At 37.9% G+C, this 63,960-nt stretch overlaps 1 protein-coding gene, 1 non-coding gene and 1 pseudogene across 2 annotated transcripts; 2 read left to right on the forward strand and 1 right to left on the reverse strand.

Annotated features, from left to right (window-relative positions):
- The first annotated feature begins 24,233 nt into the window (after window positions 1-24,233).
- LOC122425254 lies at window positions 24,234-24,340 on the forward strand. Its single transcript, XR_006264795.1, has one exon. It is a non-coding gene; the product is annotated as a U6 spliceosomal RNA (small nuclear RNA).
- Window positions 24,341-29,221: 4,881 nt separating this feature from the next.
- Window positions 29,222-29,948, reverse strand: LOC122429935 (annotated as a pseudogene).
- Window positions 29,949-35,436: 5,488 nt separating this feature from the next.
- Window positions 35,437-57,457, forward strand: NUFIP2 (nuclear FMR1 interacting protein 2). The gene is made up of 4 exons (XM_043479209.1): window positions 35,437-35,822; window positions 40,428-42,152; window positions 53,142-53,174; window positions 55,051-57,457. The coding sequence occupies exons 1-4, from the start codon at window positions 35,543-35,545 to the stop codon at window positions 55,101-55,103; spliced, it is 2,091 nt and encodes a 696-aa protein (XP_043335144.1). The 5' UTR covers window positions 35,437-35,542; the 3' UTR covers window positions 55,104-57,457.
- Window positions 57,458-63,960: the final 6,503 nt, after the last annotated feature.

The raw sequence follows: 63,960 nt of genomic DNA on the forward strand, positions 1-63,960 counted from the left end.
CTGAGAGCGGCAACTACTGAGCCAGTGCCCAGCAACTTCTGAAGCCTGTGCTCCCCAACAAGAGAAGCCACCACAACGAGAAGCCTGCACACCACAGCAAAGAGTAGTTCTCCTCGCCACAACTAGAGAAAGCCCACACACAGCAAGGAAGACCCAGCCAAAAATAAATAAATCAATCTTTAAAAATATATTTTTAAAAAGTTAAGGGGAAAGAAAAAGAGGAACAGAAGAATTTTTTTAAAAAATTAGTGATGGCTTTAGTTTTATATTCTTTGACCCAGTAGTTCCACTTCTGAAAATTATCCTAAGAAAATAAATGAACAGAAGAATAAAAAAGTATGTGTGTGAACATGCATTATCTTGGTAACAGTAAAAATAAGCTTTTAAACAAAGGTGTTAGATGAGCAATAGTAATAGCTACTCCTTAGATAGGTATGATGATTAAATGAGATAGTACATGAAAATTATTCAGTGTAGTGCAAGGCACAAAGTGAATGCTTAATAAAATGTAGCTGGCATAAACAGTCGGCTAACATTTGACAAGGAACCAAAAATGCTCAATGAAGAAAGGCTCATGGTCAGTTGCTTCAGCTGTGTCCGACTCTGCGACCCTATGGACTGCAGCCCACCAGGCTCCTCTGTCCATGGGATTCTCCATGCAAGTATACTGGAGTGGATTGCCATGCCCTCCTCCAGGGGATCTCGCAGACCTGGGGACTGAACTCATGTCTGCCTGCATCTCCTCCATTGCAGGCAGATTCTTTACCCACTGAGTCACCTGTGAAGCCTGAGGAAAAGTTTAGTCACTTCAATAAACAGTGTTGAGAAAACTGGATACTCACATGCAGAAGAATTAAATTGGACCCCTATCTCACATCAGTCACAAAAATTAACTTGAAATGGAATAAGGACCTAAATGTAAGACTTGAAACCCTAAAATTCCTAGAAGAAAGCAAAGGGGAAAAGCTCCTTGATGGTGGTTTGGCAATCATTTTTTTGGATATTATATCAAAAGGACAAGCAACAAAAGGAAAAATAAACAAGTGACGCTATATTTATAGAAACTACTTCAAACCCAAAACTTGTGCACAGCAGATGAAACAATCAACAAAATGAAGAGGCAGCTTACAGAATGGGAGAAAATATTTGCAAACCATACGTCAGATAAAGAAAAATATTTTAATATTTAAAATACATTAGAGAAGGAAATGACAATCCACTGCAGTATTCTTGCCTGGAAAATCCCACGAACAGAGGAGCCTGGTGGGCTATCGTCCATGGGATCGCAAAGAGTCTGACACAACGATTGAGGACACAAACACACACACACTTAAAATACATAAGGAACACAAAACTCAAACAATTCAATTTAAAAATGGGCAGAACCAGCAATCCCACTTCTGGGTATTTATCTAGAGGAAACAAAATCTCTGTCTTGTATCTGCACCCATGTGTTCACTGCAGCCTTATTTACAACAACCAAGACATGGAAACAACCTAAATATCCGTTGATGGAAGAATGAATAAAGAAAGTGTGAAAAGCTGCTTTAGGAAAGCAGGAGTACCCTACTTCCCCATCTCTCAAGGGTCTCTATCACCTCAATCCCCCAACTTTCAAATATTCATTATCTTTAGAAGTAGAGTTAATAATACTCGCAGATGGATTTCTTGGGAGATTGACGGTCAGAGAAAGAAAAGAATCAAGAATGACTCAGGCTTTTTGTAATTGAGTGAATGGTAGTGTCATTTATGAGGAGGAGGGGAAAGTTAAGGGAAGACTGGGTTGGGAAGAAAAGATTGAAAGAGAAGAAAAGAGGATTCGGGGTCACATCTCAAGAAGTAACATTTTGCCTGGTATCTGTTGTGGTTTTAAAATATACCCTCAAAATCTTTGCTACTCCTCTCTTCAAGTGATTGAGCTTAATCCCGTTCTCCTTGCGTGTGGGCTGGACTTAATGACTTGCTTTTAAGGAATAGAATATTGTAGAAGTGATGGTGTTTGACTTCAGAGATAGGTCATAAAAGGCATCACAGTTTTCTCCTTGCTCTCAGATCACTCACTCTGGAGGAAGTAGCTGCTTTGTTGTGAAGTGGTACACCCAACAGCCCCATGGCAAAGTTCACTTGTCTGGGAACTGAGACCCTTTTCTATCAGCTATATGAATGAACCCTCTAGGAAGCAAATCCTGCAGGTTTCAGAGGACCACAGGCCTCACTGACCTCTTGATCTCAACTTTATGAGAGATTCTGAGCCAGCTAAGCAACTCACTTCCACATTCCTGACTCCGAGAAACTGTGAAATAATAAATCACAGTTAAATTTTGGGATAATTTGTTGTATAACAAAAGATAATTGAAAAAAATACTTTTCCTACATTTTTCTTTATTTTTACAGCACTTTAAGGCAAGGGTCCCCAACCTCCAGGATCTAATGCCTGATGATCTGAGGTGGAGCTGAGGAAATAATAATAGAAATAAAGTATACAATAAATGTAATGCATTTGGATCGTCACATAACCACCCCAGGTCCCTAGAAAAATTGTCTTCCATGAAACTGGTCTCTGGTGCCAAAAAGATTGGGGACCATTGCCTAGGGTGTTATTTATAGTTTAGGATATCATTTATACCCACTTTACTTAAGAGAATACTGAGGTTCAGAAACATTAAATGATTTTCCTGGAAGACTCTCAGTAAATTTTGGAACAGATGGTAATTTATGGAACTAGAATTTGAACTCAATCTAACACAAACCCTCATGTTTTCTGTGTGTGTGCAATATTTATGTGTGTGTTTCCTGTTGTTTTTCCTACACCCTCAGTTCTTTCCTTCTACATTTTCTTCTTTGTGCATTTTCAACTCTCCCTCTGTGAATAATACCAGATCTTCATATTTCATTTCTTTCCTGAACTCTAGTCTTATGTTTTAATTTTTCTGAGATCTTAACCTGTTCCAAACTAGAAACACTGGCTCCTCAACCAGCACCTCCAAGTCTGTCCCAAGGAAAAGTTCATCCTTCTGACTTTCCTTTTTCTGATCAATGACAACAGGATTCTGGTATGCTTACTCAAAACTCCAACATCATTGCTTCTTCTTTAACTTCTAAAAAATTCTATTAATGGTATATGCCTACTGCTGAAAATGTGGACAAGCAATACATTTTTTTTTAATTTAAAATTATGTGTAAACAACAGTAGGATAACCGTAAAGAGCATTTTTTGAAATGTCATGAAATTAAGTATTACATCGAACAGCGGAATGAAAGTGAAAGTCACTCAGTTGTGTCCGGCTATTTTCGTATACAGTCCATGGAATTCTCCAGGCCAGAATACTGGAGAGGGTAGCCTTTCCCTTCTCCAGAGGATCTTCCTAACCCAGGGATCAAACCCAGGTCTCCTGCCTTGCAGGCGGATTCTTTACCAGCTCAGCCACCAGGAAAGCCACCAGGGATACAGTGGAAAATCATGCAACAATTTAAAAAATTTTAAAGAGTAGCCGAAATTAAAATTCTGTGTTACAGATAAAAGTCAGCTTTTTAAACTATCTGTGACATTTGTAGGGAAATCCTCTTTTCCAGAGATGTAAGCAGAAAAATAAAATAAAATATGTATAGTCTCCTCATGTCCACAAACTTGCTTCTCTTTTGTTCTTTAGTTTGGACAATGGGAGTACCATCCACCCGGGTGGTTGCCGAAGTCAGAAACTTGAGTTACTGACCATCTCTCACTGCTGCAGTCAATAGGCAACTTCTTTCATAGCTCTTTGTTTTCTTCCATACCTCAACAGATTCACTGTGCCTCTTACCTTGTGGTTTAATCACTAAGTTGTGTCCAACTCTTGTGACTCCATGGACTGTAGCCTACCAGGCTCCTCCAGCTATGGGATTTCCCAGGCAAGAATCCTGGAGTGGTTTGCCATTTCCTTCTCCAGGGGATCTTCCTGACCTATGGATCCTGCATTGGCAGGTAGATTCTTTATCACCAAGCTACCAGGAAAGCCCTTCTCTTTACCTAGGCAACCACAATATCATTGCAGATCTCCAGGATTTAAGAATCTTCCTCTTCCAATCCATCTTCCATGTTACCATCACAGTTATCAACCATGGACCTGAATAATAGCAGGTAATTTTCTGCTGTTTGCTTCTAAGACCTACAGGAGAAAGTTAACTACGTAACAGATTCTGAAAATGCCATGCCTTTACTTATATGTGGTATAACTTTAAAAAAAAAATATTCTCTGCCTGGAAAATTCCATTTCATCTTTTAACACAGCTCAAATGTCACTTCCTCTCTGGCTTTGCCAGCATTACTCTATTCTGTGCTTCCAAAAGCACTTTGCATATACCTCTTTAATGACGCATCACGTCATACTACCTAGCTTAACAATGCTTATTTAAGGCTTTTCTACTTCTTACTTTTTTAACCTCTTCTTTTTCATTTCTGTTTTGCTTCTTCATTTCCAGTTTTCACATAAAGGAGGCACAGTACTATATAGGAAGCCAGCAACCTGTTTCATATGAATTTTAGTGAATATTTTAATGTACTACTTAAATGAAATTAAAATATGCTTGCTCCTTGGAAGAAAAGCTATGACAAACCTAGACAGTGTATTGAAAAGCAGAAACATCACTTTGCCAGCAAAGATCCATATAGTCAAAGACTATAGTTTTTCTTTGAGATGATATGAGAGTTGGACCATAAAGAAGGCTGAGCGCCAGGCCTGGTGCACTGGAAAGACCCAGAGGGATCGGGTGGAGAGGGAGGTGGGAGGGGGGATCAGGATGGGGAACACATGTAAATCCATGACTGATTCACGTCAATGTATGACAAAAACCACTACAATATTGTAAAGTAATTAGCCTCCAACTAATAAAAATAAATGGGAAAAAAAAAAAAGCTTGACACAAGTGAAAATTTTAACAACTGCCCTGCAACTGACAAGCTGGGGGTTATTAATATTCCATCTACCACCAGTGAAGAAGGCTCTATTAAAAAAAAAAGAAGAAGAAGAAGAAGGCTGAGCGCCGAAGAACTGACGCTTTCAAACTCTCGAGAAGACTCTTGAGAGTCCCTTGGACAGCAAGGAGATTAAACCAGTTAATCCTAAAGGAAATCAACCCTGAATACTCATTGGAAGGACTGATGCTGAAACTGAAGCTCCGATACTTTGGCCACCTGACTCGAAGAGCCAACTCACTGGAAGAGACCCTGATATGGGAAAGATTGAGGGCAGGAGAAGGGGGCAACAGAGGATGAGGTGGTTGGATGGCATCAACTCAATGGATGTAAGTTTGAGCAAACTTCAGGAGATAGTGAAGGACAGAGAAGCTGGGGGTGCTACGGTTCATGGGGTCACAGTCAGACATGACTGAGCGATTGAACAACAGTATTCCACTATATATATATATATGTACCACATCTTCTTTATCCATTCCTCTGTTGATGGACGTTTAGGTTGCTTCCATGTCCTGGCTATCGTAAATAGTGCTGCAATGAACATTGCGGTGCATCATTTTTTGAATGATGTTTTTCTCTGTGTATTTGTCTAGTAGTGGAATTGCTGAGTCATGTGGTAGTTCTACTTTTACTTTCTAAAGGAGTGTCCAAGCTCTTCTCCATACTGGTTGTATCAATATACATTCCCACCAACAGTGCAAGCATGTTCCCTTTTCTCCACACCTTCTCTAGCGTTTATCCTTTGTAGAGTTTTTGATGATGGCCATTCTGAACAGAGTAAGGTGATACCTCATTGTAGTTTTGATTTGCATTTCTCTAATAATTAGTGGTGTTGAGCACCTTTTCATGTTTTTGTTAGCCATCTGTATATCTTCTCTGGAGAAGTGTCTATTTAGGTCTTCTGTCTATTTTTTGATTGGATAGTTTGTTTTTTTGATATTGAGCTGTATGAGCTGTTTGTATATTTTGCAGGTGAATCCCTTGTCAGCTGCTTCATTTGCAAATATTTTCTCCCATTCTGAGGGTTGTCCTTTCGTCTTGTTTATGGTTTCCTTTGTTGTGCAAAAGTTTTTAAGTTTGATTAGGTTCCATTTGTGTATATTTGTTTTTATTTTCATTACTCTAGGAGGTGGATCAAAAACCAGCTTGCTGTGATTTATTTGTATCTCATCTTTATTTATTTATTAAAAAAAATTTTTTTTTTTGTATCTCATCTTTAGTGAACTTGTCCTACCCATGTCCCCTAGAAGAGAGGGTAACATGAAGCAAACTCGACCAATCAGATTCCCTCTCCCAAGAATTTGGAATTGCGAAGCCGAGAGACTGAGGCAACTAGTAGGTGGTGGGTACTTGAATGAAAAAGTACCATTGAGACTAGGCCACAGATCAAAACCATGTGAGGATCAAAATTTGGTGGATGCACTGAAACTCATCTGCAGAGAAAATGGAGACAGTAGACCAAGCAGTACTATGAGAGGTGAAGTGAGGAGCCCAGTTTACCACTCAATTGGTTGTCCTGTTCTGAACTGGTAGGGTCTAATTTTAAGTGATAAAATTTGTCTTATACTTCTTTGATATCACGAATCTGTTCACTATCTTCATTACCACTGTTATCACCACAGGCTAAAGCCTCCTTGCCTCCTCATCTTTTTTTTTTCCAACTAAATTTCTGGCATAGCATCTCTATCTTTTGAACACTTCCTATTTTTATTTATTTTTAAAATTCATTTATGTTTGTCTGCACTAGGTCTTTATTGCTTTGCTTATGAATTTCTCTAGTTGCAGACAGCACGGGCTTCTCACTGCAGTGGTTTCTCTTATTGCAGAACATGGGGTCTATGCATACAGGCTTAGCAGCTGTGGCACACGGGCTTAATTGCTCTGCAATATGTGGGATCTTCCTGGACCAGGGATTGAACCCATGTCCCCTGCATTGGCAGGTGGATTCTTAGCCACTTCTCCACTAGAGAAATCCAAGCCTCATCTTTCACCTGGAGTGTTCCAATAGTCTCCTCATCGGTCTTCTTGCTTCAACTCTTGCCCAACCTATTTGCCATGTTACAGTCAGAGCAAGCTTGAGAAACAAATTAGAATGTGCTACATCTCAGCTTAAAACCCTTAATGACCTCTAGTACTTTAAAATGAAAACTAAGCTTCCTTATATGACTTCAAGTAACTATGATTGGTCCCTTGCTTCCCTCTCTAATCACATCATATATCACTCCTCTCCAAACTGATTATTTTCGTATCTATAGCCTATTTGTGTTTGTATGTGCTGTAGTCTACTTCCCTACCTGGAATATACTTCACTAGTTTTAAAGGTTTATTTATGTCTTGTCTTTCAGGTTTCAATTCATGTCACAAGCTCTAAGAGGTACTACTTTAATGCAGTGGTTCTTAACTGGGGGTGATTTTTGTCCCCCAGAGATTTGGCAACATTTAGAGACTTTTTTTTTGGTTTTCGCTATTTTATTTTAAAAAAATTTTAGACAGTGCCATGAGGCATACAGGATCTTAATTGCCCAACCAGGAATAGCACCTCACTCCCCGCAGCCCCTGCCCCTCAATGGAAATGAGGAGTCTACCAGTGGACCGTCAGGAAAGCCCTGAGATATTTCTATCATAACCGGAAGGGTCGTTACTGGCATCTAGTGGACAGAGGCCAGAAATGTTATTAAACATCCTACTGTGCACAGGACGGCCCCCTGCAAACAAGAATTATCCATTCCAAAATGACAATAGTGCACAAGTTGAGAAACCCTACAAATAACACTTTAAATAACACCCTTTTGAGAGTGACTCTCTTTCATTGCCCTGTTTATTTCCTTCACAGTACTCATCCCAATCTGAATTTACCTTTTTGTTTGCTTGTTTGTTTGCTAATTCTCTCCATGTCCCATTAAAACATAAGCTTCAAGTCGAGATCCTCATTTGCCTGTTCAATGCTGAATGAATGAATGAATGAATTTCATGCACCAGTAGCTACTCATTGTATTTCCTCACTATTTAAAGTTTCAGTTTACAAATTAATCTAATTCGTTTCCAAAAGCAGCTACTTTCATTCATTACTTCAACCATTATTTTTTGAGTACCAGTTCAATGTGCTAAGCAATGAGCTAGGTGAAAGTGAAAGTCACTCTGTCATGTCCAACTCTTTGCGATCCCATGGACTATACAGTCCATGGAATTCTTCAGGCTAGAATACTGGAGTGGGTAGCCATTCCCTTCTCCAGGGGATCTTCCCAACCCAGGGATTGAACCCAGATGTTCTGCACTGGAGGCAGATTCTTTACTAGCTGAGCCACAAGGGAAGCCCAGGAATAGTGGAGTGGGTAACCTATCCCTTCTCCAGCAGATCTTCCTGACCCAGGGTCTACTGCTTTGCAGGCAGATTCTTTACCAACTGAGCTATTAGGGAAGCCCGTGAGCTATGTATTGGGTATATAAAAGGGAACAAGTCATGGCCCTTGGTCTTAAAAAGCTTATAAGTCAAGAGTCTGTAGGGGAAGGATACCTGTAAGGAAAAAGGCCATTTATAGTCTGGAATGCTATAGGGAATCAAGGAGAATATATGTTCTCTGCTCACAAGGGGCTTAATCTCTTCTGGGGGAAGGGAAGGTGGATAAAAGATGCATACGAACAACCACATATACCAGGAAAGAACATGAATAAAAAAAGCAAGAAATGTACTCGCAGTGGAAATCAGGGAAAGCTTTGTGGAAGAGGTGTTATTTGATTTGAGACATATAGGAAGAGAGATGGGATAGAATAGAAGGAGGAAATGGAGAAAAGGGGAGAGGGCATTCCAGGCAGAGATGGCAAGAGCCAAGGCACAGAAGTGCGTGTGCCAGGAACAAGTAGACGTGTTTGGCTAAAGCACAGGAGACCAGCGAGAGCTCAGGCTGCAGGAAGACTGGGTCCAAAGTGGGTCAGTTGAATATGAATACAAATGACCCAAATCTTGCCCATGTTTCCCATAATTTAGGGCAGCATTCCCCCCATGCACACTGGGAAAGGGAAGCTTACAGAAATCTGGTGACTCACAAGTCATCAGTAGACCTTTACTGTTTCGATCGTCAGTTTTCGGGGGAAGTTCCTGCCTTACCATACTTCCATGATGACACTCATGGAGGGACAGAGTTTCTGTATAATAGACACTTCCCATCTCAATGTATGAGCAAACAAAGTGGGATTTTATTGGGGAGGGGGAGATAAAAAGTCTCAAAAAGGAATACTTTTCCTTTTCATTCCAAGGTATGATGGGAAGGAGTGTCCACTTAACAAAGGGAGGATAAGGGAAACAGGAGGGGAACCAAAGAATGGAAAGAATAGGTCAGTTTGTTTGAGAAACAAGCTATGCTGAAGTATTTATTTGCAAAATTCCAGTTGCCATAGCAATTGGATGCTGCTCTTTCCTCTGTTCCTCTCTCTATCGTTTGCATGGCCTTTAAAGAAGTCGTTTCCGAGGCACATGTAGTCCTCGCCATTTATCTTAAAGAAGAGTTTGGAACATTTCTTTCCACCTGCTTTTCCTCTTCCTTTCTTTTGAAGTCCAAATTCAGCCACTTATCCCGGAAGAGCCAGATGGTGCTGGCCATTTCAGGAGCAGGATCTTAGGATCAGAGAAGCATAACAAAGGCAGATCCAAGTGGAAATGCCCAGGTGCTTCTTTCTGTAGCATCTCAGCATATACGTAAGTGATTAGTACAAGCATTAGGTAAGATGAAGAAAGGGATTTAAAAAAAAAAAAAAAAACCCGAAACAACTTGCAGGTTACAGACACTGTAGTCCAAATTCTCTAAAACCCAAGGTCAGAATAACCCTCCATAGGGAGGGAACAATAATGATGATGAGTATCATACTGTCTTATCCTACTGGATCCTTACGACAAAATATGAGCCAACCCTACGAGTGCTTACTCTGTGCCGGAAACTCTTCAGATCCTGTGTTGTCTAAGCTCTCACTGCAACCTTTGTTGCAGATAATTATCCTTATTTCCAAATTGAAAAAAGATTTAACAGTTATTGAACACATAGTTGACCCTTGAACAACACTTGTTTGAACTATGTAGGTTCACTTACACATGTTTTTTTTTCGAGTAAATACTACAGTACTACATGATATGATTTGCAGTTAACTGAATCCCCAGATGTGGAACTGTGGCTAGGGAGTACCAACTGTAAATTAAACATGGATTTGTCCACTACATGAAGGGTCAGTACTCCTAATGCCCGTGTTGTTCAGTGGTCATCTTACTATGTGCCAAGGCACTGTGCTAAATCTAGACAGCATATTAAAAAGCAGAGACATCACTTTGCCAACAAAGGTTCATATAGTCAAAGCTATGGTTTTCCGAGTGGTCATGTACAGATGTGAGAGTGGACCATAAAGAAGGCTGAGCACCAAAGAATTGATGCTTTCCAATTGTGGTGCTGGAGAAGACTCTTGAGAGTCTCTTGGACAGCGAGGAGATCAAACCCGTCACTCCTAAAGGAAATCAACCTTGAATATTAATTGGAAGGACTGATGCTGAAACTGAAGGTACTTTGGCTACCTTATACGAAGAGCTGACTCATGGGAAAAGACTCTGATACTGGGAAAGATTGAGGGTGGGAGATGGGGGAGGATGAGATGGTTGGATGATATCACAGATTCAATGGACATGAGTTTGAGCAAACTCTGGGAGATAGTGAAGGATAGGGAAGCCTGGCATGCTGCAGTCTATGTGGTTACAGAGAGCCGGACACAACTGAGGGGCTGAACAACTGTGCTAACACTTGACATGCATTTTCCCAAGACAAACTTCTGAAGTGGGTCTCTATTTTACTGAGGATAAAGAAGGTTAAATAGCTTGCCCAAGTCTACATGTCAAAGAAGAAAAAGCAATTTTCAGAGCTTGGTTTTCTTATTCCAAAAAGCTCATGAGTTTGAACACTCCAAAAATAGAAATGAAAGTTCAGAGGGTTTAAGAGACTTGCCCAGTTTTACACAGCCAGCAAATCACAGACTGGTATCTGAATCCAGGTTTGTCTGATTCCAGAATTAAAATGCTGACATTTTGCAGGAAGAAAAATTATGGAAAAATAATTTAGTTCTCTGATTTGAAGCTAATTCTGAAAGTATAGCAATTTAACTGGGTTTTATTTCATTGTACTCTTTGAATATAGTTCCTGTAGGAGTTAGTTTGTAAATCATTGGCCAGACTCTGTTTGACTACTTTGTTTGACTACTCTTTATTTGACTACTAAACTGTAAACTTACAGGACAAATAGTTTCTATTCTAAAGGTGTTTATTGCCTAATTAAGGGAACCAGACATTTAAAAAGAAAAGGAAAGAAGGGGAGGGAGACAGGCAGATAAGAAATGAGAAAGGAAGTCAGGGGATAAAAATAATAAGAACATGAAATGAGATAGATGGAGTATTTACCTTTCAAAAATTTATTTATTTATCTTCGTTGTTGCATGCTGGCTTTCTCTAGTTGCAATGAGTGGGGGTGATTCTCTAGTTGCAGTACTTGGGCTTCTCATTGCAGCATCCTCTCTTGTTGAGGAACATGCGCTCTAGGTGTGTGGGCTTCAGTAGCTGCAGCACATGGGCTTAGTTGTTCTGCCACATGAGAAATCTTCCTAGACCCATGTCCTCTGCATTGGCAGGTGGACTCTTAACCACTGGACCACCCGGGAAATCCTGGAGCATTTAACGTGATCTTTAACTTCTGTAGTTAGCAAAGAAGGATTTTTACTACCTACATTTTGTAGGTGAGACCAGGATGGATTTTACCAATAATCGGTGAATGTTCAAACTCAGTGCTTTTTAAACTTTAGTGTATGGATGAATCATTCGGAGGGTCTTGCTAAGTGCAGATTCTTATTCAGTACATCTAGGGTAGGGGCTGAGATTCTGTATTTCCGATGGGATCCCAGAAGATGTTGATGCAGGTAGTTGTGGATCATGCTTTGAGTATCAAGGCTCTAGCTTAAGAGATGTGATTTATTTCAACTCAAAAATTTTGAATATAAATATTTTAGAAGGAAAAATGCTAATTCACCTTAAATTCTAAGCATTGATATTTACCTTATTGTTTAAAGATTGTAATGAAGGTCTGCTTCCTCCAAAATATAATCTCCACTGACCTGACCCAGCATCCAACATTTCTTACTCTGATATAGTTCTCCTTTGGGCTAGAGTACCCACTCTTAAAAGGTAAACATAACTAGCTTGCTTTCTTGATTGCCGTCTTGCACTCCTGACTTACTCTCCTCCTGAATAATTCAATTAAAATGTCAGGACTTCCCTGGTGGTCCAGTGGTTAAGACTGTGCTTCTGATGCAGGGGATATGGCTTCAATCCCTGGTTGGGGAACTAACATCCCACATGCCACACAGTCAAAAGAATAAATTTTTTTAAAAAGCCATTATGTGGGGGCCAAGCAAGGTAGATGTCCGCAGGAAAGGAGGATGAAGGGCAGTGTTAACCAGGTGCAGGCTGTTGAAAGAAGAGTGGGATGAAGAGAATATTTGCCTGGAAAGCAGGTATTATGATTTGGACAATTAGTCACTTTGCGGAATATTGGGGGGATTGATTCAATGAGTAAATATCAAAGATATTTGCAATGGGAATTACAAATACGGAAGTGGAGAAAACCAGAATGCCCTCTAATGTTATATTAGAATTGAACTTATCAGTGTGAACACATGGTTTAAAATATAGAGACATGGTCCAGGAGTTAAGAATCCGCCTGCCAATGCAGGGGGCACAGGTTTGATCCCTGGTCAGGGAAGATTCCACTTGCTGTGGGGCAACTAAGCCTGTGTGCCACAACTACTGTGCCTGAGCTCTAGAGCCCATGAGCTGCAACTACTGAAGCCCTTGCGCCTAGAACCCATGCTCTGCAACTAAAGAAGCCACTGCAATGAGAAGCCTGCATGTCGCAAATAAAGAAAGCCCAAGTGAAGCAAGGAAGACCCAGCACAGCCAAAAATAAAATAAATACTTTAAAAAAATAGAGAGACATAAAAACAAATATAAATAAACATATGCATACTTAAAAATATGTATAAGAGATATATATGTATATACATAAAGGATACTAATATTGCTAGCTATGTGATTTGTAATTTCACCTGTTTTACAAAATTGCTGTTTCTTATATTACCAAATGTGTGACTGTAAAATAATATATAGTTGCATATGATATAGATGATTGTAATAATACAACTCTAGATATAGGAAGAAGCAACAAGGGGAAATATTTTCCTGCACTGCAAGAGGCTAGTAAGACAGGTGGTCCAGAGAATTTTGGATACTGTTTCACAGCCTGGTCCAATAACACATTTCATGGCTTATCACAAAATTTTTGCCAGAACTGGGAATGAGCATTCCAGTACCATGGGATGAAATGGTCATGAAATGCCCCCTCAAATCATGGTCAAATTTATAACCATGAAGGGGCCCTGCCTACTGGAAACTGGCACTTGCTATCTATCTCTACAAAGATTAAATCATGGTTACTACAGCTGCTGACCTTCAACACCCCATGAGAGGAGTTCAGCCTGGAAATCAGGAATGAGGCACTCTGTGCTCTAGGAAAAACTAGCAGAATAGGCCCGAGAGGTAGATATTTTCAGGAGAAGATTTGATGAGTTCCAGTTCTTGTATCTTCTCATACCTAGAGAAACACAAACATCGTTAACAGTGACATCAGCTTTGGCTCTTAAGGAGAATAACACAATTAAGAGTCAAAATAGAGTAGATACGGTTCAGACACCCAAGGAAGTGACTACATGACACTATGAGTATAATTTCAGACTAGTCCTTGTACTGCTAAGAACTTGAGTTTTCTGAATTGTGTCAAACTTAGATGTCACCGGACATTCTCAAAACAATGTCTGCTGGCAGCTAGTAACTGCAGCCTTACTTTTTATAAAACTAGGTAATTGGCTACCTGGCTACAAGTCTCCCAGAGTGCCAGGTCCAGACTGGATCTCAGGCCTATTCTTCTGAAAAGAAATGAAATTTATTTTGCCTATTAAAATTCTAGTTGTCACTCCTCTAACTACTTCTAACTGGGTCTGTTCCCTGGTGGCTCAGACAGTAAAGAATCCACCTGCAGTGCAGGAGACCCAGTTTCAGTCCTTGAGTCGGTAAAACCCCCTGGAGAAGGGAATGGATATCCACTCCAGTATCGTTGCCTGGAGAATCCCATGGACAGAGGCACCTGGCAGGCTACAGTCCACGGGGTCGCAAAGAGTCGGACACAACTGAGCGACTAAACAAAAGCACGTGAGCACAATAAGGGATATGTGTGGGTGTGTATGTATATAGAAAAGGGATATATATATATATAACTAATAAAAAATATATACATATAACTAATAAATGTAGAAAGAATACTGGAATTAGAAAATCACCATTTGGCAACCTATAGTGATATTTAATTCAGCCAAGAAATATCGTGGATACTAAAGTTAATGGGAGAAAATTTGATGAGGAACAAGAAATTTACATAGTCTCAAAATAGCCCCTTACAAAACACTTAATTACAAAGTGAAAAAGAGTAATTTTGGAATGGAGCGTCCTGGTAAATATCGCATTAACCAAGTGATGAAAGTTACCATCAGCAAGTCAATGGGGCACACTGAAGTTGTGTACCGCCTGATAGGATGCAATGAAAAAAAACACTGTACCACTTTGTCATAATTCTGCCAAAAATGTGTTACCTGAATCTAATCATTAGCAAACATGAGACTAACCCAGACTGAGCGATATTCTACAAAATAATTGGTATGTAATCTTCAAAAGTGTAAAGTATTGAAAGTCAAGAAAAGATTGAGGAAATACTATTCTAGATCGAAGGTCACAACTGAACAACATATGATCTTGGATCCTGTATCTACAAAGAGCATTACTGGGACAATGGCTGAAAATGGAATAAATTCTGAGTATTAGGTGGTGATCATGTGTCAGTTTTGATGGTTGTATTGTGGTCATGTAGGAAAATACTCATGTTTTTAAGAACTATATTTTGAAGTATTTCTGAATAATGGGGCATCTTGTGGGCAACTTTTACCCAAATGGATTGGGACTGGAGGAGGAGTTATCTGTATTATTCTTGCCTTCCCCCAAAGTAAACCTATAATGTTGAAGAAGTTTCATTAAAAGCTCCATTATCAATGACATCTATCGTGTATGTGCTGTGCTAAGTCATTTAAGTCATGTCCAGTTCTTTGCAACCCCATGGACTGTAGCTTGCCAGGATCCTCTGTCCAGGATATTAATATTAGCCTATGAGCAAGATGACATCAAATAACAGCTATTTAGAAGTGTGGTAGACCCTGTTTGTTGCCTACCCAACTGTAGTTCCCTTTTTCCATTCTTTCTTGCTAACAGAACCCCAGTTTTATTAAGATATAGATATATAGGTCCTTCATATCTCTAGGATGTGAATTTTTATTGACCTAAGGGAATCATAACTTTAGGCTTGGACATGTAATGAAATTCTAGCTAGTGATACATGAAAACAGGTCTTCTGAGTGCTTTGGGGGAAAGGGGTATGTTTGGGGGAAGATTTTTTGTAGGAGTGTCATATTATTAACAAGGAAAAACCATTAAGTTTCTAGAAACATCATGTTAAGCTTCATGTGTGAAGTAATTAAGTGATCAGTTCACTATCTTCTTCTATGAGCTCAAATTCCACCCAAACTTGTGGAAATAGAGTACATGTGAGTCTGTTTAGGCAGAGGGATATTTCTCTTAGGGGAACTAGATCTGCCTTAGAAAATCAGTGGGCTAAAAATTTCTCTTGGCAGACTTTCTCAATTAGGCTGCTTTTGATTACAGGAAACAGAAAACTCCAGCTCAAATTATTTAAATAAAGAAAATGTATTATCTCACATAATAGGCAAGAGATAGGGTAGTTACTAGGCTGGTTAATTTAGCAGCAAATAACATTATCAAGGATGGAGGATTTTTGTATTTTTTTCCCCTATCTGCTCTTCAGTGTATTGGTTTTTGTCCTCAGGCTTATCTCCTCATGGTTGGTTGTAAGATGGCTGCCATGCTTCCAGGGTACCACATGTAGACATAATTACATCAAGTAGTCTATTTAATGCCACATTTTTGTACTTTCTGTTGGTGATTTCCCTACTTACTATGTCCCCCAAGCATATTGCTGAAGTGCAGTCTCCTATTCCTAGGTGCAAGAGGGCTGTTACGAAGAAGAGATGGACAAAATAAACATTAGATACAGGCATGAGTTATGAGGCTGTTGGCCATGAGTTCAATGTTAAGGAATCAATAGTATATAATAAATACAGTGTCTTTAAACAGAGACACACATAAACTAAGATTATGTATTGGTCCATTGATGAAAATGTTATGACTAGAGGTTTAAAGGAACCTAAGCCTCTGTTTCCATTAGGAGCAATGGTTTGATAGTCATTAATTTGGTGTTTGTGGCCACTTTATAGAATATACCGATAACTACCAAATGATAATTACCAAAAGGAATGATAATTGACACATATGACTCTCATAGGGTTGTTACAGCAGGGCTTAACTGAAAACTATGGCAGGAAACTGTTCAGCATTGTTCCCAGCACATTTGGGGTGGGGGTGAGACTATGGATGCATTATTTTCAGTTTGATACTTGTCTAAGTACCACACAGTCTAAAGCAGGAGTATAGAGTGAAAGACTTGAAGATGTAGAAACTTCACAATAAAACTCTAGGCTAAGTTAACGGATTTCCCTTGAGAAAGTTTCGAATAGACCACCTTCTTGCAAATAACAGTTTACTTTCACAAAAATAGATGACCTAGCTCATGATTGTAATCAGTCTTCTGGAATTGAATGACAATTGCAAATGAGTGAATATAGTTCTCTTTTCACTTTTGTAAACATGTGGGTAGCTCCTACTCTTTTTCCTCAGGATGTGCATTTGTAACATCATAAAAAGGGCAAGTATTTTACGGATTAAATACAATGAAATTTCAAAGAGGTTCAAGAAGGAAATCCATTAATTCTCATTTTGAAGATGCTGAAACAAAGTCCAGACATAAGCAGCTAAGTGATAGACCCGATTGAGACCTGTGCTGCTGCCACCTGCGCCTTATCTCATTGCCTTGTGCTCTGTTCTCACTGGAATGAGAAAAAGTGGAGCCTAGACATGCCTTTCCATAAGAGATTGCACCAGTTTTGCAATTACTCCTAAGGCTTCAAGCTTTTTTCTACCTTATGGCATTTGCATATGCCACTTTCCCTTCCTAGAATACTCCACTCTTCCCCTGACTCTTGCTCATCTTTTGACTGAAATGTCACTTACTCTGAGAGATCAGGTCTGACGACTCTCTTCACCTACCCTGAAACATCTCCTCCGCCAACTCCCTTCCTTTTTTTTTTTTTAAAGATTGATTTATTTGGCTGTGGTGTCCGACTCTTTGCAACCCTATGAACTATAGCCTGCCAGGCTCCTCCGTCCATGGGATTCTCTAGGCAAGAATACTGAAGTGGGTTGCCATGCCCTCCTCCAGGGGATCTTCCTGACCCAGGGATCAAACCTGCATCTATTATGTCTCCTGCATTAGCAGGGAGATTCTTTATTACTAGCACCAACTGGGAAGCTCTAGCCTCTCTCAATTTGGAGACTGATGTTTGGAACAGATATATGTACCAGAACTGATTCAGTTTGTAGGGTTTAGGCTTGGAAGTTCTTACTGAAATAAAGTTTGATTTCATATTATTTTGGAGTCACTCCAGGCATTCACCATTCAATGTGAATAATTCAATATTATTCTGGAGTAACTCCAAGGCATTCACTATTCAGAGGAAAAGACATTTGTTTTGTTTTGCTAAAACTGAACCCAAGCTATATGAAAGACACTTCTGTATTTATAGATAATTTTGTGCCTTTTAGGTGTTTAAGAATGGATATTGCTTTTGGACAGTTATATTTTTCTATTTATGTTGATATCCAACAGACTTTTTGCTATGTATTTTAATTTTAATTAATCTCTTTTTATGATTGTAAAGCAAGCATATTCTTTGTAGGCATTTCGAAAAATGCAAAAAAGCATGGAGGAGAAACAAACATAAAGAAATTTTTAAAAAATCTGACTTCTACGACCTAGAGATAACCATAGTTTTTTTTTAAATCGAAGTATATTTGATTTACAAAATTGTTGGTTTTAGAGGTAACCATTGTTAACAATTTGATATAATTCTTCTTGGCCCTATTTCTATGTATATGTGTGTATAGGCACACATCTATATTGTATATATTACACATGACACATACATACATATATGTATAACATGCATTTTGCAAACATGTTATTTATATTTCAAATATATGTACACACATATATGTATAATTTATGTGTATATATACATATATTATATATAAATAATACACACAAATATATGATAGTTATTAAGTGGGTATGTCAGATATCTTGATTTCCTTTTATACAGTTTTTCTCTTGTAATCCTTTCAATAGTTTTATGAGAAGATACTATTATTCTTACTTTATAGATGAGTAAATGGAGGCTGAGAGTATTAAATTGTTTGACTAAGGTCAATAGTCAGTAAATGGTGAATTTGAGATACAAATCTAGATCCAATTCTAAAGTTTATCACCTCAACCATTAGGCTGTATGACTGCTTGTACTTTTCCATGTCTTAAATCAAATTGGAATTGTTATAGAAATAATTTTGATTCTGTTTTTTGACCTTTTATTATATTTTCTATATAACATTTCATTATCTTCTACTAACCTAATTTTAATGGCTTTATGATACTCCATAAGATTATTGAAATAATAGCTGAATGAATGAAAATATCATTTATTACATGCTACTTTGGTAAAGAATGGATTAGGTAGATACTCTGATGTTTCAGATTCTTTCTGTCATCTTATTTTCTTAATTTGTTTCATATTCTGCAATGATTTTTTTGTTTCTCTTGTCTCTCACTATATGAACTATGTATGCTTTGCTTTTGAAATTCTGTGTCATACTTTGGAAGTCACACATCCTGTTTTTATTCTCAAAATGCTTACCTCTAGATTAAAGAAAAACACCTTATTTTCAATATCACAATGCAATAATATCTCTTTATTTCTCTTGTTAAAGATGGTGTGTTTAGCACAATTTTTTAGCACATTTTTTTTCCCTTCCTTTTTTTACCTTCCACTCCTCCAGGCTTGGTTTTTGTTCATTCAATTTGTCCTTTTTGACCTTGATTATCTCTCTTGGAAAAAGACACTTCTTTCTTACATTATGTACTTTCTGTTATGAGAGTTATTTTAGACATTTAAATAAAGTTCTTTTATGCATAAGTTTTTATGTTCTGACTCTTTCTTCCTCCTTATTCTTTTTTTTGGCCACACCACATGGAATGTGAGATCTTAGTTCCTTGATCCAGGATCGAAGCCACAACCCCTGCATTGGAAACACGGAGTCTTAACCATTGGACTGCCAGGGAAGTCCCTCTTCTTCCTTATTCTTGACTTCTCATTCAGTAGTACATGTTTGAGAAGTTTTTTCTTTCAGAGCAGGTAACTGGGTAGTGTAATTTTTGAGCACTTTGTATCTTAGTGCTTATTCCCAGATGACTCAGTGGTAAAGAATCCTCCTGTAAGTGCAGGAGACATCAGAGACAGGGGTTTGATCCCTGAGTTGGGAAGATCCCCTGGAGGAGGAAATGGCAATCCACTCTAGGGTTCTTGCTAGGAAAATCCCAGGGACAGAGGAGCCTGGCAGGCTACAGTCCATGGGATAGGAAAGAGTTGGACATGACTTGAGTGCACGCGTGCACGCGCACACACACACACACACACACACACTTATTTAAGAGGTCTTCACAACTTTATAACAACTTTGCTGAGTGTAAAATTCTTAAATTATAAACATTTACCCTCAGAATTCTGTAGGATGTGCTTTATTGATTTGTGTCTTAGAGTGCACAATTCTGAGGCCATTTTGAATTTAGTACCTTTGGAGATAATCTGCTCCCTCCCCAAGCCCCTCCTCCTTTCCCAGCCTGAATCCTTGAAGGCTTTTTTCTTTACCCCAGAAATATTTTAAAACGTCACCTTGCTGGTCTAGGTGTTGATTTTGTTTCATTCATTTTGCCAGCAGGTTTAAGTCTTAGGGAAATTATTTAATTATTGCTTCTATTCCTATTCTGTTTCCTCCTTCTGAGATTCCTAAATGTATTCAGTCAATTTACTCAGTAACTATTCTATGCTAGACACTAATTCGGGTACCGGGGATATATCATCAGGGAACATAAACACTTACATTTTTGTTGTTTGGATCTTTTGACTCTGCTGTGTATACCAACCACCTTTGTTCTGATTTTTCAAGGAGACCTCATCCTTTGAGCTGAAGCGTATTTTCGTAGTCCTATGGGTTTTTTCCACTAGCTCATCTTAACATGGAGAGGTCTATATGCGTCCAGCTTTCGTTAATATTTAAGTAGGAATTGCTGAGGGTTCTGTCAGAGACTGAAGCGGATCTGAGTATATGCCCTGCCTTGCTCTCCATCTACTTTCATCTAGCCTTCAACCTTGAGTAAGGGGTTGTTCACGGAATTCTATTGGGGTGATAATATATTTTACAGAAGTGGAATATTGGACTGACCATTCCTCCTAATTGAGCCCTTCTACACTCTAACTAGAAGACAGTCCTCCAAGTTTCTGGCATACGTAAGGTTTTTCCCTCTATTTTTATTCCTTTGATCTTTTCTATGTGAATTTAGAATGAGGCAATTTAGAAGTCTGTCCTCACAAAGACATTTTTATTTAAAAACCACAAAGTAATATTTTTTTCCTCTGTGTTAAGAGGGTTAGAAAAAATGTTCAAGACTGATAATTATATGTAGTTTTGAATTTTTTCATAAAGGGTCTTAAACCCCTTGGGAAACTACATGGTCTAGAGAGGTCGGGGGAATGGAGTCTGACTGTGGTATGTAATTTCACTGTGGCTTTGAATAAACTATCTGAACTCCAGGTTCTCTAATCTCAGATCTTCTGACATCATAGCATGACAGGGAAAGTACCAGAAAAAAATAAATGTGGAAGCTCTTTGAACTCTTCAAAGATAGAAACCATGGAAATCTGAGGACTTTTTGTTGTTTGAATGCTATTATAGCTTTGAGCACTTTCAAGCTAGCCTGAAGAGTATCTGCTGGGGGCATAACAAATGAGGTCTGGTTGCTGGGAAGCCCAGGTATGCAAAGCAGTTCTGAAGTATGGCCAGGAAGCCGCATTGCTTTGCACACTGTCATGTTGTGTAAGATCCAAGAGAGTGTTAAATGTGGACCCATTTTTCTGTTCGGTCAAATAACTATGCCTGGGTAATGTGAAATTAGTTTGTTTCTCCTCTTCACGGAAATGAAGGCTTCTGGGTGGGTGAATCATGCCTTAATAAACAACTTTTGTACTTCTGGCCAGCACAGGCAGCAGATGTTGTCTATCTTTGTGAGATGACTTGGAAGAGTACAAAGAGAAACATCTGTATGGTTGTTTCCGAAGCTCAAAGAAAATATCTTACTGCCTCTGGGCCAAACTTTTCAGGTTCTACCCCTTCCTACTATGAATCCTTTCTGTATTTTATGACTCAATTTCTTTATGAAACTCCTGTAAGATTCAGTATTAAATTTCCCTAACTGTGGGAAAAAATATTGTCTATATTAAGGTCCATAACACTGCAGCTGTTTCGGCTCTATGGAGATAAATGGCTATGTCATTAGTCTCAGACAGTGACCTTTTTTTTTTTCATAATGGACATGAAATGGAGGAATTAGAATTTTTCCCTCCTAAGCAACATTGTGCGAATGCATCATACTTGTAACACATAGACTGAGACAGAATAAGGTGCCTTAATTTAGTCAACAACTGATTAATCACCTGCTGTGTGCCAGACACCACACTAGGGACTAGATATACCTTAGTGAACAAGACGCAGTTCCTGCCCTCACGTTGCCTCAAATCTAGTAGAGAAGACCAGTCAAAATATATTAATTGGGATAAAGTGCTATGAAGAGACTATGTAGGATACAATAAATGCAAATAAGAGTAGGAGAGGAGATGAGCAATTGTATACCGAAGAATTGGACAACCTATAAGAAATGGACAAGTTTCTAGAAACATACAGGCCACCAAAACTGAATCATGAAGAAATAAATATTTGAGCAGACCAATCACTAGAAGTGAAATAGAATCTGTAATTTTAAAGCTCCCTGCAAAAACAAAAGGCTATGACCAGATGGTTTCACTGGGGAATTCTATCAAACATACAAAGAAGAACTTAACACTGATCCTTCTCAAACTCTTCCAAAAGACGCTGAGGAGGGAACACTACTAAAGACGCCACACAAAAACTACTAGAATGGATAAACGAGTTCAGCCAGGTAGCAAGATACAAGATTAACACACAGAAATTGGCTGCATTTCTTCTTTTAAATTTATTTTTTAATTGAAGGATAATTGCTTTACAGAATTTTGTTGTTTTCTGTTAAACCTCAATATGAATCAGCCATAGGTATACATATATCCCCTCCCTTTTGAACCTCCGTCCCATCTCCCTCCCATCCCACCCCTCTAGGTTGATACAGAGCCCCTGTTTGAGTATCCTGAGCCACACAGAAAATTCCCTTTGGCTATCTGTTTTACATATAGTAAGTTTCCATGTTACTCTCTCCGTACATCTCACCCTCTCCTCCCTTCTCCCCAAGTCCATTAAGTCTATTCTCTATGTCTGTTTCTCCATTGCTGTCCTATAAATAAATTTTTCAGTACCATTTTTCTAGATTCTGTATATTTGCGCTAGGATACGATATTTATCTTCCTCTTTCTGACTTACTTCACTCTGTATAATAGGTTCTAGGTTCATCCACCTCATTAGAACTGACTCAAATGCACTCCTTTTTATGGCTGAGTAATATTCCATTGTGTATATGTACCACAACTTCTTTATCCATTCACCTGTCAATGGACATCTAGGTTGCTTCCATGTTTTAGGTATTGTAAATAGTGCTGTAATGAACAGTGGGATACATGTGTCTTTTTCAATTTTTGTTTCCTCAGGGTATATGTCTAGGAGTGGGATTGCTGGGTCATATGGTGGTTTTATTGCTAATTTTTTAAGGAATCTCCATATCATCTTCCATAGTGGCTGCATCAATGTACATTCCCACCAACAATGCAAGAGTGTTCCCTTTTCTCCACACCCTCTCCAGCATTTATTGTTTGTGACTTTTTGATGATGGCCATTCTGACTGGTGTGAGGTGATATCTCATTGTAGTTTTGATTTGCATGTTTCTAATAATGAGTGATGTTAAGCATCTGTTCATGTATTTGTTAGGCATCTGTATGTCTTTGGAGAAATGTCTGTTTAGGTCTTTTTCCCACTTTTTGATTGAGTTGTTTGTTTTTTTGGTATTGAGTTGTAAGAGCTGCTTGTATATTTTAGAAATTAATCCTGTGTCAGCTGTTTCATTTGCTATTATTTTCTCCCATTCTGAGGGTTGTCTTTTCACCTTGCTTATAGTTTCCTTTGCTGTGCAAACGCTTTTAAGTTTAATCAGGTCCCACTTGTTTACTTTTGTGTTTATTTCCATTACTGTTAGAGGTGGGTCATAGAGGATCTTGCTTTGATTTATGTCATTGAGTGTTCTGCCTATGTTTTCCTCTAAGAGTTTTATAGTTTCTGGTCTTATATTTACGTCTTTAATCCGTTTTGAGTTTATCTTTGTGTATGCTGTTAGGAAGGCTGCATTTCTTTATACTCACAATGAAATATCAGAAAGGGAAAGTACAAAAATAATCTCTTTTAAAATTGCATCCAAAAAAAAAAAAAAACCAAACTTACCAATAAACCTGACCAAGAAGATGAAATACTTATATGCTCAGAACTATAAAACATTGATAAAGAAAATTGAAGATGATTCAAAGAAGTGGAAAGATATCCTATGCTCTTGGATTGGAAGAATTAATATGTTAAAATGGCCATACTACCCAAAGCAATCTACAGATTTAATGCAATCCCTATCAAATTACCCATGACATTTTTCACAGAACTAGAACAAATAATCCGAAAATTTATATAGAACCATCAGTTAAGTTGCTCAGCCATGTCCGACTCTTTGCAACCCCATGAGCCGTAAAGACCCATAACTGCCAAAGTGACCCTGAGGGAAAAGAATGAAGCTGGAGGCATAACCCACCCAGACTTCAGGCAATACTACAAAGCTACAGAAATCAAAACAGGGTGGTATTGTGCTTGCTTTGGCAGCACATACACTAAAATTGGAATAACACAGAGAAGATTGGCATGGTCCCTGTGCAAGGATAACAAAAAACCAAAACAAAACAGTATGGTATTGGCACAAAAACAGACATATGGATCAATGGAACAGAATAGAGAGCCCAGAAATAAACCCACATACCTACAGTCAATTAATCTTCAACAAAGAAGGTAAGAATATACATAGAAAAATAACAGTCTCTTCAGCAAGTAATGTTGGGAAAGCTGGATAGTCACATGTAAAACAATGAAATCGAACACTCCCTCACACCATATGTAAAAATAAACTCAAAATTGCTTAAAGACTGAAATATAAGACATGGTATCATGAAACTCCTAGAAGAGAACATAGACAAAATATTCAGACATATACCAATATTTTCTTAGGTCAGTCTCCTAAAGCAATAGAAATAAAAGCAAAAATAAACAAATGGTACCTAATTAAACTTATAAACTTTTGCACAGAAAAGGAAACAATAAGCAAAATGAAAAGACAACCTATGGACTGAGAGAAAATATTTGCAAATTATGTGACCAACAAGGTTTAATTTCCAAAATACACAAACAGTTCACACAACTAAAAAAAAAAAAGATAGACATTTCTGTAAAGAAGACACACAGATTGTCAATAGGCACATGAAAAGATGTTCAACATTGCTAATTATTAGAGAAATGTAAATCAAAACTTCAAAAAGGTACCACCTCACATCAGTCAAAATGGCCATCTTTAAGTAGTCTACAAATAAATGCTGGAGATATGATCCTGCAGTCCTACTCTTGGGCATATATCTGGAGAAAACATTAATTCGAAAAGGTACATGCAGCCCAATGTTCACAGCTGCACTCAGTCGAGACACGGAAGCAACCTAAATGACCACAGATAGATGAATGGATAAAGATGTAGGATGATCCCCTGGAAAAGGGCATGGCAACCCACTCCAGTATTCTTGCCTGGAGAATCCCCATGGATAGAAGAGCCTGGCAGGTTATAGTCCATGGGGTCGCAAAGAGCCGGACACAACTGAAGTGACTTAGCATGCAGGCACATGTGATAAATTTGAAATGCCTGTGATGTTTCTAAGATAGAACAGTAGGCAGCTGAGAGTCTGGAGCAAATAGGAGAGGATTAGGGACGTATTTTAGAAATAACACTGTAGGGATAAGATTTTAGACTTGGAGATGGGTCAGATCTCCTAGGAAGAAAGAGTAAAGGGAGAAGAAAGGAAAGCTAGAGATTGAGCCTGGAGAACTAGCCAGGTGTAGAGCTATGCCACTAAAAGAAATGTTGATGGCAATTAAGAGGAGCAGGTGGTTTGGAGAGGCTTCCCCAGTGGCTCAGCAGTAAAGGATCAGCCTGCAATGCAGGAGCCACAGGAGATGCAGGTTCGATCGCTGGGTCGGGAAGATGCCCTGGAGGACGACATGGCAACCCACTCCAATATACTTGCCTGGAGAATCCCATGGACAGAGGAGCCTGGCAGACTACAGTCCATAGGGTCACAAAGAGTCGGACATGACTGAAGCGACTTAGCACTCACACATGTGTGGTTTGGAAAGGAAACTGATGATTTATATTCGGAACTTGCTAAGTTTGAGGTGCACACTAAAGTCTTGTAATTTCTAGTGTCATGCCTGGGCAAAATGCGTAGGTCCCCTTCAAAATGTGAATGCCATATTTATATTTTACTTTGTGATTTGGTCTTATGATATATCTGTGAATTTCCAGCATAAAACATTACTAATCATGTTCACGATGGAGTTTGGAGCAGTAGAAACAATTCTGCTAAGATCCATGACACTGCAGCTGTTTCTGAATTATAGAGATAAATAATTTTCTATGTCACCAGTCCTAAACAATAAGTGGCTATTTCATTTTGAGTAATGGACAGGAGATGAAGAAAGAAGAGTTGTCCAACATTGAGCCAATGTGCTTTACGGGAAGTACACAAGCTGAGAATGCAATGAAAATTGAACATTTACCATGTGCCAGGTTCTGTGCTGGGTTTGGGGGATAATTCAGAGAACAAGACATAAAAGTCTTAGATCTTACAAATAAGTAAGGGAGAAGGGAAAAAATTAACCTGCAAATAAAATAACCACAATGTGTGGCAAGCGCTGTGAAAGAAACAAACAGATACAGGAAATACGTGGGAGAGGTGGTATGGCACTTCGAATCTAGAAAGAGTTTTTAGAGAAATTTTCCTTGGGTAGGTGACATTTATTTAAGTCGATTTCTGAAGGATGAGGAGTCAGTCATATCAAGATGTGGTGACATGGTTTGCTATTGATAAATCACCAAATTGTTTTTTTGCAGAATTTGTCCCTGAAAAGTTAAAGCAGGCCGAAGAGCTCATACTAGAATACGGGCATTATGATCACACTGAGGGTGGGGGAAGCTGTTGGAAATGGTCTGCCCCCACCAGTAGTATTTTATCATTGACATTGTTTAAAATTGCGTGCACAGGGTGATAACAAAAAGTAGACTGACATTTAGTCAATTTTACTATTATTTAAAATTTTTTTTTACAGACAACAGCCCCGTCGTCGGCTGAATGATGGCCCTCAAAAAGCTGTGTCTAAAAAAAAAAAAAAAAAGCTGTATCTATATTCTAATTACTAGAACCTGTGAATATTATCTTACATAGTAAAAGAGTAAATATTCCCTTATATAAAAAGATGTGATTAAGGATTTTGAGACCATGTATCAGATTATCCTTTCATAAGCTGAATGCAGATATTAGATTGAAAAATTAAGCTACCTAGTTCTTAAAATAAATAGATACATGTTTTAATACAGTTATCACTGTAGAATTCAATGCCATGTTGGGAGAAATGCTTTTTTTTTTTTTTATTTGGCTGCACCGGGTCTTAGCTGCATGTGGGATCTAGTTCCCCGATCAGGCATTGAACCTGTGTCCCCTGCATTGGGAGCACAGAGTTTTAATCATTGGACCACCAGGAAGTCCCCAAGGAGAAATGTTTCTTACATACAAGTTTGCTTACAGTCAAGTTACTTAACCCAAGTTAACTTGCCTGGCCATGTAGGTATTTTTCTTCGTTTGTGCGGCATGTGGGATCTTTAATTGCGGCACGTGAATTCATAGTTGTGGCATTGTGGGATCTAGTTCCCTGGCCAGGGATTGAACACTGACCCCCTGCATTAGGAGCATGGCGTCTTAGCCACTGGACCACCAGGGAAGCCCCCATGTAGGTGTTTTATATTGTCATTCCTATTGGAGAAGGAGGCCTCCTGATAGCTCAGGTGGGCCCTCTCAAAGCAGGACTACAGTCCTGGGCCTGGTCACAAGTTTAGGTTTAGATATTAATACTTATCAGCATTAGGAAGACTGAATCACACTTACCAAACTCACAAGGCCAGCAGGTGACAAAATTCAAGTGTTTAAAAATATTTACTAATTTAATAAATGATGAGGAACTTCTGTGTGTTATTCAGTGTACTCTCTCTGCTTACAAACAAATGACATACAAGGTGAGATTACATTTGGAATTATAGCTGGTGATGACATCAGAGCAAGCAAAGGAAGTTTAATGAATGGTTTTATACCTGCGGTAGACAGGCTCTGAGATGACCTTCAATGATCTCTTTAATGAAAGTACAGTATTCATGCCCTCCTGTGATCCCCTCCCCTTGTGTATAGATGTGTACTCACTTCTACTGAATAGAATGCAGCAGAAGGGATGTCATATCTGAGATAAGGTTACAAAAAGACTATGGCTTCATCTTGAGAGCTCCCTCTTGTTCTATTGCTCACTCTGAGGAGAGACAATTGCTATGTTGTGGGTTGCCCTATAGAGAGGCCTCTGGTTAACGACCAGTGAGGAACTGAGGTCTTCGACCAAAATCTCACGAGGAACTGAATCCTACCATCAACCACATGAGTGACCTCGGAAGCAGATGCTCCCAGCAATCTCACGAGACCTTGAGCCGGAGGCACCCAACTAAGTAGCACCCAAATTCCTGACCCTCAGAAGCTGTGAGATAATAAATGTTTGCTGTTTTAAGGCACTAAGGTTTGGGGTAAATTGTTACCCAGCAATAAATAACACAGCACCAAACATATAACTTTTGAAGTACTAATTAAAAAATACTAAAAGACAATAAGGAGGGAAATAAAACTGAGTAACAACTACAATAGTAGTTTTCATGGATACACTATTTATTTTAATAGCTTCTTAGGCAGTCTAATCACACTGACTAGATTCCCTATTAGTGGTTAATTTCATCCTGTTTATGTTGAGTCTTACTAGTTTTATTCTCAGGGAGTGACATTTTATCCAACTTCTGGATGCATCTAACTTTGGACTCCAAAAAACTAAGTATACACACTGATAACTAAATATTTATTGATTCATTCACAAATAAATTTATTTTGTCTACTGGAGACTAGAAAAGAATCCAAAATGGCATACTAATTCCCTGGTCTTTTTTATTTTTTATTTATTTATTATTTTTTTCCATTTATTTTTATTAGTTGGAGGCTAATTACTTTACAGTATTGTAGTGGTTTTTGTCATACATTGACATGAATCAGTCATGGATTTACATGTGTTCCCCATCCTGAACCCCTCACCCACCTCCCTCCCCTCCCTGATCTTTTATAAAATTAATGTTCACAGGACAGACAGATGTTTAATTCATTTTTTAAAAAAAATACTCTTTTTTAACAAAAGGAATAAATGTACAATGTGCAACTTTTTAAAAAAAAATAGAGAAGCAAAGAAGAAAAAAGTGAAAGATAACTTTGAACCTGCTACTCAGAAAGGACTGTTACTGAACACACTATTGATTTTAGTTGACAACAGCCGCCTATTCTATTTTTTTAAACATCACAAATAAGACTTTTTATTTGTCACCATTAAATATCTGAATTTTGAACAGATTCTTGAATCTGATATGAGCCACGAGGCTCATATCCATCATCTCATTCAAGTTTAGCATTCAACTCATCCCCAAACTACTACCTTTACTATGAAGCTCCATTAGTTCACCCAATTCAAATTTTTGCTTCTTAGGATTTTTACTTTTCTAACAAGTAATCATAGACAGGATAAAATGATTGGCAAGGCCTTTTCTATATCTTTCTCAATGCTATCTGGAATCAATTTATTGACAACTTTTTTTCAAGTTTTTGTCTGCACTTCTCAGGTCATGATTCCAACCATCTTCTGGATTTGGTGAACTTGTTGGTGCTTCCTTAACACAAGAGGTCTTCCAAATATGACTATTGTGGTTTTTAGTAAAACCAACACAGAATAGATGAAGCAAATAACCATTGGCAGTCTTGACATCAACATGAGATTCAATCATGGCCTGCCACTTTTGGAACATTTTGGAACACAGTTTATCACAGCTACGATCCATACCATGGAAGTTGATTGGCAGTTTTTGCCCTAACCGTTCTCAGCACTTAGTTTGGATTTTCTAAATGAAACTCCATTATTCTGCAGATTAGCAAAGCTCACTTTTAAAATATGACCCTGAGGCCATCAGATGCAATTTTGATTCCTTGAGTTTTACTGACTAGTGTTTATTCAGCATTTCATATACTGAACATAGCTGCTACTTTCACATCATACCAATCTTTCCTAGAGAATGGATTAACCACTTTCTTCTTGGCAACCTTTTTGCCACTTTTCAGAAGGCACTTGTTTTTGCCCCCTGCCATGGTGCTCTCCAACAGCCAAAAGGCCTATTTGTTTATTCTTTTAAAAACTGGGAAAACATTCTATTCTTGGTTAACTTGCTAATTGATTTTTCTAAAACTGTTTCCTTAATGAAATATCATATCTGAAAGTTTAACTTTATATATCTAATATTTAATAAATTTAATAGTATTTAAATTAGTTTCACTAATATTAATATTTAGTACCACTTAACTAACATTATAAACACTTTACTCAACAAATTTATTTACATTATCTAATTTGACTTTCATTATAACTTGTGAGGTAGGCATTAATATTACTTTCATTTTCAGAAAAGTAAACTAAGGCTTAGAGAGGAAAAATAATTCGCTCACATAGGATCACAAAGCTAAGCAGTTTCAGAATAGATTCCATTCTAGTTCTGTCTGACTACAAAATTTACACTCATACCATTCTGCTATAGTTTCTCCCTCAAACTTTTCCCCATAATATTTTTCATTAAAAAAAAGTAATTTTAAAAAACTTTCATATTTAGAAAAGTCGTCATATCCCAGTTATTAAAAGACCAACCTAATTTACCCATACCTCTGTTCAATTCCTTTGAAAGTTTTTTGAAGTTAGTGTCTCAAGGCAAAAATATTGAGATCTAAAGGAAATATACATGAATAAAATTCTTTCTCTGCTGAAATAAAACAGTGGATGTTACCAGTGATTTGCCTTGTTTGAAATTGGAACTATCATCAGAGAACCAATTTCCATTTATATAAAACTACATAATTCTGCTTCTGATTATAATTTCTGTAAAGTTATAATCAATTGTTACAGTTGAAAAACTAGATTTTTATCAGCTACATTTCTTGCTGCTGTATAGTCCATTATAATGAAATAAAGGGGTAATCTGGAAAGAAAGAGCAGTGATAATGATTATGGAATGTTAAGAGTGGGAAGAAATTTGGAGGCCACTTTGCCCATTCTCCAAATTTTGAGAATTCAGAGGTCCAGAGATTCAAATATCTCTGTATCTCTTAAGTGGTCATAGTAGACAAAGGGTAAAAATAAAGGTATATGAAAAATGACTTTCATCTGACAATTAAGACAGTGTCGCCAACATATTTACCCAAGTTCCAAACCTCTATCAATAAAAGAAATTAATTTAAAAAAATCCCAAATAACAAAAAGCATAAGACCTGGTACATAAACAGTACCTAATATATAAAATATATATATATTTGAATATATATTCATTTGAACAAATAAAAAGGTTTTATTGCTTTCAAGTTCCCTCAGTCCTTGAATTCACATTTTATATGCAATCATAATGTATACATATAATTTATTATCTTGCTTTTTGCCCTTGAGTTATAGCATTTTTCCATGTTGTTATAAAACATGACTATAACCTTTTAAAGTACCTATTGAAGTTACAACACCACTGAGTCAGATTCCCAAATGATTGTTAAAAATCACTACTAACAGGGGTGAATCCAGGTTTTGGGGAGGGCCCTTATGAAGGAAAAAATACAAAATGATATTACTTTAAAAATTTTTACATGGAGAAGGAAATGGCAACCCACTCCAATATTCTTGCCTGGAAAAGTCCATGGACAGAGGAGCCTGGCAGGCTGAAGTCCATGGGATTACATGACTGAGCATGTGTGCATGAGGGTGGAGGGAGATGGGTTGGTAGCAATAAAGTGGTAGAACTAAAAACAAAAAATTTTTTTTACAAAGTAAAATACCTAGCTCTTTCAAGAGATCATTTCTAGGACCCCTCCAGGGCCTTGGAGGCCCTGCCTCTGTTGATAACCAGATACTACCTTCATGGGGGTTATGATATAGCTTGAATGTTTTTCAGAGGTTACTACAATTTTAGAAATGTATACCACACTTAATAGTGTTAAAAATTCTTTCTATCCAGCTGACCTGGAATCTGCTTCAGGCTCCAACATAAACTTGGTGGCTTTTAAATTATAAGCAAGTCTCTTTTAACTTCTTCAGGTCTTACATGCCTCATCTGTAGAATGGGCTTAATATCTACCTCAAGGAATTGCACATGAAAACAAAGATAAAATAGTTCAGTTCCTGACACATCATAAATGCTCCATAGGTGTTATGAAAACGGTGATAGTTAAAACATTAGCCTACCTTATATAGGAACCGCCTGTTTCTCCATTACAACTTCCTGCATTGACTGTAGGTAAAATACGGTGTAAAATGAATTTTAAAGATTGTGTAGATTCAATTTTTTATTATTTTAATTACTTTTTTTGGCCTCAGCATGAAGCATGTGGGATCTCAGTTCCCTGACCAGGAATCAAATAAGGGAAGTCCCTTATTTTAATTTTTAAAAATAACGTTATTATGAAAAGTAGTGACTATGTAACAGCACATTTGGAAAATAGAAGAAAAAAAATAGCACCCATAATTTCTCCAGACTTATACTACATTTCCTTAATGTGTTTTTTTCCCCTTAATGCAGATTTTATTTAAAATATAAAAACATGCTTGAAGTAAGGAGATCAGTCCTGGGTGTTCATTGGAAGGACTGATGTTGAAGCTGAAACTCCAATACTTTGGTCACCTGATGCGAAGAGCTGACTCATTGGAAAAGACCCTGATGCTGGGAAAGATTGAGGGCAGGAAGAGAAGGGGATGACAAAGGATGAGATGGTTGGATGGCATCACTGACTCAATGGACATGAGGCTGAGTGAACTCCGGGAGTTGGTGATGGACAGGGAGGCCTGGCGTGCTGCGGTTCATGGGGTCGCAAAGAGTCGGACACAACTGAGCAACTGAATTGAACTGAAGTAAACCCAATTATTCTCTTTTCAAGGAAGTTTGGTATTATGGCATTATTTTTTTCAAATACATGGCAAATCTTAAAATATGTTTTACATAAAACTATTTTAGAAAAATCAGCAGGAAGAAAAGTTACACATTCTACTGTTGTTGTTCCATACTTACGAGCTGTGCAATGCAGCCAAAATAAACAAATAAGTAAACAAAGATTCATGTTTTTATAAGGTTATAATCTTACTGTACATAGAATTTAGTACTCTGCATTTTTTTCTTACATTACATCACAAGTCTTTCTCCATACTATTGCACACTACTACAGCAACATTCATAGTTACTAGAGCATATGAGAGCAAGGCTTAGTTTCCTAAACTTCATATAACTGTGTGAAGACACCAAGGCAGGCCAAAGATGTGAAAGGCCAGAAGCTCAGAAAGAGTGTTCTTGGTTTGCTTGCAACTATAATGCAGAAAATATATTAAGAGAAATTATGACTCAAGGATTTTTGATTTTCAACCAAATGTCCAAATCAGCAAAAGAATATAAAGCCCTATCAACATAGTCCTAAATTTCATAAACACTTTTATTTCTTTAAGAGATGGGAAAGTGGTACAATACTATTCAACAGCAAGGACTTATTTGTCACGACATGTTATTAGGATTTTAGTTCTCACAATTGGGTAAACGTATACCCCTTTTACCCAAAGGGGTCTTTCTTTAAAATTTAGTAAGGCAACACAAATCCTCACTATAAAGAATGAGTCAACATCTGGACATGGTTGTCTGAATTCAGTGACACTTGCTCTTGGAAAAAGCAATTATTTTTTAATTATTCTTTTGTGCTGATATTCATTAATTGCAAAGTACAACTTTTTTCTTTTAAGCTTCTTTGCTCCTTTAACATGGTCCTGCTGTAGAAATTCAAGCCACATCTAAAAAATTGTTAAGATACACACTAAGGAAGCAATTCACATGTTCATTGCTGAATGAATGGGAAAACAAAATGTGGCATATGCATACAATGGAATGTTATTCAGTGTTAAAAAGGAAGGAAATTCTGATATATACCACAACATGGATGAACCTTGAAGACATGTTAAGTGAAATAAGCCAGACACAAAAGGACAAATATTGTATGATTCCACTTATATGAAGTATCATAGAGATAGAAAATAAAATAATTGTTATCAGGGCATGGGGGGAAGGAATGGGGAGTTATTGTTTAATGTGTATAGAGTTTCAATTTCTGATGATGAAAAGTTCTGGAAATGGACGGATGGACGCATAAAATGTGAGTGTCCTTACCGACACTGGGTTGCATGCCGAAAAATGAGTAAAATGGTAAATCTTGTGTATTTTACGGTAAATTTAAAAAAATGCCCCCAATATAACACAGACTGAGAAAAAATGTATAATGTAACATTCATGGGCTTCCCTGGTGGCTCAGATAGTAAAGAATTTGCCTGTAATGCAGGAGACCCTAGGTCAGGAAGATACCCGGGAGAAGGGAATGGCTGCCCATTCCCGTATTCTTGTCTGGAGAATTCCATGGACAGAGGAGCCTGGTGGGCTAGAGTCTATGGGGTATGGACTGCAAACAGTCCAACATGACTGAGCCACTCACACTGATGCATACATATTCAGTAAGAAATAATTATACAGCAAATATATCTGTAACCACTATCTAGGTCAAGAAATAAAGACTATCAGAGTGCACCCTCCTGCCCCCATCACAACCCTTTCCTCCTTCCTGAGTAACCACTCTCTTGACTAAACGTTTACTTTTAAAAATCAGGCTGTAATGTGATAATGCCGGATAAGCTAAACCAATGTTACACAATGCAATAGAGTATTTCTTTACATTCCAATATTTTCCATATATGCAAAGCATTTTTTAAAACTTAACTTCTAAAGTGCTCTTTCCCTCTTTCTCTCTTGAAACTTTGCATTCTAAAATCTTTCTCGAATTCACCGTTGACCTCACCTGCAGAGTTAAAAAAAAAACCACCACCAAACAACTGCTTCTGTGTAGATTTTTAGATTTTCATTCCTCCCGCTCTCCCTTGCCTCCAACTACAAAGAAACAATGATTTAAACCCTTTGTGCCCTTTTAGAAAATTACACAGATACCCCATTGTGGAATCCTATAATCCCTTCGTGGAAAGGAAGAGATTAGCATATGAATACAAAGCAAAATGAATCCAGAATACAAAATGATCTACTGGATTGTGAAGCTCTTGTATTCTTAAAAATGTATTTATTTCTTCTTTTTGATTTGCCCCTTTAGTGGTCTCAGGGTTAAGGGAATTGAGCTTCCCCTCTGGTTACCCGGAAAAGGATTTAGAGGGGAAAAAAAAAAAAAAGCCAATAGATTCTAGGAGCTGCAAAACCAACAGATGGCTCCCAGAGCCAGTGGAATCGCCAGTGGAATCTGCTGCCCTCGACATGAGCTAGCTTGCTGGCGAGGAGTGTAGAAAGTGCTGTTCGCAGACTGCGCGGTGAAGGAGAGAAAGCGCCACAAGAGAGAGCCATAGTGCTGACGTTGAAGGCCCGGCCCTGTGAGGTTGCATAGGGTAAGTGGCGTTGGCCGCGGCTGTGGCGAAGGGGAAGGAAAGAGGATTTGGGCTAGGGGCGGGGCCAGAGGCTCAGCGTGGCTCCTGATTGCTGGGGTGCGGCTGCCAATCTCGCAGAATCGCTCTGTTAACCAGTGCGCTGGCGAGACGCGCTCAGATATACTGAGTGAGCCCTGAGAAGCAGTCTCAGATCCTGACGGTGCAGCAGCCCGCAGCCTCAGTCAGAGAGTCCCAGCCGCTTTCAATGGAGGAGAAGCCCGGCCAGCCACAGTCTCAGCACCATCACAGCCACCACCATCCGCACCATCACCCCCAGCAGCAGCAGCAGCAGCAGCCGCACCACCATCACCATTATTATTTCTACAACCACAGCCACAACCACCATCACCACCACCATCACCAGCAGCCTCACCAATACCTGCAGCATGGAGCCGAGGGCAGCCCCAAGGCCCAGCCAAAGCCGCTGAAACATGAGCAGAAACACGCCCTCCAGCAGCACCAGGAAACGCCGAAGAAGAAAACAGGTCCGGGAGGGAGGACGAGTGGGGGAAGGGGGATGGGGTGGGGGGGTTCGGGAGATGGGGGTGGGGCTGGATCGGAAAAGCGCGGAAGGGGTCGGGGTGTGTGTGTTTGCGTGCCGGTGTCCTGCGGGTGTGGGGAAGCCCCCTTTCATTCTCCGAAAGCTCGGGCTGGGCCTCACGGTTTGCAGCGCCCTCTTCTCCTCAGTATGGGAGAGGCCCAACCAGGCCAGTGTGACCTTCCCGGCCCCCGCCCGGGCTGGAGGGAAACCCGGAGGGTCGGCCTTGGAAGTCTGGCCTTTATATTCCTCTCTCGTTTACCTTCCTGCGGCCCAGGAGGGACCCTAATTTGGGGGCCCTGAGTTGGGGGTGAACCCAGCCCCCCAAAATGCTTCGGGGTGTAACTCAGGAAGGCCTAGCGAATTCCGGCTCGGGTGGCGTCGCGAGACCCTTTTGCAGAAGGCGAGGAGAGGGTAGTGGGGCAGAGTTGAGGAAGTGCCCTCCCTCACCCGCCACCCCAAGCCCACCTGTGGCCTTGGGGTTCCCCGTCTGGGGGGGGCGGTTGGGACCCCTCGTCTCTCGGGTCATTTCCACCCCTAGACGCTCCTTTCGGGCACCGGACCTCCCAGTTTGTCCCTGCGGCTCATTCCGAGGCCGGCGCCCCGGGCCCGCTCCCCCCAGAGCCGGCGCGGCTGGAATGTTCTCTCCTCCTCGCGGGGCCGCTTCCTGTCCGCCATGTTGGAAGCCGATTCCTGTCACCGACTCCGGCCCACTGAAGAGCGGAGGGGGAAGGGTGTCGAGGGGCGCCCGGCGCGGCTGAGCCGGGTGCTTCGGGATCCCCCCCGCGTCACCTCGCCCCCAGCATTGTGGGGGCGCCGGCGCCCCGGGCCCTCGGCCGCCCCTCCCCCCCCCCCCCCCCCCGTCGCCGGCCGGGTTGTGTAACCCGGTGGCGGCCGCGCGGCCCCGGGCGGGTCCCTGGGGTGAGGGGCGGGGGCGGTTGGGGTGGGGGAGGGAAGCGGCCACGAGGGGAGCGGCCTGCGCCGGGCCCCGCGCGCCGGCGGCCGCGTTTCCCGCTCCCGGGTGCGGCGGGAGGCGCGGGCGGTCGGGGCGGGGAGCCGGCCTCAAAGCTGACGCGAGAGAGAAGGAGGCCGCGGGCGGCGGCCGCGGGCGCTCCTCTGGGCAGGAGGGCTGGGGGGGCCGGGGGGGGATACATTTTGGGTAGAGGCGGTGCCTGAAGGCCGGGTGGGGTACCCAGCGGGAACCAGGCTCCCCGGTCACGAGTTTCTCTGCCACAGGAACCTCGTCTCCTGCCAGGTTCGCTCACGACTCCGCCTCTCAGGCTTTCACTTGGGTCGTTTTCTTCTAGCAGCTCATTTTTACAAAAAAAGCTTGTTTTATCTTCCTCCAACAACCCTCCCTCCCCCCAACATTTACCTTGTGGGCTTGGGCAGTGGTTTTGAGGAATGAGATTAGAACAGTGTTTGATTGAATGGAAGAGAGGACGAGGTTTTTTTGACCCCTTTTTCTTGCCCTTAGGGGTGAACCGAGGTGCCTCATCCACGAGGTTTGTGCACTACCATCTTGCCTGGGATGAGACTTATTTCATGTTAATAAGGAAAGATGTTTTCCCATTTTAAAACCGATATGAATCCCCAAACTCTTATCTTTAACAAATGTTAAATTGAGGGCAAAAGTCATTTTAGAAAACATTTGAGAAGAAATGAACTTAAAAGTTTATAACCATACAGATTTTAGTTGTTCTGTTTATAAGTTGAAGTTGTAAGAAAATATTAAACCCAGGGTGTCAGATTTGATATAAGCTCTTACTGAGAGCTGAAGAAAAACTATTTCTATTACAGAGTTAATAGTAATTGAAGACTGAAATCGAGGTATCACCTTCCATTTTGGAGGGTGATAGGGACTGATGATGTGCAGTAGAAAAGAACATTAAATTTGTTGAGTGCTTAATCCTAAGGGTTTGGAACAGTTTAAAAGCTGTTAGAAACTGTACATCCTATATTTCTTTTAAACGTTAAATCTTTTTCAGCTTCAGGTGGAAAAAACATCTTAACTATGCTTACTTGGACTCTAAGGCAGTATTACAGTTCAGATTGGGAAATTCAGTTTTGTCTGTCAGGTATTAGTATACTCCCCGCAGGACTTCTCTCTACTTATGGAAGTATCCCCTGAGCTTTATCCTGAAAGGGGATAAATAGTGGAAACTGGGTTTAACAGTTATGAGAGAATGTAAACTGTGGGGGGAGCAACTTTTCTTGTGTGTCCTGGCCATATTACTGTTCCTTCAACATGCATAGGTCTATAATTTATTAGGAAAACTTGTGAGGATTTTTGAAATGTGTCTGTAGCTTGTTGAGGGGGGCTTTTATGACCCATTACCCACAAACCTATAAAGAGGAACAGTTTTTCTTTATCCAGAAGAGGGCGCAAGAGAGGGAGAAATGCAAATATATTCGGTAATTTCAGATACTAATCTAGATTTTTTCAGGACTCGAGTTTTGCTGAGTCCTTTTGAAGTAGGGTTAGATGCTTTAGCATGGCAACCCTAAATAATGAAAGCACTAGGAGGCCTTTGATTTTTCTCAGTAATTCTATAATGTTTACATTTTTTAATACCTAAATTAAAAGTCAGACATTTTGCATACCAACAAGGTTACCATGGGAATTTTGTTTTTGTTTTGGTGGAAAATTTTTAATACAGTTAAATGAGAAATACTTTTTGTCATTAAAACTTGGAGGTAAAAGTATAGTGGCTTCTGGGTGGTTTTTAAATCGATAATTTAGTAAAAATTATTCCAGTTAATTTTAAAGTCTTGGCTTTGGTCCAACTTGATTTGCACTTTGGATTATTTATTTATTTACTTTTGTGTTTAAGACTGCTTATCTTAAGAGATGTGAAAAGCTATGACTAATTGGCCCAAGAGTACAAGCCTTTGTTTTAGCCAGTTAGTACATTAATGGTGTATGTGGTTCTGGTTAGTCTAGAGTGGTACACGAGTAAACTTATATCTGTTAAAAATGTTGAGAGTTTGTTGAAATTTCTGATTCTGGGGAAAAACAAACCTTTTAGAAAACATCCTAAGCAGCTCTCTCTCCTGTTTCATAGTTAGAATTTTTTCACCAGAAGTTTGATTTGATTGGTTATCATGCCTTTTTCAGCCAGACGAAAAGTAAAATATAACTCTAGTGGAAGTTAAGAACTTTTTACAAATATATTCTCTCATGGAACAGGTTCTGTGCCACTCTTGCTCAAGAACGGTTATGCCTTAAGTATGTTTTCCTGAGTTATTTTCTGAAAGTTAATATAATTTGCTCATTTCACTGATGCAGAGTAAGTGACTTAAAATTATAGTAAACCCTGTTGTGAATCTTCTCAGTGTGTTCTGTTTCACATCAATTTTTTTTTAAACAATGGTTCTCAAACTTTAAAAAAAAAATCTTACTGTTCTTTATCCTCTGAAAATATATGAAGAGCTAGTCATATGGGTTATGTTTATTGCTGTTTACCATATTGGATATTAAAACAAAATTTGAAAACAAAAATATACAATCTCATGTGCCTTTTAGCCTTTACAGGCTACAGGCCCAAGAGAAATGAATGAAAATGACAAATTATTTAGTATTTTTATTGCAATACTAATACCAAATACTATTGGATTCCCCCCATCCCCCTGAAAAGCTGCTTTAAATGTATGAGAGTGTGTGTCTGTGAGTCTTATCCTTAACTTTATCTTGTATCTCTTTCTAATGACTTGACCTCACAATGCTGTAGGGAATGTTTCATAGTAAGGTACTTTACTAGTGTCACTATTTTACTAGTGAGGAAATGAGAAAAGTTGTTGACCCAATTGAATTATGTGTAATAATAAACTGATTATGGTGATTGAAGTTCTTAAATTAAACTTGAATACCTTAACACTTTTTTAAATTAGATACCTTTCATTTGTTAGTATTTTCTTACTGAATCATTTGGTTAGGCAGTATAGTATAATGAAATGAAGAAAAATGTAGTAAGAGTCGGCAGATAGGTGTTCTGGTTTCATACAATAACAGTATGATAGAATGTATGGGATGTGTCGAGTTTAACATCATTTTCAAAAAAGTTCACAACTGTTAGATTTTTTGTTTGACAGAATGCAATTAGGAACTTCTTACGGTGACCACCAGACATTTATGGTTTCATAGAAGTGCAGTCTTTATTTTTCCTGTAATATTTAGATTTACTGTATCCATTTAATTTGATTTTGCCCAAAGGGTAGCTCTGTTCTTAATGGTAAAGGAAATTTTATAACAGCCTTGTGAGAATGATGAGAAGGTTGATGCTATTAGAGAAGAGATATGCTTAAGAAGTTACATTATTTCTGACCTTGAACTCTGGTTTGATCCTAGGTCAGTTCTCTTACTTAGTAAACTTCCTAATCTGTAAATGGGGCTAACAAGTGTTTTCTCATAGTTATTAAATAGTAAGATAAAGCTGAAGCTCATAGCGAAGAGTCTAGCACATTGTAAATATTAAATAGTCCTTAAATGTTAGGTACTACTGTAATTTACATATTCTAATTTTTTTTTTTTTTTTTACTTTTTTCCCCCTAGGCTACGGTGAACTAAATGGTAATGCTGGAGAAAGAGAAATATCTTTAAAGAACCTGGGTTCTGAGGAAGCTGCCAACCCTATTTCCAGGGTCCTCAATGGCAACCAACAAGTTGTAGACACTAATCTGAAGCAGACTGTAAAGTCCAGCACCTTTGGGAAAGCAGGAATTAAAACCAGGAATTTTATTCAGAAAAACAGTATGGACAAAAAGAATGGGAAGTCTTACGAAAATAAATCTGGAGAGAACCAATCTATAGACAAGACTGATACCATAGCAATTCCAAATGGTGTTGTAACAAATAATTCTGGCTATATTACTAATGGTTATATGGGCAAAGGAGCAGATAATGATGGTAGTGGATCTGAGAGCGGATATACCACTCCTAAAAAAAGGAAAGCTAGGCGCAATAGTGCCAAGGGTTGTGAAAACCTTAATTTAGTGCAGGACAAAATAATGCAACAAGAGACCAATGTCCCAACCTTAAAACAGGGACTTGAAACTTTCAAGCCTGACTACAGTGAACAAAAGGGAAATCGAGTAGATGGTTCAAAGCCTATTTGGAAGTATGAAACTGGGCCTGGAGGAACAAGTCGAGGAAAACCTGCTGTGGGTGATATGCTGCGGAAAAGCTCTGATATTAAGCCTGGTGTGAGCAGCAAAAAGTTTGATGATCGGCCCAAAGGAAAGCATACTTCTGCTGTTGCCTCCAAAGAGGACTCGTGGACCCTGTTTAAACCACCCCCAGTTTTTCCAGTGGACAATAGCAGTGCTAAAATCGTTCCTAAAATAAGTTATGCAAGCAAAGTTAAGGAAAACCTCAACAAAACTGTACAGAACTCTTCTGTGTCACCATCTTCATCTTCATCCTCCTCATCATCTACTGGGGAAACTCAGACCCAATCTTCAAGTCGATTATCCCAGGTCCCTATGTCAGCGCTGAAATCTGTTACTTCGGCCAGCTTTTCTAATGGGCCAGTTTTAGCAGGGACTGATGCAAGTGTGTATTCTCCAGGGGGTCAGCCACTGCTAACTACTGCTGCTAATACTCTAACACCCATCCCTTCTGGGACTGATTCAGTTCTCCAAGACATGAGTCTGACTTCAGCAGCTGTTGAACAAATTAAGTCCAGCCTTTTTATCTACCCTTCAAATATGCAAACTGTGCTGTTGAGCACAGCACAAGTGGATCTGCCCTCTCAGACAGATCAGCAAAACCTGGGGGATATCTTCCAAAATCAGTGGGGTTTATCATTTATCAATGAGCCCAGTGCTGGCCCTGAAACTGTTACTGGGAAGTCATCAGATCATAAAGTGATGGAGGTGACATTTCAAGGGGAATATCCTGCCACTTTGGTTTCACAGGGTGCTGAAATAATCCCCTCAGGAACTGAGCATCCTGTGTTTCCCAAGGCATATGAGCTGGAAAAACGGACTAGTCCTCAAGTTCTGGGTAGCATTCTAAAATCTGGGACTACTAGTGAGAGTGGAGCCTTATCCTTGGAACCCAGTCATATAGGTGACCTGCAAAAAGCAGACACCAGTAGTCAAGGTGCTTTAGTGTTTCTCTCAAAGGACTATGAGATAGAAAATCAAAATCCTCTGGCGTCTCCTACGAACACTTTGTTAGGCTCCGCCAAAGAACAGAGATACCAGAGAGGCCTAGAAAGGAATGATAGCTGGGGTTCTTTTGACCTGAGGGCTGCTATTGTATATCACACTAAAGGTAACTTGTTTGTTTCCTATATGAAATTTCTTACTGGTTGTTTATTAATACATTTATTGGCTGTTATATTAAGGGTGAATTTTGGAAGCTGCTATGAGATTCTTTAGGGATTGCAGAGCTTAGTTGAGAATAACATCATGGATAAGCAGCTGGTATCAAACAATTCAGGGTCTTTGGAAATAGTATGGCTGAAGTTTAGAAGGAATATTCACTTCTGCAACTTAACATTTCTTTTTATATAAACAAGTTATAATCGAGCTCTTGCCTTTTGTTCAGGGAATAAAGAAGTGTGGGGGTGCTAAAGGGATGATGTTTTATTTTCTCTTAAACACTCATTAGAATTCTTTTAATTTTTTTCTTTGAATAGATGTTGTCTCTCCTTTGCTTTTTATATCATATGCTTATTAGTAAGCTCAATTAGTAGTTCTAATTTGCCTAAAATGAATAGGAACAGTGTTTCGGAGAAGTCCAAAAGTTAAGAGTATCAGCTAATTTGTGTTCTTATAAGAAGGAGTAATGGGTGCTAAAGGTAACTAGAAAATAAACTACACTTACAGGTACAGTTAGCATTATAGGGACCAGGTTTTAGGAAGTCTCTGTATCTCATAGCCCCAAAGCCCATGTTAAAAAGGAACCAGATATCTTTCAAGTTCCATGTTAATAACTTTTTAAGGATATGGTTTATTTGTGCCTTAAAGGAAAATTTGTTTTATGGTGTAAGTAATTTAAATCCTTAAAACAATGTTTTCTTGTTTGTTTTTGCAGTGTTCATGTAGCAGTTTTTTAAAAATTTATTTTTGAATTGAAGTGTAGTTGAATTAGTGTATTACTGCTCTGCAGCAAAATATCTTTTTCATATTTTCTTTTATGGTATATCACAAGATATTGAGTGTAGTTCCCTGTGCTATACAGTTGGACCTTGTTTATTAGTCCATATATATGCCATATCCCAAACTCCGAACAGTGTTTTTTGTTCTGTGAATGATGTTTACAAATGATGTTACAAGCACCTCTTTGCTTTGGAGAACAGTGGTTTTCAGTTTTCCTTCTGTCTCCCGCACCTCCCCTGAAAGAAATCCTTACCCCCTGCATGCATGTGCACACCTAATATATACTGCACAGCCCCATTTTGAACAGTAACTCATTTAGGCAATGATTTGCACCTGTAAGGAAGAGGTAGCATGATGGTGGTGATGAAGCAATTCATATTTTCCTTAGAAGAATCACTGCCTTATAGATGAATAACAAAGCTATTTATGTGACTTCTAAGCAAATTATCTAGTCTCCATACCTCTCTATCTGCAGATTGTAAAACATTTAGTAAACAGAAACCCATTTAAATTTTTCTTCCTTTAAAAAATGGGAATAAATAGAATTGCCTATGGGACTTTAGGAGTGGAAATCCTGGCAGATAAAATTATCTGTCTTCATTTTTCTCTAGCACTGCTCTTTGGAAGTAAATATATGTTAACTAAGAGCTGTATATTTTTAGGAAAGTTTAGGGGAAAAATAAATAGTTTTTTTTAAGACATTGGTTAATTATAAGTTAAATTCTGCCAGGGTGAGTGTTGTAATATTTTCTGTGCCATCTGGCCTCCGGAGACCACTATACTTGGAAAGTCTTTGCCAAAGTATTTTACAGCCATGGTGGTTGTGTGAACCTGAGAGGATGTATGGTTATGTTATGATCTCTCACAACCTGGAAGAATTCTGGGGCAAGTTGTTCCATTAGGTACTTGGTTGGTGATACGTCTGATTTTTATTATGGAAAAAAGGCAGACCTTTTTAAATGAGAGTATTAATTCTTGTTTATTCTTAGATATTATGTGTATATATTTGTCCTCCAGATGGGCTAAACAGATATGAAATCAGTGATACTTATAGAAACTAAATACCCCTACATGGATGCAGTTATATTTAGTTTTGGTGATGTTACTGAAAGATTTGCTTTAGTAAAAGTGCATCAGTTTGAGTTTTGTAGTTGGACATTATTGAGAAGAAATTGGTATTGTTTTTTTCCTACCTAGAACAAACAATGTTCAGTTCAGTGAGGTCACAAAGTGGCAGATTCTTTGAATTTCTGCCAAATGTAGATTGATCCATCAGGTCACTAATTTTTCTTTTATTTGAATTTTGTTTTGTGTCACAACCTTTGAAAGATAGGAAGATCTTTTTAAATTAAGGCAAGTTTTCTAAAACTCTAAAAGAGGTAATCGGTGGGGCTTTTTGGAATATTCTTTGAAAGATCCTTTGTCCTTTAAAAGAATCCTTTAGTATGGTCTTTTCAAGTGTTCAAAAGTAATCGGTAAGTAAAGTTGATTGAAGTTCATCTTTGTTTAATCACTAAGTGGTGTCTGACTCTTTTGTGACCCCATGAGCTATAGCCCAACAGGCTCCTGTGTGCGTGGAATTTCCCAGGGACGAATACTGGAGTGGGTTGCCATTTCCTACTCCAGGGGATCTTCCTGACCCAAGGATCAAACCTGTGTCTTCTGCAGTGGCAGGCGGATTCTTTACCATTGTGTGTCCTCAGTCACTTTAATCATGGCTGACTCTTTGTGATCCCATGGACTGTAGCCCACCAGGCTCCTGTGTCCATGGTATTCTCTAGGCAAGAACACTGGAGTGGGTTGCCATTCTCTTCTCCAGGGAATCTTGCCGACCCAGGGATCGAACCCATGTCTCTTAACATGTCCTGCATTGGCAGGCAGTTTCTTTACCACTACTGCCAACTGGGAAGCCTCTTGATGATTGAGCCACCAGGGAAGTGCTGGGTGAAGTTGGGAGTCAGGATTTTATTCATTGATACTTTTGAGTATGTTATAGAGAGATGGCTTTTAATGAACATACCCAAGACACATAACCATTGCCACCTTCAAAGTAGTTACTCAGAAATGTTGATTTGTTATCTGAGGCTGAAAATTTTAGATTTCTAACTTTCTGAGGTGATGTCATTGGTTTTGAAATGGTCTAAACTTATTTGAAGCCAAGTCTTCAGAAGTAACATTGATTTGTGTTTGGTTATAGTGTTAAACTGGTTAATTTACCTTGCCTGGCTAATATTGCACTAAATGATATCAGGCATTCAAAATGCTGACATTTTGGAGTATTCATTAAATACTTTGATATGGTAAGTTTTATCCAACACATAGAACTGTAGGGGGGATAAATTTTAATTTTTGATGGTTGGGGTAAGTCAAAGTGAAAGTTATCTGGTATAAAATATTCCTGAGGCAATTATAGGCTATTGCATGAAAATAGCTATTGCTATTTTTCTGGTGACTGAAAAACTTTCTCTATTACCTCCACAGCTGGCAGGTTATTGGCATAAGTGGTTTGATCCAGTAGATCTGAGTTGAACCCTGAATTTAAAAAAAAGATTTTAGAATCCCCAGCAGCCGGGCGGAGAGCGGGGGTTGGGGGCGGGGGGGCTAAAAAAAAAAATTTAACTCACTGAGTGACGCTAATTACAGACTAGGATTGGAACTCTAGGTCTGTAGGGAGGTTTCCTCAGCTTAATCTTTTTTTGTTTTTTTTTTTCCTGTCATAGTTTTCCATACTACTGAAGAGTTGTACAATAAATTGTTTTCCTTTCCCTTGTATTCTACCTTCATAGGCAGAGTACTTTGCTTAGTTATGAAAGACTTGCTTTTTCAGGGTGAGTCTTTTCCTTTAAAGAACTTCAGTACAGGAGAAAATAATACACAGGTTTTAAGGCATGGATTTTAAATGTTTTAAGAAGGGTACACATAAGAGATTTTAGTGAGGGGAGAGAGAATTTCTTTTTTGGGGGGGCGGGGAGAGAGAATTTCTAATGGAGTAAAGGTAGGAAGAGTAAGTGCAGGGTATGTTTTCCTGGAGACAGTGGCATTTAAGCTGGATTTTGATGGATGAGGGAAAACTTTTTACTTAATGAAAATGCAGAGAACGTGGAGAAGGAAATGGCAACCCACTCCAGTATTCTTGCCTGGAAAAGTCCATGGACAGAGGAGTCTGGCGGGCTGAAGTCCATGGGATTACATGACTGAGCATGTGTGCACAAGGGTGGAGGGAAATGGGTTGGTAGCAATAAAGTGGTAGAACTAAAAAAAAAAAAATGCAGAGAACGAAACATAAAGAACAGAAAAGTTGGAAAATAAGAGTGATGTGAATCTTGAAAGGTATCCACTTTGGATGTGGTGAGAGGACACACACACACACGAGAAGAAAGGTGATGTGGTGAGAGGACACACACACACACGAGAAGAAAGGTGATGTGGTGAGAGGACACACACACACACACACACACACACACGAGAAGAAAGGTAAATTACTGTCAAATCATGGAGGCTTTTAATTCCCATCGGAGGGCAGGGGGAGCCTCTGAGTATCGGAGATAGATTGGTAGTATGTAACTTAAACTGACAAAAGACAGGGGTATTAATGCTGCTATTCCTGACTCCTATGTGTTTGGGCAAATCATTTATCATTTTTAAGCCTGGGTTTCATAATATAAAATACCAGCCTTTGTTTTGTCATACCAGGTTGTACTCAACTGCTGTGAAAACTGAGTTGCTCTTAAACAGTTGACTTGTAGGTCTGTGTTCACGTAGATTAATGTAGCACCAATTTGTAGGGTAGATTAGAAGGCGTTTTTCTGGTGACTAGAAAGTAAAAGATCAGTCAGATTATTGGGACAGTCCAGGCAGAGAAATAACAAAGATTTTCCTCTTGTATTTTCAGTCTTGTGACTGTATTACTTATCCAGAAATAAAACAGGCATTTCAAAAAGTTTTTAGATTGGGTAAGGGCAAGAGAGAACTGATAATTTTTACATCTACAGGATATGGGAAATAGGATATTGAGGAGACAAGTTATGGTTAATTAAACTGATGGAAACTATTCATACAGTTTAGACATTTGTTCATGAAAAGATCTGAATATTAAATTTTCTCTTGTTAACGCCATGCTTGATAACCATTTTCAGTGCTTTTTATTGCATTTGCCCATAATTGTGCCATCAAAGCTATCTTCCTAACAATCTTAGAAACAAGTACCTGCAGATTTGACTTGGGTTTCAGTCCGAATTGAACATCCTAGATTTGGGAAGAGTCCTTTTTTTCTCTCTGTAATATGAGACATAGGAATATTTATGACAAGTAATTCTTAACATTGTGTAAGATCCTTTTTACCAGTGACTTTCCATTTTAACAGCCATACTGGGTACTTGATTTCTCATTAATTCTGCTTTACGAGTACACTAGTTACTTTGCTGCTAATCTGGAAGGTAACTTTGAAGGAATTTAATAGAAGCTAAAATTTAACTCCTAGGTTTTGTTAGCCTAAATCCTGAGGGAAAGGGAAGTAATTACCCATGCTAGAGGAGCAGAAATTGTCTGTTACTGTCACAGCAGCAGTTGCATTATTTTTTTCTTTTTTTAGCAGTTTCATTCTAAGCAACTTAAATTTTATATTTTACCATTAAAAGTAATAGAATAAGTGCTCCAGGTTTCTATTGTGTGTATTTAGAGGTGGTCCTGACAATTGTGCTGTCTCTTGGTGTAGCTCCAAGTTGGGAATATAGGATTGAAATGGATCTACTGAAGAGTTAATTTACCATTTACTGAAAAGGTGGTGATTTACAAATACCTTAATCCGCTTACTTGAAAATGTACTGTATTTCTTTATGGGTACAGTCTAAATGAAAAAAGGATAGGGAGAAATTTCTGACAACCAAAAGAATAGGCAGATAGGTACAATGAGTGCTTGAGGAGAGGGTACAATAACAAAACACAGTATTGGGATAGCCAGAAATCATCAAAAGGATGAGTAAAAAAAAAAAAAAAAAGGATGAGTAAATCTGAACTAGGAAGAGAAGCAGAATTTAAATTTATGTCACCACCCCTGCAGGATTTTATAGAATTTGATCTAAAATATCTTAATAAGGGATTGGAAGGCATAATTACTGATAAATTGATCTAGGGGTTCACAGTTGTGGGAGTCAGCTTGTTTTGCCTTATGTGTGATTTGATTCTTTTTGGAGGGTGCCATTATGTACTTAAAATGTTAAGTGTTTTTAAATATGTTCTGTTAACTGGGGCAGTAGTATCTTTCAATTTTAAAGAGAAAAAGTTAAGCTTCTATTTAGTTTTAACCCTCTTAGGTTCGGTCTTTTTCTTTGAAGAATTTTAGAATTAAAATATGAATCTATATGAAATTGCTTTTTGTAGGTCAAAAGAGATTGAATAATAGTTTCAAATGGGTCTACCTGAAACATTTTCTATATTATTACTTCCTTGACTGATTTATGAGTAGTATTCTGTTCAAATCAATGTTTTATTTATTGTGCCAAGTACTGTGTGAAGGATTGGTGATAAGTAGATGAAAACAGTGTTCATGTTATTAAGAAACTCAATGTAATGGGAAAGATATATATCACTAATGTGACTGTTCTGTAGAAAACGGCATTTGAAATACAGAGAAAACACTAAGGTTGAGTGGGTGGGGTCAGGGGACAAAGGTAGTTAGAATTCAAAGAAGTGAATGTTGGCTTATTGTAGAAGGAGAGTCAGAATATTTTAGGTGAAAACGGCTTATGTTTGAATTTTGCCAGTCACTCAGTTTCAGGAAAGGTGAATAGTGCATGTTAAAAACCTTTAATTTATCGAGTTGTTAATGTACCTATTCTAGAAATAAATTTTATATCAGACACACAGAACTCATCTCCATGTTGGCAAATGGGAATCCATTGAAATGTTTTGAGCAATGTGATCAATTTCAGATTTATATTTTTAAAGAAAGAGAATTATAACCATAGTGGAGAAGATAGAAACTGAGACTCAATTAATGGTCTCTAGATAAAAGACAACTTCAGAAATCTGCATAAGACACCACTGCTTGAACCAGGGCAGTGGCACTGTCCAAGAGAAAGGCGAATGGGTAACTGCTCCCTGCAGTGCAGGAGGCATGGGTTGGATCCCTGGGTGGGAAGATCCCCTGGAGAAGGAAATGGCAACCCACTCCAGTATTCTTGCCTGGGAAGACCCTGATGGGCTGCAGTCCTTAGGGTCGCAGAGAGTCAACACGACTTAGTGACTAAGCACGCACACATGTGCATATGTTGTGGGATGTGGTGTGTGACAACTTTAGGTGAGAGTTGCAGTTGTGAATACTCCCTCCTTACATTCTCTATCTACTTTTCTTACTTTTGTATGTTTGATGCGACATTCCTGGTCTTCTTGGTATTATCATTCTCTTTTTCTCAAATAATGTTGTTCTTCAGTCCCCTTTTCAGGCTTTGAGACTCCTCTGGGTAATCTAATCCTGTTTCTGTGAATTAGTTAAGACTTCTTCAGCTGCTTTTATGCTGAGTTCAGACCACATGTATTCAATTCAATGTCACTCCAGTGCTGTGTGTATAAAACTGAATTCATTTTTTCCCCCAAAACTGCCCTTTCTTGGCTTCGCCTTTAGTGAATTAACATACAACCCTTGTCATTAGGTTTATATGGATCTTCTCTAACATCTTCATTCTTTTCCATCTCTAATACAACTGCCCTAATTTCTTCACTTTTGCAGTAACATTTTTTTGGGCTTTTTCTATTTTCATTTCATCCATTCCTAGCATGTACTATAATAACTTCATTTCTTCAGTGACTTCCCTTCACCTATGTGACTAAATAATAAACTTTCTTTCATGAATGCTTTGTGCTCTTTCCCACAAATACCAAAATGGCATTTTTGTCTGAATCTTCCTTTGTGGCAACTTTTAGCTCTGTTCCCTGAATGGTGGTGTTCTTTGTCTAAATCTTTTCATCTTACTGACTTACTAAATTACTTGTGACTGCTGAAGCCTGAGTCAGTGAACTTGTTTTATAAAAGATCAGATAGTAAAAAAAAAAAAAGATCAGATAGTAAATATCTTAGTCTGTGCGAGCCATAGAGTTTCTGTTGTCATTTAGTTCTGCTTTGTACAAAAGAGCACTGGGTGAGGCTCTATTCCAGTAAGATTTTATTTGCAAAAACAGGTGGTATGTAGAACCCAGTTGGCTGACTGCTGTAAGTTAGCACACGTTGTTTAATGCCATCAAGCTTTGTTTGTGTTGATGCTTCTACCTAGAAAAGTTACCTACCTACTCTACTGAGCTCACAGAGAGAGTATTTCTTTCTGTTTTTGCATCTGTATCCCTATTCACTAAGTAATGCCTTTTAATCAACTTGGAGTTAAGAACTTGTATTTAATTGGATGTTTACTCCAGGAAGCCTTGTGATAAGGACTATTTCAAAGTTGTCTGCTTTAGGAAATTGAATGTTAAATTTTCTTCATTTGAGCGGCATTACTTGAGGAAATTTAATTTGATGTAAAAATTCAATTGTATTTGAATTTTTAAAATTTTGATACAGTAAAATCTCAAATTTGTATGGTAATGGTCTAAATGACAGGATTTTGGCAAAATTGACTACTAAGTTTGGCCCTGTGGCCATTTCTCAATAACTGTTTGCGTAATTGGATGCTGTGATGCCTGTTTTATTTATTTATTTTTGTGTGTGTGATGCCTGTTTTAAAACAACTGGGATGTTAAAGACTTGGGTGTTTGTGTGTGTGTGTGTGTGTGTGTGTTTGTAAAAGAGGGCAGTATTAAAAGTAAAAAGATTAATTACTATGTTGTGATTCTGTATAGTTCTATAGCCTTCTTTATACTGTTCAGCTTCTCTTGTGATAGTTAAAACAAGATTATACAGAGAAACTCATTTTATATTTAACAGCTGAATCCTAACTTGTAACCTAAAAAGGGCAAAATGTCATTCACTTCTTTCCCATGTGCTCTGTATCACTAGCTTCTGGTTAGTCTTTTTAGAGTGGTTTAAACATGGCATATAATCATACAAACAGTATTTGATTTATTTCCTCTTTTACATCTTAACTTGGAGTTTCATAGAAACATTAAAATTCTAATCAAGGAAATCAAGTTGCTACCAGTTACAGAAGTAATATTAAATAGCAGGAAGGGAAATTGCATTCATTTCTTAGTACAACACTTCAGATAATGCTGATTTCCTGACTGGAAGCTAGGCTGGCCCATGACTAATTTTTTAGCTAGGTCAGACCATCCCTTTTCCCTCCTCATGATGAGAGTCACTACTGCAGAGCCCATATTTGAGGGCAATAAGATTTTTACAATATTAGAGTAAAATGTAAAGCTGAATGTCCTAGTTGAAGTTAAGGAAATGTCTTCAGTCCATTAAAGAAATGAAGTGTTTGCAAATAGCTATTGTTGTTTTTATTCAAAACATGTATATTTACTCTGCTTTTAAAGTCGTGTGGCTGCTGCTGTGACTCTTGAATATAGTACCCTCCCCATCACCTAAAAAAAGAGTAGGGCAGGGGTAGGTTGAAGATTTCTTTGGTGGGGAAGAGAAAGGAAAATGTTACAGCCTAGGTGGGCTATATGACACTGGAAAGTTGTATTGTTTATTCTTTCTTCTCTCAACATACAACTAAATATAGATTTCTTTGCATTAAGCAAACTTTGAATAATGAGCATCAAGGAACCTGTAAATACAGAACACCTCAAGAATTTTTGTTGCAAATGTGGTATTGTACTTTAGAAGGGAAAATGTGGTTGGGTTGATGTTCTTGTAGTGATGTTAACCAGGAAAAGGCTTATCTTTGGACTTGTTAAAATAAGCTATTCTGAGATCTAGAAATTTGTAGACAACAGCTTTAATGACTCTTGCAGCTCCTCCTAATTATTTGAAACTAATAGGGTTAGAAATTGTATGGATGTGATAGTTGAGTGCCATGACTAGAAATGCTTTCCTGATATATCTTTGTCCCCCCCCCCCCCCATTAGATTGGTTGCAGTTCTCTCTCCTTAGACCTCCTAGGAGATGGGAGTTTTCCTGCCAGTCTTTTTCCCTGCCCCCATCCGTACACATCAAATAAAAAGTAGTAATTTTAGATCTGTACACACTGTTTTAGCCCCAGGGAGCCATTATGTTGTACATTAACTATAATTCATGTTTAAAAAGTCCATGTTCAGCTATATCTGATCTTAACGAGCTCCAATTTCATTTTTCTTTAACTATGGTTGATTGCTGATAAGTTATAGAATACAAAAAATTTACAGAATACGGAACATCCAGTTATACAGAATAAAAATCACTTTTTTGTCTTTTCAGAATGGTAGTTATCTGGCCGTGGAAGAGCATTTATTCTCAGTGTTAGTTCTAGGTCATTCCTGTTACTCAGTACAGTCCTTTGGTTCTTATGCTGTAATAGTCATCCACTGTCTTACTCCTCAAGACTTAAATATCCCTTCTGTGAAGCTTTCTCTGTGCTTTCAGGTAGTTTTCCTTGTCCTCTCTCTATAATGTCACTATAGTTTCTTCATGTACATACTTATTCTAAGATACTAAAGTAGGCATGTTATATATAAATCACATTTGAGTTGAGCAGATAAAGGTTGAATGCTATTAATAAATAGGCATGCATTGGCATTTTGACCTTTGGGCTTAAATATGAGTAGGTTGGGTTCGGAGGAGAGAACTACTTACATATAGCAAAGAGTTAAGTAAAATTTTAATAAGGCATTTTAAGGTCTAGTTTGATTAAATTTGATGATGGTTCCTTCAAAAGATCTAGGCACCTTGTTGAAAGATGTTGGGTTGTTTTTAATAAGTTTTGTTTTGTTTTTAATCATTTACCTATAGCATGCATCTGCAAATCTTTGCTGTTTGTGCATATAAAATTGTTCTCTTGGTGGTTTGATTTCAGGTAATAATTGACTTTCTGTAATCAACATTGCAGAGCATCTTAGTGACACTCAACAACTAAAGGAAAATATGAGTGTTTTGTCTGGGTTTCCTAGAACTGTGTTATTTCAACCCTTCCTCCAGCCCAGCAATAGTCAGTCTATATTTCTTAGGTTTAAAGTGAAAAGTGCAGCTTTAAACTTTGCTCTGCAAAATTTAGTATTTAAAAAGAATTCTTTTTTTCCTTCTTTGCAGAAATGGAATCTGTTTGGAATTTGCAGAAGCAAGGTAAGAATGGTTAGGTTACCTGAAATGTTAGTACTAATCACTACTTACAGTACGTTATTTTTGGGTGGGAATAAAATGAATAGTGGCCCACCAAATAAGTAGACTTTGTATTTTAAAGTTATTTAATAATAACTACAATCAAAGGACAGTAGCTGCCATACCAGGACTGCTAAAGACAAGGTAATACTGTAAGTGAAAAGAATGTATGTGAGTGTAGTTTTTACCTGCTGTGTAAAGAATGTGAGTATTTTTCCTCCCTGAATATGAAGGTAAGACAGACCAAAAATATTTTTTAATCTAGAAAACCAACATAAATAAGTGTTTCCACTTATGGCCAATCTTTATCTGTGTTGGAGTTCTCAAAAAACTGAAATTGGTTGTCCTAATTACTGAGTACCTTCTGTCCAAATATAATAAAATATATTTGTTGTGGGATACCTGAAATAGAAGTGAGTTTTAGTTTACAGAGTTGGTCACTAACACTGATAGGTTAATATTGGTAGGTTTTGGCTTTCAGAGCTCTGTAACTGAATTGGATCCCACTTTCCATCTACTTTGCTGGTTAAAATAAGTGAATTTCGGGCGAATGTGAAAGTCCTAGATTTTCAGAACTTGAGAGGCATTAGAAATTCTATTTTCTTATTAGAAATTAGGAAACAGGCACAGAGAGGTTATTATGTAAGCTATGTAAACTAGAGTGTAAAGTGTCCAGACTAAAAAGTAAGTTTCCCTGATTTTCCAACATTGCTCGCTCTTATTCTTAGTCCAGATATTTTTTGTCTAACACAGCTGTGGCCTGAAAATAACTAACAAGCTCTTAAATTATTTTGTGTTGCTCTCTGTGTACCTTTTTATTCAAACAAATTTAAACACGTCTATAAAATACACTCTGCAAAAGTAAACCTACCTGTTTTTCACTTTAAAATGGTTATTAACTATTAAGAATGAACATTATCTTCACAGCAAGTTGCTAGTGGATGTCCCTTGGAGTTCTAGAAAGGATATTGTTTCTGGACAAAATTAGATTGATTCTTGGCCTGAGGTGAGCTTGAGTTTTTTTATATTATTTTCAGGCCTTTATACTTTTCTGTTAGATAGCAAGTTTAATTGGTTTCCTATTTTTTTTTACTAAAGCATGTGTATGATTAAAAGTTCTTAGGATAGATAGATGTAGTATGTGAATGCAATCTTTGCTCTCCAGAAGATGGGGGCATACAGATAAATAACGGGAATTTAAAATGACGCTGAAATGTTTGGCCAAACACATTCTGACTGTTTTATAGTCGAGCCTAGGATATCCACAGGTTTTTCTGTTGTTGAGAATAAAGTCTGGAGGTACTGTGGGAAATTAAAAGCAAGAAATAAGTCATAATTAAAACTGAAATGATAGTTCTGCCAGACTTAAGTTAACCTGAAGTTTTTGGTGTTAGGTGTTAACTTGAACATTTCTTTGCTAGACAATCCACACTGCTTAAAATAAATTTTGACTTCATTTTGTCAGGAACAAAAGAAAATAAATCTGAGTTTTTATTTAAAGTATTGGATTATTGACGACTTAAATTTTGTCTGCTTTTTTCAAATGTGCTGCTTTTATAGTCAGTAGAAGCACATTGTCCTGGTTAACTGAACTCAACCCTCTAATATGAAGTCTCCCTCACTGGCAAGAGGACCTTTTGCCTGGGAATCCATTGAAATGGGTTGAGGAAAAGTGGGTCACACGTGTGTTAATACAAAGAGGAAATGGTCTTTAAATTGTGTTTTCATAAAAGCAGGCAGTTTACATGATGGTTATTGTGATTTATTTTTTGAACATGGGCATTTGGGAATTTTAGACTTTGTTTTTATTTATATGTTTATGTTTTAACCTTCCCTCCAGATCCCAAAAGGATAATCACTTACAATGAAGCCATGGATAGTCCAGATCAATGAAGGACCAGACTGCCTATTTGTAACCTTTCTGCAGCATTAGAGCCACCGTTCATGGGGGACACAAGGCTTTTATGCTCCTAGATCTTCAACGCAGCAGAGGAACCATAAGTAGAATCACAGGATAATATATACAAATATATATATATATATACATTATATATATATAGTTATTTAAAAAAGGCAACTGAAAGTAATTAGACTTCTTAAGGAAACAAATTTATTTCAAGAGACTACACATGGTTATTTAATCTCCGGTACTGAATAGTTTTGTTTTGTTTTTAGTTTTTGTTTTTAAGTGTGAATGCAAGTGATTAATGAATATGGACTTATTAACAAGCGTGGTTCTAAAGTTCCTGCTGTCATCACCTTGGGCAACAAATGACCCACTGGAAAGGCAAATCCACTTTTAAAGATCCCTGTATCTTGTTCTGTGACTAAAGTGATACACTAATCACGGGGAACCAAGAATGATTCAACATTTTCCCCCACTCCTCCCTTGATCTTTTGGTTTTACTTTGAGCCCTGCGAGAATGCTGGATAAAATGCCTTGAAGTTTGCAGGGGTCTTTTTTTTTTTTTTAAAGCGAATATGATTTGCATGTCTTGCCAGGAGTAAGCAGCCTCTGTGGTGTGTTGGGAAATATTTTCTTTGTTTCCTTTTATTTTTTTTGTGGGGTGGGGGGGGATAGGGGAGGGCATTGAAGTTCTACAGTTCTGAAATAGTTGGTGGTACATATAGTTCACTTGGCTTTGGTTACATATTGGACTTTAACAAGTAAAAACTTCATGAGTGTCATTTAAACAAAAGTTACAGAACAAACAATTGGCTTTAGGTATTTAATCTGGAAAAATACTCCTGTGCCCATGTTTTAATGTAATTGTGTAAGTGGGAGCAAAAATATATTCTGCTTTTCAACCGTAGGTGCTCCAGACTTGCTCTCTGTCACTAACACTAAATGTGCTATTTTTCTTGTTTTTCATCAAACATCTGAAGAGAAACTTCTGTACCTTTCTGTAAATTCTCTTTAATTTCTCAGAAATCTAAAAGAGGAAGAAAAAAGTCCATGAAAACTAAAACTTCATGTTTTTAGCCAGTGAGGAGGTAATAAACCCTGCCTATAGAAGGTGTGTTTTCATGCAAACTATACTTCTGAGCTTATTAGCTTCTAATTATATCTTAATAAATATATTTTATTACTAGAGCAAATGGGTTTTTTTAAGGAAAATAATGTGAAATTCTGGAAATTTTCTTTTGGGCAGAGAAGAGCATCAGCCCTGTCTTATCACATTACCATCCTGTTGCACTGCAGCTTGTATATAGCATGCTAAAATAAATTTTTTTGTGTGTGCAGAAACTAAGGGTCCAATTAAAGGTTGGGTGATGTTAGTGGCATAAAAACAAGTTCTCTGGCCTGACATAGCATCGTGTCTCTCACACACACACACACACACAAACACAGAAATTAGTATATCCATGTATGTCAAATACAGGTTAAAATAGCAGGGTATTTATACAGAGAGATGTAGTCTTCTAATAAAAGTAGACTGGATCCCCAGGGTTATTTGGGGAGGAAGTAGCTACTTTTGCTCAGCCCTTTTGTTTAAGAAATGTCCAGTTTTGAGCGACTGTAGTATGGATGAGTTTTCTTGTTTTGTTTGATTATTTGAGGCTTTTAACAAGTAGTTTGTGAAAGAAGCTGTTGGACTCAGCATAGAGTAGAGAAAATACCTTTATAGTCTGGATTTCTGCCCTGCTTAGATTTTAAAAGTATAAGCATGGATTGCCAATTCCACTTGATGTAAACAAAACTTTTATACATAATATATATATATATAAGATAACTTATTGTATCAGTCCAGGTTCAGAAACTTGTGGTAGGCCAGTTCCAGATAGTTTCATTTCACCTGTAAACTGTATCACTTTTACGGATATTGTAATTTTCAAATGTATAATATGTTTACAGATGTGCCCTGCATTTAGTCTGCCTTGTTCTATTTTGATTTTTGTTGAGTCTCCTGCCTGCTTGCCAAAAGCTAGGATGCTTCAGGCCCATGTACAATTGAAAGCAGAGGCATCCTTGAGCTTTAAAGCATTGAACAAACTGGAAAATGCATCATACCACATACTGAAGTGAAAGAAGTCTGTGTTTTGTGTTTTTTTTTTTTAAATAAAAATTTTCAAAAGGTTAAAAAAAAAAAGATAACAAGGTTGATTAAAGGAAAAAAAGGCTCCAGTTTGTTTTATAGGTTTTAAAGTTCTGCTGTGTGTTCAATTGCCTTGTGTAACCACTTGTCGCCTTAGGGCCAGATTCTCTCCCTCTCTTCTCGTCCTCATCCCCACCCCCACCCCCCACCTTATTTTAAGCATCTATTTTGCTTGCCTGGTATTTGAAAGCTCTTCTGTCTCACAACTCACAAGAAACTTTCTGGGTTTGTGATATACAGAGGTTGAATGAATATATATTTTAAAAGGAATTAGAAAAACAGCCCCCATCTGAATTTTTAATTTAGAAGCAACGCTTAACTTTAAAATATCTTTGACAAGCTGTTGTTGCTTTCCTATTTCCCTTCCATATCCCTCAGGCCTCCCTGTTTAGAGAAGCCAAAAAGAGAATGTATCCCTTCTCTGTTTGTCCAAAGGTTTTTGAGTCTCACTTCTAAATGAAACAATGCAACATTTCACTTTGATTTCCCCCACTGAAATTTCCTTGATTATATGGTTAGAGGTATAGAGTTAGGGATGTCTCTTTACCTTCTGGAACCCTAGTGCCCCATTATATTAACTGTCAGTATTTTGGGGGCATTGGGTTAATGGACTTACTTGCCTAGGTACAAGCAGGACTTTGGGACATATCTCCTTTGTGCTGTTTGGTAACACTTAACTCTACTTGTTGCAATCTTTCTTCTTAGGTCCTCACACAATTCCTTACAGAGCACTTATTAAAAAAAAAAAAAATCTTAAAAGAGTTGATCTGTTTCCTGATTATTTTGTGTAAGCTTCTAAACTTCAGCTGTGATTAATTTAGCACATTTAAATAATGTTGATGTGTTATTGTTTGGTATAAAGAATTTTTCTTCAACTCAGAGTATTAGTACTGTAGCATAAACCAAATACAGTCTAGAGGGTATTTTTAACATCCCTCCATTATAAAGACTGAAAAGGTGTGTGTCTGTGTGTGTGTTGAGTGCTTGTGTGTGTATGAGAGAAGGAAATATTAAAAATTAGTAAGAATGTGTGCAAGACATATTAGTATTCAGAGAATGAACTTGTATTTATTTTGTGCCATTTGTTTTCATTACGCAGAATAAAGTCAGGTGGTTTTAATCCTTAAAAGGGTAGTATTTGAAAAATGGCACTAAGAATGAAATCATGACCTATTTTTTTAATAGCTATGAAGATACTAATTATGGGTGAAGATTTCTTTTTTAAATCTGTCTTGATTGTAGGTGTCTGCGTCACATACCACTCTCGTAGATGTCTTGAATAATTCCCCTTCCCCTCAAAAGACAGGGTGTATTTATCTTTCTCTTCATTCACCCCACTTTAATGAACTGAAGTTAATTCCATAGCCTTTCCTCTGACTTTAGCAATGAGCTTTCACATACAGTGTATTTACAGCATCTATAGTTAGCACTTCCTCTCCTTTCTAGGAGAGGGGATAGACAATAACTAGAAATTTGTTAATGCCAGTTTGTTTTTTCTCGAAATAAATGGCTGGAGAGGTTTAGAATTTTGCTGTTTTCCTTAATCTGCTTTCCTAATCACAGAATCTTGCAAAAACTTTATAAAGGAAAAAAAAAGTGCTGCATTGTTTTTTCAAATAACAGTTTCTAGGGGAAATAATGGCAAACCTCAATTATGAGTGTTGTCCACAATACAAAATGTGTTTCTTCACAAAACATTACATAGCAGCAGTAGTTTTGTGCTTGGTGGTTAGGCTTGTTGCTAACCCAACTGGAGGCATCTAATGGTTTATTTTTTGCTGTAACCTTTTTTAAATATAAAAAAGCCATTTAGTGTGATATTTGTCATGTACCAAATGGCCACAGTCAAGGAAATTTGGAAGAGAACGTTGTTTGGTTTTAAACTCCTCTAAGGAGGAAGTCATCGTTTCAAGACTTTCTTCCTCCAGTTCTAGAAATAGATTAAAAGTCCATAGTTTCCAAGGATTATGAGTATAGTTATATCACTGGGCCATATCCTCAAATAACACATGATCCCTCTTGTATACCTATGCTAACTGTATACAACAGACTATAGTGGGACAAATACATATTATGATCAGGTTCATTAATGCTGCACCAGTTGTAGATTCTGATCAGGCAGTGTCTTTCAGTGGTCCTACCCATAATTTTACTGTTGAATTTTTAAAAGAAATTAGAATTTGCTCATCTTCCCCCCCCCACCCAGAGTGTTACTTGTTTAAGGGGAGGGGCCAGAGGATAAGACTAGGAGAAAAGCTGCTTTATGTTTGCAGAGATGCTTTAGGTTATTAGCTCTTAATAAGGATGTTATTTTCATTAACTGACAGAGCACCAGGATTCTTTTATAGTGAGAAAGTTGGGCTTCTGCTTCTAATTATCTTAAAATGTTTTTTAAAAAATATACATCAATCTGTTCAGATGTGTGAGAACAAGGACCACCATGGATTGGTTTAAAGAAGGATGAGTCAGTCATTGGCTTCATTCAAAAGCAAAATTTCACATCACTCAGAAGTTTACTGGGTTTTAATAAATTTCACATCATTCTGCTACTCAAGAAGGAGCTTACAAATAGAAGTTTTAAATTGTCTGCACAACAAAAACACCCAGTGAAGTATGAATGGTATGTTGCTTTTGCATTACTGGGAGAGTCAAATAGCAATTCCGGGCTAGAAATGTTATGAAACAGCCATCCTCACAAATGGGATTGTTGATTCGTACTTCCCTATAAAGTTTTGTTTATGTCCAGAGTTCTAAAGCCATTTTATAATACTGCAGTATCCCTTTTCTACAGCCTTATTAAAATAGCTGCAAACATTTATTTTCCAGTCCAGTTTCACTTTGATTGCATATTGAAATTTTATTCTAAAGACCAACAAGCCAACTTGAGGTAAATTATAGCTTTCCATATATCCTCTCCTCAGGTGCTAAACTAGGCTCCAAAAATGGATACTGCTTTAGTAATGTCTGCTTTATCCTTAAATATTACTTTTGCTAGGTGTAAAGATTTGGTGTTAACAAAAGTGGTTTTAATATGTAAATATGATGAATGCCTTTAGTTTGCCCCTGTTTGTCTATTAATCTGTTTCATTTATCCTCCATGGAGGAGGATCCTTTCATGATATTGAATACATTTCATTAGGTATTGTTGCATTTTAGGATGAAAATACAACTATTTTCTGTCTTGGAATAATCCTGCTGCTGCTATGAAAAACTGAAAAATCAAGAATGTGATGCACTTTTTACATGACTGTATACCATACCTTTATAGGTTGCTTTGGTACCTTTCCTGTAGCACAGCCACTAGCAAAAGTGATTGGATTTAAAAATTCCCTTTGGGAGGAGATCAGTACGAAAAGTTTTTTATGGTATTGGCCTGTGAAGGATATTAACTTAGGAAAATACAAATTCTGTTAGTATTACACATTTTGGCCTTAAAATGTCTTCTACTGCTGAAAATCTTTTAATTTTGCTTGTTATTCCCTCTGCCTCAAAAAGAGAAGTTGGGAACAATGGCTTAAAGGAAATAGTAATATTGGTTTGTTGCTGATCTTTTAGAAGGAAAGCAATTGTCTACTATATACTGGGGAGTTAGTTTTGTTTGTATACAAAGGAGAAGTAATATTGCCCCAAGCCAGTCCAATTTAGTTTAATCAAATCAATCAAAACCAACTATTCTGCTTCTCTAGTGTATTTTTACTTAGCAAAGATAAACTTACGCTACTTGACATGAGGAAAAATCATTTCTCAAGCACATACTTGAAGGAGATTGAACCCAATTATGATGGAGGAAAAACACCAAATGGGGTGGAGGAATATGAGAAAGATACGTGGTCCAAAGCTATCTGATTATATTTTGATGTTGCCAATATTGCAAAGCCAAAATTTTAATTTGCTTATTTAATATATTTGTTGGCCAGAGATCTATTTTTATATCAATGTGCCTTGCATGTATATTTAAAAAAAAAATAAAATTGGAAAGGCCATGTTACAATGCCTGAGATAGTTGATGGTTCTTAACCACCTCACTAATTTTTATGCAGTATGAGATGTTCATTCTATCGCCCAACTGGTGCTCTCTGTTTCAAGTTATAGATCTTGTCACAAACTGGAACTGTTTTATAAACTGGGAAGTGATTTAAGTTACTTTTTCAGTTGTTTCTTTTTCTTTTTTTGTTTAGTTCTTAGTCTGTTAGTGGCTGTTCTGTAGTGGGAAATAGTAAAAAGATTCTTCCCTTCCTTCCCCGCTCAGCACCTTCTTCAAGTAATGTGATGACACCACTTCTTGTGTGCTTTGAAAAAGTTTCAGCTTGCTGTTTCCTTTAGTGTTATAAAGTGTTATAAAAAGCATTGTTTGCAAAATCTAGGGAGATGAGAGTCCACTTTAATTTGGAATTCTATGTGAGCTATGATCCAAGTTATTAGCTCTTTGCAACTTCAAAATTTTTTATTGTTAAAGCACCTTGCTTAGGAAATTTTAAATATTTATGTCTGCAACAATTGTCTCAAAATAATGAACTGTGCAATTCTTGTCATTAAAAAAAGAAAAGATCTGAACTCTCCCTACTGTGGCTTGTTAGTTTCTCTGTATTTTCTGCCAGTGTAAATGTGAAAAGCTTTGCTTGCATTACGTTTTAGAAATGCATTTTGCACACTCGAATTTTGCCGAAGCTCCATGAAAAGGTTAGATCTAAGTAGATGAATAAAGCTATGCACATGTTTTGAAAATTTAATTTGTGTGTCATTACCAAAAGTGACCTATCCTTATTACTTTGCTGCTCTTAGCTTTACCATCTGTAGAAACGTGGCTCAAAGTTAGAGTTCTGGGCTAGTTCATCATTGGAACTAGAAGAGAGAAAAATTGGCACCTATTTTAATAACATAGTTTTAAAATGAGAGCTTGACTCGTGTCTGCTAAAGGGCTTTTTTTTTTTTTTGAAACAGGGCAGTTTTATCAGCTTTACAAACTGTTGGATACTCCAATGAAATTTTGGTTTACTTGATCAAATAGAAATGAAAAGTGGTTGAAACTGAAATGAAGGAAGGACCTTTGCCACATGGAGTTTTGTGACAATTTTATGTTTTAAAACCTGGTTTAAAGGTAGGATGAGCTTTTTACCTTTGCTTTAGCATAAATTTGGTTTACTGAATGATTGACTTGAGATTTAGAATCATTCAGTTGTTTAAAGATCAAAGCACAAGTTAAAGATAATGTGTATCTCTTTAAAACTGCCCAAGCTGATTAGAACAAGTTTAGAAATTGAGCTGATTTGATTTCATTGCTGCAGTCTGCATGTACTAAATAGCTTTACTTCACATGTTTGTGTACTTAAAGGATTGTGTAGATGTACTGGCCAGGTTTTGTCAAGTCATCTTTTAAAAGATTGTATTTTCTTCCAGACCTTTGTAGAAGAGGCTAATGTGTTTAAGTAGAGATAATACTAATGGTATTTTCCCCTTGCTCCTAGATATAAAAGAAATATTTCCGTTTTATGTTTTTCCTATGTATAGAAGAGGATTACCTTGTCTATCATCAAGTGTGCTCTTAATGTATGTTGACTGAAAACACAGCAAGCCCGCCCTTCTGTGTCTTCCTTGGAAGTGACAGTTAAAAACGAAGTCTACTAGTCAGAATGCAAAAGGTGGCCTGTAATGCATGGCCTTAAAAGGCATGAATGCAGGAGCATACCATCATCTTTGATGGTTATGGCGGCTCCTCAGCATCTGTCAGTAGTTCACATGTTCAGTCTTGGAATGTATTGGAGGAGCGAAGTAATTTCTGTGTCTTGTGTGCATTAGCACTTAGGAGCTGTTACCTCTTAATCTGGAAGAAAGGACAATTAGTGGGCTGCGATTATGTGGGAGGATTTTTTTCCTTCTGTCTCCCAATTTAAAAAATGTTCTTTCAGTGTTTGTTTTGCCCAGTCAAAAAGATAGGCCTTTTCTAGATAATAAGAACAGTGGCCAGAGATTTCCTCTTTTGCTAAATGCTTAGGTATTTGCCATAGCTGTTTTTGATGTCATGGATTCTGAGGAAGTGTCAGTTATGTGATCTTCCTTTATTGATGTCTTACTTCATGTTCAGTGTTTTAAAAATATAAATTACAAGCACTCTACATCCATACCCAGATTGACTTATTTTATCAGAAAAAAAAAAAAAAACAACTTGAGAAATTTGTAGATCAAATTAAGAGACAATAAGTGTACATTGTTGAATAAAAAAAATTTTAAAGTTTCCAAGGTGTTTGTGTTATCATCTTTTGTGTGCTTTGATTCAAAAAAAATCTACTGAGCACTAAGGTAAGATTGTGACATTGGTAATATTTTTCAAATGGGTCAAATGTACAAATAAATAATTTAAGCCTTAAATATAGCATGGTCATAAGTCATAGATTTTCTTTTCCTAATCAGGTTATTAAGGTGCTTAGAATTGGCATATGTATGGAAAAATCACCTGTGTGAGAATAGCTGTGCTGTGTTTTGTCATGACACCGAACCTTATGTTCTTACAGTTGAAATAAGCTGAAATTGAGCTAAACAATATGACAATTTGAGAAGCTTCTTAAGTTTGTTTAGCAATGATCTGTCACAGGTGAAAAAAAAGCAGTGCTAACATCAGTGTTGGAATGGAGGTAAGGAGAAGAAGAAAGAAAAGA

Source organism: Cervus canadensis, chromosome 1 (assembly GCF_019320065.1).
Source record: "Cervus canadensis isolate Bull #8, Minnesota chromosome 1, ASM1932006v1, whole genome shotgun sequence".
In the NCBI taxonomy this organism is placed as follows: Eukaryota; Metazoa; Chordata; class Mammalia; order Artiodactyla; family Cervidae; genus Cervus; species Cervus canadensis.

Excerpts from the sequence above, each read along its gene's own strand:
- NUFIP2 (XM_043479209.1), top strand. The coding sequence starts at position 35,543 with ATGGAGGAGAAGCCCGGCCAGCCACAGTCTCAGCACCATCACAGCCAC. Across the intron at positions 35,823-40,427 it reads AACGCCGAAGAAGAAAACAG|GCTACGGTGAACTAAATGGT; the intron begins GTCCGGGAGGGA and ends TTTTCCCCCTAG. Across the intron at positions 42,153-53,141 it reads TATTGTATATCACACTAAAG|AAATGGAATCTGTTTGGAAT; the intron begins GTAACTTGTTTG and ends CCTTCTTTGCAG.